The sequence below is a fragment of the Astatotilapia calliptera genome, chromosome 11, assembly GCF_964374335.1.
Source record: "Astatotilapia calliptera chromosome 11, fAstCal68.1, whole genome shotgun sequence".
Taxonomy (NCBI): Eukaryota; Metazoa; Chordata; class Actinopteri; order Cichliformes; family Cichlidae; genus Astatotilapia; species Astatotilapia calliptera.
In genome coordinates, this window is record NC_137432.1 from 31,136,920 (window position 1) to 31,197,867 (window position 60,948).

The 60,948-nt window shown below is 38.2% G+C and overlaps 6 protein-coding genes, 3 long non-coding RNA genes and 1 pseudogene across 10 annotated transcripts in view; all 10 read left to right on the top strand.

Moving 5' to 3' along the window:
• LOC113032138 (uncharacterized) overlaps window positions 1-23,528 on the top strand; it is a 53,681-nt gene extending 30,153 nt beyond the window's left edge. The window contains exons 6-7 of the mRNA XM_080308469.1: window positions 22,871-22,983; window positions 23,096-23,528. Of these exons, the coding sequence (XP_080164595.1) occupies window positions 22,871-22,983; window positions 23,096-23,222 (240 nt within the window). The 3' untranslated portion in view covers window positions 23,223-23,528. The remainder of the gene's footprint in view (window positions 1-22,870; window positions 22,984-23,095) is intronic.
• Window positions 1,440-8,261, top strand: LOC113032258 (C-type lectin domain family 12 member B-like). The gene is made up of 8 exons (XM_026185055.2): window positions 1,440-1,535; window positions 6,008-6,085; window positions 6,348-6,446; window positions 6,829-6,915; window positions 6,992-7,156; window positions 7,288-7,451; window positions 7,603-7,715; window positions 7,832-8,261. The coding sequence occupies exons 1-8, from the start codon at window positions 1,469-1,471 to the stop codon at window positions 7,947-7,949; spliced, it is 891 nt and encodes a 296-aa protein (XP_026040840.2). The 5' UTR covers window positions 1,440-1,468; the 3' UTR covers window positions 7,950-8,261.
• On the top strand, window positions 10,776-11,262 carry LOC145432027 (uncharacterized). The gene is made up of 2 exons (XR_013912371.1): window positions 10,776-10,955; window positions 11,070-11,262. It is a non-coding gene; the product is annotated as an uncharacterized LOC145432027 (long non-coding RNA).
• Window positions 14,519-22,411, top strand: LOC113032261 (uncharacterized). 2 transcript variants are annotated; one of them, XR_013912289.1, is made up of 6 exons: window positions 14,519-14,650; window positions 14,726-14,939; window positions 18,442-18,557; window positions 19,137-19,226; window positions 21,560-21,673; window positions 22,222-22,411. It is a non-coding gene; the product is annotated as an uncharacterized LOC113032261 (long non-coding RNA). The 2 variants fall into 2 exon arrangements; XR_013912288.1 differs by having other exon boundaries at window positions 14,643-14,939.
• Window positions 23,529-26,279: 2,751 nt separating the features above from the next.
• Window positions 26,280-30,009, top strand: LOC145431954 (C-type lectin domain family 4 member G-like). Its single transcript, XM_080308470.1, has 6 exons — window positions 26,280-26,583; window positions 28,404-28,490; window positions 28,661-28,855; window positions 28,944-29,107; window positions 29,235-29,347; window positions 29,460-30,009. The coding sequence occupies exons 1-6, from the start codon at window positions 26,538-26,540 to the stop codon at window positions 29,584-29,586; spliced, it is 732 nt and encodes a 243-aa protein (XP_080164596.1). The 5' UTR covers window positions 26,280-26,537; the 3' UTR covers window positions 29,587-30,009.
• A 2,869-nt stretch (window positions 30,010-32,878) lies between these two features.
• On the top strand, window positions 32,879-36,698 carry LOC113032260 (NKG2-D type II integral membrane protein-like). The gene is made up of 6 exons (XM_080308471.1): window positions 32,879-32,953; window positions 34,814-34,900; window positions 35,068-35,376; window positions 35,465-35,628; window positions 35,756-35,868; window positions 35,981-36,698. Exons 1-6 carry the CDS (start codon window positions 32,908-32,910, stop codon window positions 36,105-36,107), a joined length of 846 nt encoding a protein of 281 aa, XP_080164597.1. The 5' UTR covers window positions 32,879-32,907; the 3' UTR covers window positions 36,108-36,698.
• A 1,149-nt stretch (window positions 36,699-37,847) lies between these two features.
• Window positions 37,848-42,543, top strand: LOC113032259 (C-type lectin domain family 10 member A-like). The gene is made up of 7 exons (XM_080308651.1): window positions 37,848-37,890; window positions 38,838-38,915; window positions 40,764-40,850; window positions 41,020-41,214; window positions 41,303-41,466; window positions 41,594-41,706; window positions 41,819-42,543. Exons 1-7 carry the CDS (start codon window positions 37,848-37,850, stop codon window positions 41,943-41,945), a joined length of 807 nt encoding a protein of 268 aa, XP_080164777.1. The 3' UTR covers window positions 41,946-42,543.
• Window positions 42,544-47,812: 5,269 nt separating this feature from the next.
• Window positions 47,813-51,345, top strand: LOC145431850 (putative C-type lectin domain family 20 member A). The gene is made up of 6 exons (XM_080308111.1): window positions 47,813-47,922; window positions 48,214-48,259; window positions 48,781-49,140; window positions 49,228-49,554; window positions 50,322-50,422; window positions 50,819-51,345. The coding sequence occupies exons 2-6, from the start codon at window positions 48,223-48,225 to the stop codon at window positions 50,954-50,956; spliced, it is 963 nt and encodes a 320-aa protein (XP_080164237.1). The 5' UTR covers window positions 47,813-47,922; window positions 48,214-48,222; the 3' UTR covers window positions 50,957-51,345.
• Window positions 51,346-53,146: 1,801 nt separating this feature from the next.
• Window positions 53,147-54,797, top strand: LOC145432037 (C-type lectin domain family 17, member A-like; annotated as a pseudogene).
• A 2,883-nt stretch (window positions 54,798-57,680) lies between these two features.
• LOC145431955 (uncharacterized) lies at window positions 57,681-58,279 on the top strand. Its single transcript, XR_013912290.1, has 2 exons — window positions 57,681-57,912; window positions 58,010-58,279. It is a non-coding gene; the product is annotated as an uncharacterized LOC145431955 (long non-coding RNA).
• Window positions 58,280-60,948: the final 2,669 nt, after the last annotated feature.

The window sequence follows — 60,948 nt, forward strand, 5'->3', positions numbered from 1 at the left end:
ACTGTTTGAGGTTTCCTCCTCTTAAAAGGGAGTTTTTCTTCCCCACTATTGCCAAGTCCTTCCTCAAAGGGGAATATTTGATTTTTGGGGATTTTCTCTGTATTATTCTGTATTATTGTGGGGTTTCTACCTTACAATAGAAACACTAGGGCTCTCGAAAGTCTCGGGAATATAATAAAGTCTTTTATAGCTCCTAAAACTATATCATTAGGTTTAGTTTCTTTGCTGGACATCTTGTGAAGAAAAAGGAACCTGTCCTCTGAGCTGACATAATATGATTTTACATGTTAACACTAGTTTCTATTGTATATCTGAATGTTTTTTGCTCTGTATTGATCATCCGTCCACGTTATATTTTTTATATAATATATACATATTTATATTCTTTTTTTTCTTTTTCTTTTTTCCTTTTTTTTTTTTTGCCTGTCCCATTTGGATCTTTAGCCATCAGAATTGTTGTCTGAAGGCCAAGAAAGATGCCTAGCGGATTTACTTTATCAATTGGATCATCATGGCCTTGCCATATTGGTCCATTTGACTGACCTTTATTATAATTGTGTATTTATTTGATTAGTTTTTTCGGTTGTTACAAACGGGACAAACATGACATGGGAATAGGACAGGGAGAAAAAATAAAAGAAAGAGAGGGAGAGAAAGAAAAACAGAGGGAAGAAGAGATGTGAGAAATGGGGGGAAGAGAAAAAAAGAAAACACCTGGATCACCTGTATGGGGATAAGAAAAAACAGACGAGAAAACAAACAAAAAAGAGCAACATAATGAATACAACACCATCACAATAAACTAGCTAACAGTAGATAACAGTAGATACTAAGTATTACATGTTATTGTGCAGTACACAAGATCAACAGCGCACAATGTGCTTTGAGGTAGCAGCCAAGAAAAGTGTAGCTTGTTTTCTGTGAAAGCCACCTGTGTGCACACCTGTCTGGATCGGCATGCTTGTGTTCAAAAGGTTTCTCCATGTAATGATCTGCTAGGGAGTGTGGGGAGCCATAGCCCCGTCCCCCAGGGCATGAAGCAGGTATGGACCACATTATATTTCTGCTTTTCATGCAGTACATGCTGGACCATCACCATATCTGCAAAGATTAAAAAACAACAACACACTGACAAATTGTTGCATTGACAAGGAAAAGTGTCTGTTTGTTTTAAGGTATTACCAAGAAAGGAACAGCTGACAACCGAAGTAAATGAGAACAAGCTGCAGACACTGCCACTGAGTTAAAACTGTTGAATATATATCCTGTCACACCAACGCTGTGTGAAAAAAAAAACAACTTCTCTGACCTTGCCTATCATCTATATCAGTAAAAAGCAGAAGTTGGACAAAAAGAGAGAAATGAAAGGCGTGGAAACAACTTTTTTTTTTATGATTCTTTTTAGTTTTAACACAGTGCTATTTTTTGGTGCACAAGTTATGAGAAGCTCAACAGAAAGACTTCAGCAATGGCAGAGCAGAAGTTTAACAACACACCAGTCAATCTAAAACCTAAAAAGCGATGCCAGTCAGAAGGTAAGCTAAGCTAATGCTATTCCTTCTTCTCCCCTGTGCATCATTCATATTCGATGATTAATTATTTTCTTTTTGATCATTTCCTTGTTCCAAGGGTCACCATGTGTAAATACCATACAATTGTAATTTCTGATCATGCACCAGTGCGGGTTGATATCTCATTTCCAATGTGTGCGCAAGGCAATGGTTCTGGAAATTTGATTCAGCATTAATGTAAGATGAGTTTTGAAAATTCATTTGCAAGTTGAATACCACATCAAGCTTTTTCTAGAAATGAATAACACTCCAGATGTTTCAAAATCTAAAATTTGGGAGTCACTAAAGGCATATTTGCAGGACCAAATTATTTCTTTTTCTACTTATAAGAATAAAAAGCAAAATGAACAGCTTCGAGAACTGACAGAGCTTATAGCAAACATTGACACACAATATGCCACCAGCCAAATGCAGAGGGTACTGCTTCAGTCTGAATTTGACACCCTCTCAATTAAAGAAACCAAGAAGCTTTTCACTTAGACAAAGACATCATGTATATGAGCATTGTGAAAAAACATCATCTTTTCACATCAGCTTCGTCAATCCACTACAGCCCAATCTATACCCCACTTACAGTTAGACACAGGTAAGATAGTAACACACCCTGACGGAATTAATGCTGCTTTCAAGCTATTTGATCAGGATCTCTATACTTCCTGCACTGATTATCCAGAGTTGGACTTGGATTCTCTTGTTTCTCAGCAGGGGCCCAAGCGGTTGGTAGGGACGGAGGTTACAGGTCGTAACTTAGTCTCTCTCAGGGAAGAGATTGTCTGTTCCCCCAGGACATTTAAGGACTCTGCTGGCCCCCCTTCACTATCACTACCACCATGTTACAACCTGTCTAGGGCCAGGCAATAACATGAGCGAGACACCCCCCCCCCCCCCCCCCCCCCCCACAAGACCCAATCAGCAACAGGAAGCAAATCCGTTCTTTATAATGTGATTTATTTACAAAGTGATAAAAAGAGGGACAACAAAGCAGGAGTGTCAACACTTCAGGGTGAGCCAAGGCCAAGATAATAAACAAAACAAATCTAAACTGATTCCCACACCACTGACCTAACCAAAACAAAAACCATAAATAAAGACTGCGTCTAACCTCCTCAACTAATTCAAAACAGGAGAAAACTGGTGATCAAAAGAAACAGCAGCTCACCCCTACCCATTCCACTTCCACAACTGTCAAGATAGCACTGCAGCCAGCGGCTGCCACAGGTATACCGCTGGGTCATGAGGAGAAATGCGAGAACCTCCCCCGCCGCGGCATTACAGCCTCATTTTAACGGGCGGGTCCTGCTGCTGGAACCAGTCACGACGGAGTTGTACATCCACGCACCAATCGAAGCAGGGCCCTGGCGCAGCTGAAAGAACAAACGGATACATTGACTGCACAAAATAAACACATAAAATGCAAATTCGTAACAACCATCACTACCACCATCACTAACACCATCACTACAACCTTTATTGCAGTCCTAGCTCAGTCAGTAGTTCTGTTAGTAGCTCAGTCATAAGCTTTGTCACCGGTTCAGGCTCCTGCATTGTCACCCGCCCAGTTACTTGTTCAGTTCTTGGCTCAGACATCAACTCTGTCTCCAGGTCACTCATTAGTTCAGTCACCAGTGTAGTCATGTACTCAGCCATCTGTGTACATGATGTCCCATCTGCTTTTCAGGCTGCAGCCCGAGCTGGGTGTCTGTCTCACACAGCTCAAACTAACTTCACCTCAGCCAGAGGGTTTCCGTACCATCTGGCCGTTTGTCTGTTCCAGCTGGGGGTTTATGAGAACCCAGCCAGCATCATGTCAAGTTAGCTGGGGGTTCTGGAGAGCCCAGCCAGCATCAAGCCATGTCAGCTGGGAGTTCTGGAGAGCCCAGCCAGCATCAACCCAAGTCAGCTGGGGGTTCTGGAGAGCTTGGACAGCATCACGCCACGTTAGTTGGCGGTTCAGGAGAACAGTTTTATCCAGGTGCTTTGTCTCAGCCACAGGACTCCATTCTGTCTGGTCCTAGTCCTGGTCCTGCCTCATCTGGTCCAGCGGTTGCCATGGCACCACCTCGACCATGTCTAGCTCAGCGTGGGCGGCCACCTTCCTGTCTTCTGGCTGGACTTTTTCACTGGTCCAGACAGCCTTCAGACCTGTGTCACTACCGCCGCCTTCCACGCAGCCGGCCTCCGGACCTGTTTTGTTTCCGCCGCCTTCGGCTCGGCCGGCTTCCAGACCTGCTCTGTCGCCGCCACTGCCTTTCATGTGGTTGACCTCTCTCCTGTGTCCAGGCTGCTTCTGCTTTCCACGCAGTCGGCCCCTGGAACGTCTGGACTTTAGAGTTCTGTGCTGCCGTCCCCCGGGTTGACCATCTGAACTACTGAATTATGGATTTTGTGCTTTTGGTCTCCAGAGGTGTTTTTGGACTCTTGTACTCCTGTCTGGAGATCCAGATTTTTATTTTTGTCATGTCTGTGTATTTATCCTCCAGTGTTCAGAGTCGTATCGTCCCTTATTGCTGTGTGTTACTCTCCCGGTGCTTCCTCCTGATCTTAGATCTCCCAGTATAGTTTTGTTTTGTATGCTTTTCCCCTGCCAGCAAATTAAGTCACTGCCTCCGTTAGTCCTGCATTTGGGTCCTTCCCTGCTTGCCTTCACACAGCACATTCACCATGACAGACGGCAGCATTGGGAGCAAAAATAAGTGAGATCACCAGGAGAAATACTATTCACAAGTGCTCTTTGTATGCAGATGACCTCCTTTTGTACATTACAGACCCAGAGGCATCAAATCCTTCAGCTCTGGACCTCATTGGATCCTTCGGCCGTCTGTCTGGTTAAAGATTAACCCTAGCTAAAAGTACACTGTTTCCTATTAATCATCTGCAAAGGAGGCTGATTACTCAACCTTTCATTTTACATTGAAACACTCCTTATTCACCTTTTTAGACAAAAATTTACCCCTATATTAGAGAAAACAAAATCAGATTTGGCACGCTGGTTAGTATCACCCATCTCTTTTGCTCAGCGGGTCAGCAATATTAAAATGTTAGTCCTGCCTCGATTCATGTATCTCTTCCAGATGATAAACCTTTTTCAACCATTTAGATGGACTCATATCATCTTTCATTGGAGACAAAAAAGTTCCAAGAATCCGTAAACCCCTTTTACAGTGTGCTAAGTCGGAAGGGGGCTTGGCCCTACCAAACGTTATGTATTATTATTGGTCTGCCAATATTGTGAACTTATCCACCTGGATGTGGGCTTTTAGGGAAGGCACTGAGCCACTTTGGTCCACCATGGAGCTACATGGAAATCTCACTACATCCCTTGTTGGAATAATGTGTTCAAGCCTACCAGTCAGTCGCAATGTTAATTTTAAAAATCCTGTGGTTAAAAACTCTCTTAATGTTTGGTTTCAGTGTCGACAACATTTCGGTCTGGGGTGATCGCTTGTCTGCTTCCCTATTGCGTCAAGTCATCTTTTTTTTTTACCAGCTTTTACCAGCTTTTTACCAGATGCAGGGTTTGAGGTTTGGTGCAGTAGGGGAATTATCTGTTTCTCTAAATTTGTTTGTTAAAGGATCATTTTTACCTTTTGAAATGTTATCTAAAGATTTTGGAATCCCAAAGACTCACTTCTTTAGATACCTAAAAGTCCATAGCTTTGCAGTTAAACATTTCACTTCTTATCCAAATCTACCTACTGATTGTCTGCTTGAGGACTGTCTGCAATTTATATATATATTTATATATCTATATATATATATCACTCAAATACATAGCATGCTGCAGGATACAAAGGTGGACTTCTTGTCCAAAGACAGACACGGTTGTCTTTGACAGATTTGTTCACATAGTAGTAATTCTTGTTTGTGTGCATATATTATACATTTTCCTGCATCCCTGCAAAGCCAATGTTTGTAATCGCAACTCCAGGTAAACTTTTCTATTTTTTTTTTTTAATGGAAAATTATAAATAAAATTGTCAAAAGAAATACAGTCAATCAACAAAAGCTATTTTCAAACTCAGGTTGTAAATCATGTAGATGAATGCCTAGATCTTTATGTTTTAATCATTTCAGTACATTTCTTTTACTGTTTTTTTACTGTAATAGTAAATGCAAAAAAACCCCTGACAAAAGACAAGTAAGATGTTGAGCTTACTAAAAGTGCTTGCACAAAAGACAAAATTTCCCTTGATAATGCAAGGTGAGGGTCTAAACCTCAACAAACAATCAAAAACTTTTGTGCATTGCAAATAATCAAAATATGCTTTGGAAAATTGTGGTTACTTAGTAACTAATTAATTCCAAATACCCTTTAACCAACAAAACAAATCATATTACTCAGATTAACTAACCTTTCTTAACCAGGCATTTCTTTTTTACCTGCCATTTAAACAGTCTTTGTCTTCTGTTACAACATTGTCATTCAATTTTTTCAGTTAAAACGAAGGAAAACAGCATGTTTGAAGAAATGAACATGAACAATAAAGAAACTAAACGAACTTCTGACACAAATGGTGAGTTATACAAAGCAAATGCAAAACCACTACTTTTACTACAAGGCATCATGCAAAGTACTAAACAGCCTGTCTTACAAACTGGAAGGGTAGAAAATTTGGTGCCTCATAATCTGCAAATGACAGTGACCTCAACAGAAAAACAATAGTTTTTTTGTTAGTCACTTTAACTAACAAACTAGACTTGACATCCACCAAATTATTCACATTGACGACCTTTTTTTTTCTTGCCATGAAATCATTCTTTGTCTTCTGCTACAAGGTTACCCTTTAAGTCTTTCAGTACGAAGGCAGGAAGAAAATTTATATGAAGAAATGAACGTGAAAAACAAAGGAACTAAACAACCATCTGACACAAATGGTGAGTTATACAAAGACAATACAAAACTGCTACTTTTACGACAGGAACTGATATGAAACTTGCTTAGAAACTGGAAGTGTGCTGTTGGCATTTTCCTTACAAGAGCTTAATGACAACATCCTCTCAAATCGCATTTTGATATGTACAGGATTCACTGTTATTGAAGTTTGATCCATAATATGGGCTTCACCTTGGTTTTGTCTCTGAACTTTTTCAAACAGATTTTTCTGTTTTTCCCTAGACAATAACAAAAAAGTTCATTAATTAGAATGGTTTTATGATTATAAAAAGCCAATTGATGATTTTAAGTTGACACAAGCAATTTAGAATCTTAAAAGTAAGAATTAGTTTGATTGTTATAATAAGTATTTATTTCTCCTAGATAAGCAGTGTGCATGTATAAAATCTTGTACATCAGTAACCATTTGCTGGGGTATTCTGTTACTGATCATGGCCCTTCGCATCTATTGTGAGTATAACTTTTAAAATTAGTTCATCTGCAATGTCCGTGTAAAGCCAAAGAAGTGTTACGTTTTGTTTTTCAGTTACCACATTGTTAATTCATAAGAACAAAGACTTATTGAGGAGTCAACTCAACTGGACAAACACCTCCACTGCCTTTGAAACACAGATCAGAGACCTCATTGCAGAAAACCAGAACCTAACAGAACAAATAAAACTCATGAAGATGGAGCTCAGTCTTGGTCCAGGTCAGTGCAGTGTTGATGCCTACTGTCCCAAAGAAAATAACAGTAGGCTCCAAATCTATCAGCTACAAAAATAGGTCATGTCAAATAAATGTGCACTGATGATCTTTATTAATTGATTTTTATACTTGCAGAAAAGGCATGCAAAGCTTGTCAGGAGGGCTGGCTTCCCTTTGAGTCAAACTGCTTTGCAATTAATGATGCTGAACCTCATGAGCAGAAAACCTGGAAAGAAGCTCGAGAAAACTGCAAAGGAAAGATTTCCGATTTGGCTGTTGTAATTAATGCAGCAGAAAAGGTAATAAGAACTGTGGCTCATTAGCACAAATTTATTTAACAAAAATACATTTTCTTTTGATCTAAATACACTCTGTGTCGCAGTGTTTTAAGCAAACGATCTAAATACTCAAACTAATTTGAGTATTTCTGATAACTTTCTCTTTCATCAGAAATATATCAGTGACAAAAGCTGGAAGAGTTCAGGAGAAAATGGATACTGGATCGGTCTGAGAGCTGAAGGTGGGAAATGGACATGGGTGGATGGAAGTTATCTGACTGATAAGTAAGAGAAACTTTGAGTCAATAACAATTTAAAAATATTTTTCCAAATCTGGGATGAATCAATTTTGTTTTATATTAATAATTATCAGCTTTAATCAAACTTGTTTTTTTCTTCAGCTCCTGGATTCAGCAGCCTCCTTCTGATGGTCTCTGTGTAATTTCTGTCCAAAACGAAGGATTTAAATCAGTGAACTGTGACCAGAAGAAACAATGGATTTGTAAAAAGAGACCCTAACTGTTTGAATTAGCACATTTAAACTTCAAATTACTTTTCCAATCTGTAAATATAATTGCATATAAGCAAATAGCCTGCTACACTACTGTGGAGAAGGAATGCTTGCCAATCCGGTGGTAGATCAACTCCCTTCGTTATTCCCTTCTGGGCCGCCCTCTCACCCTCTTTTCACTAGAGGTCTACTATCTATGAGCAACTGGTTCTGGGCTGTTTTGATAACATGACGAAAGCATACTAAGCGTTGCATAAATTATAAGTCATGCCTCTGCTAGTTTCTGTTTCTGATAGACATAAAGATTATTGTTAAAGGTTCAGTGTGTGGCAGGAATTGGACTTAAACATACAGGAAAAGGGAAAAAAGGAACAAACTGAAAAGCAGCTTCACTGATGAACACAAACCAAGTACAAAATAATGAAGGTCAAACACAGATACCAAAAACTGTCACTCTATCAAGAACCCCATCAAAGTTGGAGGAATACAGAATGCACACAGCAAAAGGGAAACATGACAAGTTACGACTGAGATAATATTTACATGATAATGATGATAATGAGGCAAAAGGCAAAGGGTGGGGGGACAGCTGGCACTAATCACAGATAATGGGGCAGGAAGTAGAACCAAAACCAAAGACATACGAACTTGACACAGTGACAGATGATAGCAAACACCGAGATAAAAGTGGATTGACAGGTAATTCACTTATCAACTATGCAATCAGGGAACTAAAGGCACAGATCACAAAACCAATCATAAGTCCCAGGAACCAAAACATAACACCCAAACCAGAAGTCTAAATAATAGAGAATATAGAACCAAACATACAAGATCCGGGTGGTTAGCACTGTTGCCTCACAGCAAGAAGGTCCTGAGTTCGACTCAGAGAAAGCCGTTTTCTGTGTAATGCGAGACAAATTTCTTTAATATCAAAGAATGCTGTCAATGTGATTTTAAAGAAATTCAGTGTTCTGTCATTGTGCTGTTTATTATTGCTGGCACCAGAAAACCGCCGCTGAATAAATCCTGGATTTTTATACACTTCAAATTCTGCAAATAAGTGTCCTCACCAGAAAAACTATAGCATCAGTTATTTAGTATCTTTAAACCACCACAATAGATTTGATTTATTAACTTTTCATTAACCAGGCTGGTTTTTTTTCATGTCCTGAAAATATTATGTGTCTTCTGTTAGAAAGATGTAAACACGTGTATTTTATATGGTTGCACATAAAAGAAATATGTAATGGTGATTTAAATACAATAATTTAATCATTGCATTTCATATAAACTCACACAGCTCTTAAGAGTATGAATACAGTTACTGAAATATGTTTTTGTTTTTTTTCTGCTAGATAAGAAGGCTGGATGCGTTAAATTGTGTCCATCAGTAGTAATGTGCCGGGGAATTCTTTTACTAATCTTGGTCCTCCTACTCTTCTTTGAGTATAGGTTTAAAAATTACTCTTTCATCTGTGTGTAAAGTGTAAAATGTGACTTTTTGTTTGTTTTAATGTTTTGTTTTGGGGTTTTGGGGGGTTTGAAGTTGTTTGTATTAGTTCATAATAATGAACTTTTAATGAAAACTAATCTCAACTTGGTACAAGCCTATTAGAAAAGCTCATGAAACCCAACTGAAGAAAACCAGAACCGTAGGAAGAAAAATAAGGAACTGGAGACAGAGAAGAAACATAACAGAAGAAATACAAAACATGATGACATAATGAGTTCAGTGTTAGTCGATCATAGTGGAGCATTGATGCCTGCTGTCCCAAAGAAATAGCATGTTTGAAATCAATTAGCTACAAAAAGACTTAATACAGTGGAGTATGTGTGAAAAATAGAGATATTATTTATGTTTAGGAAAGTTCACAATTAATGATTATAGGAGAAGTTTTACTGTACACAGAATATGACTGCTGACAGCATTTAGGACAAGACAGAAAAGGATCTAAATTGGCACTGGTTGTTTTTAATTTGTGTCACTAACGGGGTTTTCTTCAGTGCAGTGCAGTTTGTATACTGAGTTTCTGTTCCCTGTATTAATGCTGGGCGGTGCGTTACTTCACATCAAAGAATACTGTAGTCTGAAGTATCAGTATTTTGGTATTTTTGTGTTGTTATATATCTATATCTGACCATAGTCTTAGCTTTAGTGGGTTATATTAAATTAAATTACTGCCACGACATTGTGGAATTTTAATTTTTGATTAAAAAAGTTTTTAATCAAGCCAAGAACAACACTGTTCAAGCTGCCCTAACATGTTTAATCAAGATGAGGAAGAAGGAGGGCTGTCCTCTTTATCTGTCACACTGTTCACATCAACCACAGAGAAACACAGGAAGTTCAATTTATTAGTATAGTCTCATGTTGTGCATGTTGTGTTGGTCAAATCAAGTCCACCGTTTTTTGTTTTGATTGTTTGTTTGTTTGTGTTTAATTTGTGTGCATGGTACTAGCATCACTAAGTCGCTTGTGTGTGTGTGTGTGTGTGTGTGTGTGTGTGTGTGTAAGCTCAGTCTGTGTTATGTTTCCTGTTTTACTTTGAAAGTCCGCGTCTCATGTAAATGCGTCTGGTTTTGCTTCCTTTGTCTCGTTAGGCCTGATTTGCCGCAGCTGTGTTTCCCTCCTGTTACCTATTCCCTGATTGTTCCCTTTGTGTATTTAAGGCCATTGTTTCTCTGTGTCCGTGTTGCGATCTACCCTTATCTAGCTGTGTGGTTGGTCTGTGTAAGTGTATTCTGGAGTCCTAGTTTTATTACCCTTTTGAGTTCAGCATTAAAGCTGTGTTTTGAGTTACTTTCTGTCTCCGGAGTCTGCCCTTTGGCTCCTTCTCCTGCCTACACACAGCTGTTTCGTAACAGAAGATCGCGACCAGAACATGGACCCCGCAGACTGTTCCACCTCGGATTTTGAGGCTGAGATGAAGGGGTTGGTTGATTTGCTGGACCGCATCGCTCAGGCCGGGGGGATGGGGGTTATGGGGGGATGGAAGAGATCTGACTGATAAGTAAGAGAAACTTTGAAACAATAAAGATTTAAAATATTTTTCCAAATCTGGGATAAATCAATTTTGTTTTATGTCAATAATTATGAGCTCTAATCAAACTTGTTTTTTCCTCAGCTCCTGGATTCAGCAGCCTCGTCCCTAAATCAGTGAGCTGTGACAAGAAGAACCAATGGATTTGTAAAAAGAGACCCTAATTGTTTGAATTACTTAGACTTCAGAAGACTTTTGTGATCTGTAAATATTACCATGGAAACTTCTACTCAGGTTTTGTTTTTAAATATTACTAAATAAATAAAGTTAATTATAAGGGTTTTTTTTTTTATTGTCAAGCTGTTATTATTTATAAGTTACTAATAATTAATATAAAAACAACACCCAGCTCGCCCCTGCAGGCGGTTCATCCTTCACCTCTACCAGAGGCCTGGGAGCTTGAGGGTCCTGCGCAGTATCTTAGCTGTTTCCAGGACTGCGCTCCTCTGGACAGAATCTGGGATCTGCTGGAGCCACTCGCCTAGCTTGGGAGTCACCGCACCTAGTGCTCCGATTACCACTGGGACCACCGTTATCTTCACCCTCCACATCTGCATATCAGCATTTAGAAAAATGCAGCAAAAGGTTTAAAGTGTCACTCAGCTATTGTTCTTTGTGTCACTGAAGTCATTGTACTTTGAAAAGATACAGTTGGTATAAGTCTATGTAGCTTCTCACGTATCCAGGCCATGGTCATCAAAGGAGCTTGGAAAGAAAAAGGTGGACTTTTCTTGACGTCATTTTACTTGTCATCTGGAAGCTTCTTCAGGTCTAAGACCAAATGGTGGAGAGCCAAGAAGTTTTGGGTGAAACCATTGTGAGACCTTGACTTGCCCTATAATGTTACCCATTGAGATCAACTGAGGAAAGGTCTGAGTCGGTGTTAGCGCCCACTCACATCTTGCGTCAGGCGTCATGTTAATATTCCTGTCTTATATTCGAGTTCTTTCTTTTTTAGTTCATTTTTATCAAGTCTGTTTATCTGTGAGAGAGAGAAAACACCCATCCCCTTATGGCATTATTTTTGAGCCACTATTCTGAGTGCATGTAAAAAATAAAAAAAATTGCAGGTGTAAGTGTTGCAGTTTGAGGAGAAATTTATTTTGAGCGAAGTAAATTTGCGTGAACAAAATTCATTGCTGCATGCAAAAAATGTATTTCAGTGTTTGCTATTATCCATACGCACACACAATAGCAGCCCCTCTCGCTCAGTGTTTGCATTTGTGCTCACTCGCAATGTGTTGCTTGCGTTCTCAACATTTCTGCCCGTGCGTGCTCAACGCTTTCTGTACACCATTATATTTGTGCCACAAAACCAGCCAATCACAGACTTGGATGCAAAAAAATCTGATTTACAAAACAAAGCACTTCAACATGAAACATATTATTAAATTCTCTCACCTCCCACATAAAAATAAAAACAAAAATGAAAATAAACTGGGCCATTGTCTAGATAAATAGAAAATACATTAGGAAACAAATTTATCCAGCATTAATGTGCAAATGACAGCAAAAGATGAATATAAAATAAAATAAAGTACAATAAACATTTTTCTATTTTAAAAAGAAAATAATAAAAGGTAAACCACACCATGAGTAAAATTTATGTTCACATGTCACATATGCCAATGACCACACTCTTTATCATTTTCCAAACTTCTCCTTTTTTAGAAAAGTTGGTCAAAATTTGGCTTCTTGATCCATCTGCATAGGTATCCACTGGCTCAGGCTAACATTTGACGTGAGAATTAATCAACCCATCGGATGGTTATAGATGTCTTCACTGATGATTATGAATTGATTATACCACAAACACAAACTAAAGTTTCCCTATCATTTCAGTGTAGTTTATATACTACATTTAATGTTTAACCAGTAAACACATGAAGGAGCTCGTCTAGCTACAAATGAACACAAGTGATTTTAATTCTCTCCAAACATACTGAGGCGGAGCTTGAAAATCAGGGGTGCCACACTGGCTGTGAGGCCCTGTGCATCCATTGAGCCCACACATGGCACAAAAGGCTCTAAGTGGCCTCTTCCTATGAGGCAATGAATTAAATGATACAAGAAAAACTACTAAGGAAGCTTTAAGAAACACAATAAGAGGCTCAAATGGTTTACCTGATCTCCAAACTCCCCAGATTCAAATCCAATCATGCATCTGCACGTTGTGCCAGAATAAGCCTGATTCATTAAAATGGACTGCATGCATAAAGCCTAATTTACAACATGGAATCCTGCTCTCAAAAACTGGCATAGATTTAACACTGTCTGTGAAGCTGGATTTAAGAAGTAAGTGCCTAAAGTTAAAGTTTTTAGAACATATTTAGCACCATCTTGTGTCAGGTTGGTTGGTTGCAATAAACAGACTTACATTACACACTTTTGTAATGTCTCTTTGCAGAAATGAGTTTTTATGTTAATAAATATATATATATATAATAAGGATATACTGTCCACTTTCACCCTTAAGCAATAAATGGTTCTTTCATTGTTTGGCTAGCTGTATTGAAATGGGAAAATCCAGTGTAATGTGGACTTTTATTTCTCCCTTCAGACATGTTGGAAGATGTCAGGATTCCCTATCACGCTTTGATTGTCCCATTTCAGTGCAGCTAACAAAACAGAGACAGAGGGTGAAACTGACTTCAACCAACCAACCTGATGGCGTGGCGCTCTGTACTGACACAAGATGGTGCTGAACATGCTCTAAAAACTGCTTCTTAAATCCAGCTCCACAGATAGTGTTACATCAATTCAGTTTTTGAGAGCAGGGCTCCATGGTGTAAATTTGGGCTTATACATGTAGTGTTTCATGTCCAATTTAAGGTCCCATTCAGTAGCACACAGGGCTCAGTTAATCAGCTGCAAATATCCTGGATTAAAACAAACACTATCAGAGATCCAGGGTCAATCACCAAAGAGCTGTTTGGGTGGTATTAGGTTGGTAGCACCTTCTGTTTGATCAGCAGATATCTTAGTAAAGACCTAACATAGATTTACTTTTGTATTTATTTTCTTCAAGCTGATAAGGGCAGGAAAAATGTTTGTTAAACCAAATTGAGGTAATTCGTAATTCTTTCTGGAATTGGATTAAAAATTATTGTCTGAAGTGCTGTGTCTCTATTCTGATATTTTTTATGTTGGGTGATAGTTATTGTTATGAATGTAGATTTTTAGTGTTGATCTCTAATATTTAATGGAATGTAACCTTATCGTTAACCTTTATCTTTTTGACAAAAGTTTTAATTAAGCAAACAACAACTTTATTTAAGCTGCTGTAAGAAATGTGAAGGCTGACAATCATCCATGACCTGGATGTCTGACAACCTTCATAGACAATTCTGTGAATGCTAAAATAATACTTTGTAAAGAATACCGGCAACAATAGAAATTTTACTAAAAAGGTCTGAAAATCATGTTTTTTTTATTGATTTATTTTAGTATATTTTAGTTTAGATGTGCTTTTGCTTGATTTCCATCTAATCTGTCATGATCTGAGCGAGTGTTGGGTTTGTCTCCTCGCACACTGTTCCCCTGGGTCCACCCTGAGGTGTAGCTCAGGTAATCTCCTTCACCTGTGGTGCATCAGCTGCAATTAAGAGGTTGCATTTAAACCCAGTGTCGTCACCTCTCCTTTGCCAGTCCGACAGCTGCCAATGGTGGTAACAAGTTGCATCTCTCCGTTTCCTTTCAGGTCGATGTTTTGCCTTACCTGCTTCTCCTTGTGTTCTCAGTTTTTGACTCATCAGTTACACCGTAAGCACCCAGCTCCCAGCCAGAAATCTCACCCACCACTGAACCTTGCCATCTAAACTTGGATTCTCTTCACCTCTACCGCCTGTCCTCCTGCCCGCTGCCTCGCTGGAAACACTAAACCTCAGGTTGGACAAATACTCAGCTGCTCAGTCTACAATACCCTCCCCAAGCTGGAAATCGGCTTCACTGCATGTAAGCAGTCAAGATCTGTGTTGTAAATACTGACTATGTTGTGTCTGCATCTGGGTACTTTCCTAGTGTTGGCCTCCGGGCCGTTTGTGATGTAATCTTAAGATGTTGCCTGGGCTTCTTGTTTTCAGTCATACTCTGTAGCATTGATGACATGTGCTTGATTCCCAAACAGAGACCTGTGCCATTTTGAATGTGCAGAAGATTTTTTAACATGAGCAGAAATATTTCTGAAGCATATTTAGGCTGTTAAAAGCCACAAGGATATATATTATTTTATGAATAGGTGACTCATACATGTTTAAGCAGGTAACGTCTTCTGACAAGGAAGCCAAAGTCCCCTAACAGCGTACAAACCTTATTTATTTGTTAACGCCTGGCTATTATGTGGTAACTGTGTGATGCTATCATGTGGACCAAAATCTCAGAAAAAAATGTTTGCAGTACTTTGTTGAATCTACTCCAAAAAAGGTAAAAGGTGGTTCAACCAATGTGTATCTAATACATTTTCCAGTGAGTGTATATGTAACACAAAGTGTAGCATTAACAGACAAAAATGGGGCAGCTTCCTTTTTCAGTCAAAAGCAGAAGTTGGTACAAGAAACAGAAGTCAGTTAAGAAAGATAAGAAGCAATAACTTCTTCTATTATGAGGCTCTGTGGCTTTAACACTGTGGCATCTCTGAGTAGAATTCACAAAAGGCTCAACAGAAAGACAAAATAACAATGACAGAGGATGACCCACATAGAAAACAGGTCTGGTCTGGATCTGGTGTCAAGCCGGCACTGCTGGCTGACTTCTGGCATGGTAAGTGGTATGTCAAACAGATGTGTGCCAGGTCTGGCAATGATGCCACTGTTTATTTGATGGTATGTCACATCTGGCCCGATTGTGGTTTGGTTTATGTGGCCCAGGCTCATAGAAAACAGGTCTTCCCTGGATCTGGCATCAAGCTGGCACTTCTGACTGACTGGTGTCATGGCAGGCTGTATGTCGCCCAGATGGGGGCCAGGTCTGGCACTATTTATGTTCCTATTTTCCTATTTTAGTTAGAAGACCCAAATGCCATGTTTCAATACTATACTGCTATGGTAGCAAACGTTTCAAATGCAGGTTTGACAGGTTTGTGAGTGTACACTTTATCCAAAACCTAGTGACGGTTTACTCATGTTTACCACTGTGTGGCTGTATCTCAGGAGCTAGAGCAGGTCACCTACTGATTGGAAGGTCAGTGGTTTGATCCCTGGCTCTGGATCTCTGTCAAGAGTGTGAATGTGTACAAATCTAGTTAGGAAGAGAAAGTGTGTGATTGGGTGAATGTAACATGTTGTATAGAGCACTTTAAGTAATCAGGGAGAGTAGAAAAGTGTTATACTATCAGAAAAGTGTTCACTGTCTGAACAGAGTTTCGTCATGTTATTTTGCACTATTATGTTCCGGCACATGTTGTTATTACATGGCTTGATTAAGGTACACATTAGGCTGACACCTGGGGCCAGAGCTGAAACTGTTCTGGGCCAGCACAGGACCACCAGTGTGTCTGCAACTGGCTTTGTGCTGAAACCATGTGTGCATTAATTCTGGCAAACCAGATCTGGGCCACCAAAGGGCCATCATTCTTTGTGGTATGTGGGCCATGTGCAAGCACATTTTGTGGGCCAAATCCGGGCCATACCAATTTTGCTATGTGGGGACATTAACTGCACTTCGTGGGTAGTTAAAACGAACAGTAAGTCCAAATCAAGAAATATGTATACAGGGAGACAACTTCATCAGTTTTAGAAGCCACTGAGGTCAACCTGAGACACATTCATGTGGATGCGTATTTTACACATACCACCTCAACATTGTGACCAAAAGACAGCTAGAAGATGTGACAGTGATGAAGATGCTAAGAAGAGTAGAAGAGAAGATGTCAAGTTGTCAGGATTTGCAAGATTTGAATTACATTGAATTGTTCTGAATTCCTTTATTGTCATTGTACACAGTACAAAGAGATTCAAAGGCAGTACTGACCATTTATGCTGTACTGACCAACTCAGCAACACCAAAAGAGCTGAAAGACAACAGAAGACAACTAAAGTGCATTACAGAATTGTCTATGAAGGTCATGTTAATCTAAGAAGCTTGGGAAGAAAAGAGACAAGACTTCTTTAAACATGTTTTCTTTCCAAGCTCTGAACAAAGCTTGAAAATGCATTACAGAATTATTTCCATGGTCAAGAAAAACAGCTTAACATCTACACATCAAGAAATTCTTGGCAAGGCAGGTGTATTACTGTCAAAGTCTACAAACAAGATGAAGAGGAAAAACTGTAATGAAATATGTAATATGTAACCATATTAATTTGACACAGCGACAAAAGACAAACACAGGGGAAAGACTGGAGGAAAAGAAGGGAACACAAAAGGGAACTAGCAGACCTATCAACAAAACCAAAAAAAAGACTAAAGGCATGAAATATAAAAAAAAAAAAACTCGTAAATGGAAGGGAACATGAACTCAAACCATTAATAAAAGACTAAACCCTGATCATGATCCGTTTTTTACAACAAATAATGAATACACAAAAATTAAGAAAGAGCAAACATGAAAACATAACTGACTCAGCGTGACACATGGAACACATGGAACACAAGGGAGGCACAGTAACAAAACTTAAGAACTAGAAAATATAACCAGTAACTAAATCAAAGACTATTAATGATCAAAAACATAAACACTGGGTCACCAGACCTAGAACCATGACACATTATATTACATTCATTGTCACATAATTAGATACAACTCTTCAACTTCTCATTCATGCAGATGTGCAGCCAACAAGTCTCGAGTAACTGTGTAATGCCATCATGTCAATATGGACCAAGATATCAGAGAAATTTTTCAAGCACCTTGTTCAATCTACACCACGAGAAAGTGCTTTTGGTAACTACAAGCCTCATTCACCCAGTCGCACACAGGTTTATACAAGTGCTTTTTTTCAATATCCAAGTGTCTTGTATGATGACACTCACACACAGTCACACTCAAGCAGATGCATTGGGGGAAATTTGGAGATCAGTATCATGCCCAACATCCAGAATGGAGAAGACGGGGGGTCAATTTAACTTTCTCCAATGAGCTACCACAGCTGCCCCAGTACACCACATAGTGTATCTAGTAGAATTTCTGGTGACTCATGTGGTCTATCCTGAGATAATCCCAGTCCCTAAAGTGATAATGTCTTTATTTGAACGGTTATTATATAACATGCTATTTTTTTGACTCTAACATATTTTTGATGGTGTTGTGACTCTGCTTTGCATATATTGTTATAGAAATCACTTTCCAGTATGTACACTGCCTCCAGTATATTTTCACAACTTTGAGGTTTATACTGATCATGACATGCATGCAAATTATTTTCACACCCATAAGGAGAAGTTGGCAATAGAAACAGACATGACACGTCAGAAGATTCAACCTTGTCTCTTATTTTGGTTCCCTGTGGCTCTTATAAAGGGCTATTTCTCTGTCTACAAGTTACACGAAGCTCAACGGAAAGTCTGCAAGGATGGCAGAGGAGGAAGTTAGCTATGCCACAGTCAAATTCAAAAAAAAGAAACATTCAACAAAAGGTAAGTTTTTCCAATGCACTGCATCAAAAATATATTCTAAGCTACTTATGATGAATAAAATTGCAAATTTACTTAATGTTGATTTGTTTTAAACAGTTTTCTGCCGTAACAATGACTAGAAAAAATATCAGTAGAAATCAGCAAATAAGATCTTGAGCTAAGTAGGATTTTTACACTGATATTTTAAGACCTTGGTGCCTGAACCACTTCAACTAGTGGCTTGGGGATCTGACTTGAATGTGTCCTAGATGCCTCTTAGGTGAGGTGTTTCTGGCATGAAACTCTGTGACAGACACAGAAAACACTGGAGAGTTTACGTCTCAGCTTGCTTGGAACATCCTGTTTTTTTCCACCAAAAGGAATGGAGGAGGTGGCTGAGAGAGAGGTCTGTCCATCTCTGCTTGGACAGCTCCCAGCACAACCCCAGTTAAGACACTGAATTGTGTCAACACTGAACAAATAGCTGTCCAAAATAATTAAATAAGCATTTGCATGAAAGCAAACATCCAATATTTCAATACAATAAGGTTTAGAAAGCCTTGTTATATGATATCTTATGAATGCCAATCAACCTTTCAGTTAAAAAGGAGGAAACGGTTTATGATGAAGTGGAGGTGAAAATGAGCAAAGGAGCAAATGAAGCAAAGGAACAAACTCCGGACACAAACGGTGAGTTGAAAAAAGAAAACACAAATCCACCGTAAATAAATGTCCAATACAGTGAAAATGTCTAAAACTGTCAGTACAAGAAGGTGTGACGACGAGTACTGATGAGTTTGGGTGTCTTTCAAACTGGAGCATTTCCCTAACAGGGATTTAATGAAGAGACATGAAGTATCCTGAGTTTTACAATTAGATTCAAACAGTGGACGTTCTTCTCTTACAATCATTTTTACCAAGGTTTTTGAAGGACAAGTGGTATTTAACAGTTTAATAATAAAATGATTTTATCATTCATGCTCATAGTTAGGAGATGCTCCTTATAAGGTGTACGTTCCAAAAGATGGAGAACAGCATGAGTTACATTGTGTAAACGCGCATTTCAAAGCTGATATGTGGCTTCAGCTGTTCCAGACACTCAAATGAAGTGCTTCCTGTTTTTTAACTAACCGCTGTGTTTAAAATGCCATCATTTGAGACAGCGAGACAAAAAGGAAATGTTGGACTTATAAATAGCAACATTGAATAATCAATTAACCAATAAGCAAATAGATAAAACAATATATTTCTGTTATTTAGATTTTTATGCCAGACAAGAAGAACGTTTACTTCAGTTTCATTGCCCTACATGAATAAAATAAGTATTTCAATGTTACAATATTTGTTTTAAAGTGGACATGAGACACCCTTCTCTCTAAAGAAAAAAAAACGATCATAGATTTAGCACTGTCTACAAATCTGGATTCAACAAATAAGTGTTTAAAGATTTTAGAGCATGTTTAGCGCCATCTTGTGCCAGCATAGAACATGATGTCACTGGGTTGGTTGCTGGAAAGTTGTGTCAGCAGGGTTCATAATTCACAGCTGTCACGTGGGTTATCAGGATGTATACTAGTTTCCAGAAGAGCTCCGCAAGCATGTGTGAATAAAAAATGACAAAACTGCATCTTTGGTCATTAGTTTTCAAAAATACATTGAGCTACAATAGTTTATATATCATAGTGAGGTATGTGTATTTCAATCTTTGTACATTCATAAGTCATATATTCAAAGGTTTGTTTTAACTGCTAGCCTCTTACATACATTTTTTTTAAGTTCCCACTTTGGATTTCCACTTTAACAGAATAGCTATTTTGTCATTTAAGGCACTTTTAAAGATCTCTAGAAAGGACAGAATGAGAGTGACAGGTGACTATCAGTGATGACAGAATAATGTTTCATTGCACTAGCATGAGGGTAAACGCATCTTCTTGGTAAACACATTACACATACAGTAACAATAATAATAAACTGTCTTGTTTTTGCGTAACAGTGGCAGAAATTTCTCTTTCTCACATGTTAAGAAATCTGATAAATTAGAAGAAATCCAAACGTTCTCTTGTTTCTTATTATAGTACAACACGTTACTGGTTAATTTCACAGTGTCAGCTAACTAGTGACCAATAACTCAGCAGAAAACAAGGACACTAGAACTAAAACTATTTATGATGGTTGCTCCCAACCCTGTCTGCAATGAGCTTTATGTTAAAAAGAAAAGAAAACAAAGCTCCATCTCTTAAGAAGTAGTTTTTAGTTGTCTGCTAGTTAGCGATTAGCACCTTATTTATGCAATAAAGTGTTCGCTCTTTCCCAAAACACATGTAGACAGTTTATGGCAGAACTGATTACCATATGCGCATCACACCATAAATGTAACTAAGTTTCTCACCGAAGTGTGATCGGGAATCCTAACATCCATCAGCATGTCCACTGGGAAAAGATTGCCTACAAGATTGATTGGCACACTTTTTGGAAACCTTAATTTCTTATTTAGATTTAGGAATCGTTAGCTCACATTATCTCACTGAGCATATTTCTTAACAATAGAAGTGAGAAAAAGCGAAGTTCGATTGTAAACACTGTTTTGTTTTTTTTCATGCTGTCATGCTGTCAGGACTTCCAATCATGTTCGACATAAAACATGCCAGGGGCTGCCACAAAGAGTTTTTTAAGACAATTTTTTTGTTTTAGTGTCCTTGTTTTCTACTGAGATATCACTTCTGTCACTAGTTAACTAAGATAAACTAATGTAAGTCTATTAACAACAGCCAAGCAGCGCGGTGATGTCACGCTCTAAACTGGCACAAGATCCTGCTAAACATGTTCTTATCTCTAACTTCAAACAGTTATTTCTTGTCAGTTACTTCTTTGGCTTCACAGACACTGTTACATCTAGTATAGTTTTTTACATATGGGCTCCATGGTGTAAATTAGCTCCAATAAATGTGTTTCATGTCCACTTTTAAACTATTTGACATTTTTATCAAGTCTTCACTAACTCAAGACTATAAATATTTTGCCAGACAAGACATCAGACAGAACTATGAGCAGACATGGCCACTATAAACAGTTGGCTTGTTGTTTGGGAATCATTTGTGTCATGTTGGTGTTGGGCATCATAGCAGTCACTGTCTACCGTAAGTATGAAAAAGATCATTTCATGTATAAAAGATGTGTTTATTATCATTATTAGGAGTAGTAGTATTATTGTTGTTGTTGTTGTTGTTATACAAATTCCACATTTCTTGATCAGGACAATTTCAGCTATGATTTTTGAAATGTTTTGTTACTCATATAACTGGTTTATTTTTAGAGGCAACCTCTAACAACGATATTTTGACAGACACTTAGAAAATATTCTTTAACAACAATGAATGAGGCCAATGTGGATTTGAAGACAATCTACAAGGAATCCAGAGTACAAATACAGAGACAAATCTGAAAAGCACAAAGATAGCTATTAATGCCCAAAAATTGGGAAACCTGAATTAGAACAGACAGAAGATGTTTTGAACAGTGATAAAATTACAGAAACAAAATGGAAAAAGAAATAAAACAACATAATGGAATTTCTTTAGGGGCTTTAATAATAAGTTTGCACATTATTAACTGACAATTACTGAACTCGCCTGAAGCGGTTAGAAGAAAACCAAACAGCTAACTGTTGCCAATCACAAACTGATAGATCTATACTGCAAACTCAGCTCAGACACTGAAGACTTGAGGAGGAACCAAACCAACCTCATTCTCCAGATTCACAACCTGACACGAGACTGTACTCTCTTGGAAAAACAACTTGCAGAAAACCAGGAGCTCAAAAAGAAAAATGAGGAGCTGGAGACAGAAAAGAAAAACCTAATAGAAATAATACAACAGATGACGACACCATGGATTGAGCTCAATGTTAGTCGAGCTCAGTGGAGCATTGATGCCTACTGTCCCAAAGAAAAAAATAGTATGTTCCAAATATATTTGTACAAAATTACCTAATTTAACATAGATATGCACTGATGTTGTTTATTAACCGTTCTCTATTCTTGCAGACAGAAAATGTAATGCTTGTCAGGCTGGTTGGTTATATTTTGAGTCCAGCTGCTATGTAGTTCATAATGTTAAACCTGCTGAATGGAAAACCTGGGAAGAAGCTCGAGAAAACTGCAGAGAAAAGAGTTCAGATTTAGCTGTTGTTATTAATGAAGAAGAAAAGGTACTGAGAAAACTGTGGGACACGTTATGACAGACTTCATGAAAATAAAAATATAATTTCTTTAGATTGAAAGCTTTCTTAGAGCAAATTGTTTAAATATCTCTGACAACTTTCTCTCTGTCCTCAGAAAAATGTCAGTGAAAAGAGTTGGAAATATGATGAAAACAAAGGATACTGGATTGGTCTGAGAGTTGAAGATGGGATATGGAAGTGGCTGGATGGAAGGAATCTGACTGATAGGTAAGACACACTTTGAATCAATAGAAATTTCAAGTATTTCCCAAATCTGTGATAAATCAATTGCAGTGTACCAGTGTCCATCAGCCTTGAGCAGAATTCTTGTTTTCCTCAGCTCCTGGATCAACCAGCCTCCTTCTGATGGTCACTGTGCAATCTCTGTACAAGACGAAGGATTTAAATCAGTGAGCTGTGCTGAGAAGAACCCATGGATCTGCAATAAGAAAGCTTTGTCTGTTTGAATACTGCAGTAAAACCTCAGAGGACTTTTGGATAGTCTCAGTCTCAAAATATAATATTAATGATGATATTATTAACTGGTCAACAGAGGGCACTGCATTACTTCAGATCAAACAGTTGTTCCCTGAAATATCTGCACTGAGATCAGCTACAGAGCAGCAGAGAAGAACAGGAAGTTCAGCTTATAATTGAAGTCTCATGTTGTGTATTTTGCATATTGTTATCATATCAGCTTGACTTTTTTTAGTGTTGATAGTAAAGTTTTGATTTTATTCATTTACATTGATTGAAATGAAATTATGGATCCATCCTGCACCAGCTCAGCCTGGTGGTGGTGCTGTAAGGGTTTGGGGGGTATTTTCTTGGCACACTTTGGGTCATTTATGTCAACTGAGCATAAATAAAAATGGCACAGTCCACCTGTGTATTATTGTTGAACATGTCCATCTCTTCATACCCACAATTCTTTTGGCTGATTCCAGCCAGATAAAACACTATGTGAGTTCACTATAGTCAAACTGCCTCCACAGTCACCAGACTTCAGTCCAGTATCAACCTTTCAAAAAGATTTCGAAAATATGTTTTTTTATTTGGAATTTAAAAAAGCTTTTTTAAATGAGTTAAATGTTAAATGTTTTTATTCAGAGGTTAATCTTTTTTTTATCGATTTGTGATTTAAGTATTTATTCATGGATGAATAATTCATTTTGAAATATTGATTTATAAATAGTGTTTTTATTCTAAATTAAACTATTAAAAAAGTATAACTTACTTTATTGTCACGGTTCTGGGTCAGTTTGACCCAGTATTTTGAGTTATGCTTTTGGTGCGTTTTGCATTTTGGATTCTTTTCTTATTATGATGATAATGATGATTATGACTCTATGTTTCGGTTATTCTTGTTTAGGGATTAGTTCGTAGGTTTTTGTGTTCTCATGTTTATTGCAGGTTTAGTTCAGTGTCTAGTCTATCTCTCTGTGTCGTGTCTGCGTGTTTGTTTAGTGGTGTCTTGTTTCCTGTTTTACTCTGAAGGCTCATGTTCCCGTCTTATGTCAGTGTTTCTAGCTTTGTTCCTCCTGTCTTATCAGGTCTTATTCCTCCCAGCTGTGTTCCCCTTCTGTCTCTAATTTCTTGATGACTGCCTCAGTGTATTTAAGCCCAGTGTGTCTTTGTGTCAGTGTCAGATCGTCTGTTAGCCTCACCTCGTATTTTCGTAGTGTCCCTTATTGTGACACTGTGTTTCATAGCCTGCTTAGTTACTCTGTGTTTATAGTTTTTTCCATAGTTCCTTCACAGAGTGCCTTAGCCTTTTTAGTTTACACAGTGTTCTCTGTCTTCTTAGTTTTCCCAGTTTCAGTGTCCCCAAGTGTTTTTGTTATGCCTGCAGCCACAATAAAGGCTTGCCTTATTTTGGAAACCTAGTTCTGTCTCCACCGTGTCTGCTCTTGGGTCTACCTCATTCCTCACGCCGGCGTGCCCCGCCGTGACACTTTATTAATGTTTAAATAAATAGAATCATTTAAAACCCATTCATAAATAAATTTACAGATGCACATTATATTATAAACAATATTATTATTTAGCACAGGAGTCTTTATTTCTCTTGTGGTCCTACATAAAAATAGCACAAAGTATGTGGAAGTAGTCAAAGGCCAAAGAATGTGTGGAGCACAATTTCGTGAGTGCTAGCTTGAATTTACATTTAAATGCTGTGTAACATTCACACAATAATGTTCCTGTTTCTCTTTATTATTCTAGTTGCTTCTGCATGTTTGTGTGGCTTTTAACCGCTTCCACATACTTTGTGCTAATTTCATGAAGGACCACAAGAGTCTCGCACATCGAAATAAAGAATCCTGCGCTTCACAGCATTAACACAGCTAAATCTAAAGTTGACTAAGCTGACTAAAGTTATCATGTTTTTAATGGTGAGAGCTGCTCCACATGGTTTAAAAAGTGTCTTATTTGCCTTGACACATCTATTCTCTTCCCCACAAGCATCAACATTTTGTCATTTTTTTTCATGAAAAACAGGGAGCATGGGAGTTGGTTTCCTTATTTTGAGGCTTAGTTTGAACTTAAGCAGGTTTTCTTGACTAATATATACATGTCTAAATGCAATGAGTTGATGCCTTGTGGTTGGCTCATTAGTTCTGTTTGGTGTGGGGAATTCACATTATGGACTTCCAGCTGGCAAATCTGCAGCAAGTGTAAGATGTTATCATAATAATAGTAATCTCAGGAATATTTCTTGGACCTTGTTGAAGAATTAATGGAGTTATAAAGGCAAAGCCAATGTCATCTCAGGACAAGCAATGTGTGCCTAATAAAGTGTCCAGTGAGTGTATATGACAAAAGCAGAGGTTAGTTAGAAGAGACAGAGTTACACTGGTGAAGCAGCAGTTTATTATCATGCTCTGTGGTATTTCTCAGTGTACAAGCCACAAGAAGTGTCTAGTCACTGGTACATAAGAACACCCGGTCTTCAGTTTGAAGCCATATATGGAATCATCTTACATTCTCAGTTAAAAGCAGAAGCTGGTATAAGACAGACTGGGCACTGAGGAAGTTTATTATGATGCTCTGTGGTATTTCTCAGTGTACAAGCCACAAGAAGTGTGTCTAGTGACTTGTAGATAAGAACACCCCGTCTTCAGTGTAGAGCCATAAAAGAATGTAAGATTCAACACATCTCACATCCTCACGCAAAAACAGAAGCTTATTGCTATTATGATAATTATTATGTTCTATTGTTTAAACGCAGTGCTATTGCTCAGTGTACAACTCCCAAACAACTCAGCAGCAGGACGGTAACTACGGCAGAGGAGAAGGTCATATTAAGAACTAACAAATGAACACAATCAGCAGGTAAGCTGAGCTTTTCAAATGCAGTGTATCAAAAAAAGATTTTCTAAAACTCAGGGCTATTGATGTGAATCAAAGTCTGCATCTCTATGTGATTACTGTTTCAAGTCATGTTGGTTTAGGTGATGTTTTCTTCAGTAATAGTAAAGAGTAAAAAAAGACTGTAAGCAAATCCAGTGGGTCAGATACTGAGATATGTGCTGCCACATCAAAGGCAAACTTTCCCTGTACAATCTAAGGCAAAGTTCCAGAGAAAAAATACATTTTTAAAAAGAGCTATGATGTCTCCAATTAGATTTAAGATGCTGAATTCTGTCAACATTGAGCAAAAACATTTTGTTCATTCAAAATGACCTAAAGTCTACGAAAATTGTGGTTGTTTGAAAACTGCTTAACTCCAATTACCCTTTAAACTCTCAGTAAAACAGGACAAGGAAGCTGCACGTGAAGAAATGAAGGTTGAAAATAAAGCAACTCAACAAGCTCCTGATACAAATGGTGAGTTATAAAAAAACTTTTTTTTAAAAAACCGACGACAACAAAAATCCAACAAAATCACTCTGTGTTAACACAACTGGAAGGAGGGATGGGAATCGAGAACTGGTTTCCAGTAGTCCAATTCCCTGGGATTGTTAGTCTGCCTGCCCATCAATCACACTTATCAGTTCTTCTGCTCTCAATGCGATCAGCTGATGTTACTTTGTGCATCGTATGAAAAGTATGAGATCCACTATTATTGGAGTTTATTCAGATCATGGGCCTTGTATTTCAAAGCCCACCCTGCTACAATGACACACATTCTCACTGATATTTTGATACACCTGCCATTTCCCACACCAAGGCATTATTTCATGCCAACACCTTTATTTTGTGAAAGACAGGTTAGATTTGTAAATCTAAAATTAAAGCTCTCAAGTTGACCCAAGCAATTTAAACCTCCAAAATTAATGTTAAAACATTTTATTTTGATTAAGTAAACACAGTTCTTCAAAACGAAACATGACAAAATTCTCTCTCCACGAAAGAAAGAAAGAAAGAAAGAAAGAAAGACTGACTGCCTGACTGAGCATTTGTCCAGAAGAACATGAAATTAGAATAAACATTGAGGGCAAAGGAGAACACAAGATGAAAGGAAATCAAAAAATAATTAAGATAAAATGAACAATCTTGTCTTGATGCATGCTCAATCAGGAAATCCAAAAAACTTGATTCTGTTCATCTGGACGTCGCGTTTTCATTGAGAAAAATGTTTCATTACTCATCCAAGTGACTTCTTCATTCTCAGCTGAATGCAGGTTTCTCCAACTTAAAAAACACTACATTTGCATAATGACTGAAACTAGCACCACTGACTACAATATGCATATTGTAATGAACACTGACCAGTGATAATTGATGAAACCATGGTCAGACATGCAGTCAGCTGAGACAGATCGGGAGACATTGTAGCAAAGACTCCTGTAATACTTTAGTTTTCCTTCTTCAAGCTGACAACAGCAGGAAAGATCTTTGTTAAAACAGCATTTATAACTTTTAATTGACTGGCATTCGTGCATCAAGGTGTTGCACTAATGTGTTTACTACTTTGAGGAAACTGAAGTAATACGGAATTCTGTCTATAATCAGATCTGCCTCCAACATTATGTTTAATTGGATATTATAAGTTCCTGACATAGATTTTTCATAAAACAGTTTTGAATAAATTACCAGATGTCAGTCATATTTTTGTTAATCTCTGTTCCTGGACTTTGTAAAGCAATTCTTACCAAAGGCCGTTTGTGGACAGAGTATTTAAAACAGAAATGTACCCATGAAAAGGAATTAAATGTTTAAAACTGTGTAACCTTTGACTGAAAAGAAATAAAAAATATTATACAATGGAATACAAGTTTTTGACCATGTTTATGAATTTTAGGGTTTTTCAAACAACATTTTTTAAGATGTAATATCTCCCACAAAGATACAAAACAGAAATGACAAAAGCTGTCATCGACCCTGAGTTTTTTGTCTGAGTTTGGAGTTTTTGTATTTAAATTTTTGCCTTTTTCTGTACATATAATGTTCTGAGTTTTGGGGGTCTCTATTACATTTAACAAGGTTTAGCCTTAGTTTTGCCTTCAGGTTTTCTGATTTAGTTTTCATTGTGATTATAGATTTGTTCCAAAGTTAAATCATTTTTTTCTACCTCCAATATGTATTTTGTGCTTGTACATAACAGAACAATGCTTAAATAATAAGGGATCTTTGACACATTTCATTGTATTCTAAAGAAAACTATGAATAATTTTGGTTGTTGAAATAACTTTTTTTTTTGCCAGATAAGAAGTCGTCTTGTAATAAATCTTTTCCATCACTAGCAACATGCTGGGGAATTCTGTTACTAATTATGGTCCTTCGATTCTACTGTGAGTATAACTTTAAAACTACACTTTGGTCTGACGTGTGTAAGGGCAAAGTAGTGTGATGTTTTATATTTGATTGTGTTTTTTTTAACAGTTATTGTTACACTAATTTACAAGAAACATATAAATATATTCAAACCCAAAACCAACTGCTGTTCTTTGTGACCTTATAGTCTCCACAGTTTTAGAAAAACGGATCGCAAACTTGACTGAAGAGACACAGATGCTCAAAAAGAAAAATAAGGAGCTGGAGAAAGAAAAGATAAACCTAACAGAAATAATACAACAGATGACGACACCATGGATTGAGCTCAATGTTAGTCGAGCTCAGTGGAGCATTGATGCCTACTGTCCCAAAGAAAAAAATAGTATGTTCCAAATATATTTGTACAAAATTACCTAATTTAACATAGATATGCACTGATGTTGTTTATTAACCGTTCTCTATTCTTGCAGACAGAAAATGTAATGCTTGTCAGGCTGGTTGGTTATATGTTGAGTCCAGCTGCTATGCAGTTTTAAATGCTAAACCTGCTGAATGGAAAACCTGGGAAGAAGCTCGAGAAAACTGCAGAGAAATAAGTTCAGATTTAGCTGTTGTTATTAATGAAGAAGAAAAGGTACTGAGAAAACTGTGGGACACGTTATGACAGACTTCATGAAAATAAAAATATAATTTCTTTAGATTGAAAGCTTTCTTAGAGCAAATTGTTTAAATATCTCTGACAACTTTCTCTCTGTCCTCAGAAAACTGTCAGTGAAAAGAGTTGGAAATATGATGGAAACCAAGGATACTGGATTGGTCTGAGAGTTGAAGATGGGATATGGAAGTGGCTGGATGGAAGGAATCTGACTGATAGGTAAGACACACTTTGAATCAATAGAAATTTCAAGTATTTCCCAAATCTGTGATAAATCAATTGCAGTGTACCAGTGTCCATCAGCCTTGAGCAGAATTCTTGTTTTCCTCAGCTCCTGGATCAACCAGCCTCCTTCTGATGGTCACTGTGCAATCTCTGTACAAGACGAAGGATTTAAATCAGTGAGCTGTGCTGAGAAGAACCCATGGATCTGCAATAAGAAAGCTTTGTCTGTTTGAATACTGCAGTAAAACTTCAGAGGACTTTTGGATAGTCTCAGTCTCAAAATATAATATTAATGATGATATTATTAACTGGTCAACAGAGGGCACTGCATTACTTCAGATCAAACAGTTGTTCCCTGAAGTATCTGCACTGAGATCAGCTACAGAGCAGCAGAGAAGAACAGGAAGTTCAGCTTATAATTGAAGTCTCATGTTGTATATTTTGCATATTGTTATCATATCAGCTTGACTTTTTTTAGTGTTGATAGTAAAGTTTTGATTTTATACATTTACATTGATTGAAATGAAATTATGGATCCATCCTGCTTTGTATCACCAGCTCAGCCTGGTGGTGGTGCTGTAAGGGTTTGGGGGGTATTTTCTTGGCACACTTTGGGTCATTTATGTCAACTGAGCATAAATAAAAATGGCACAATCCACCTGTGTATTATTGTTGAACATGTCCATCTCTTCATACCCACAATTCTTTTGGCTGATTCCAGCCAGATAAAACACTATGTGAGTTCACTATAGTCAAACTGCCTCCACAGTCACCAGATTTCAGTCCAGTATCAACCTTTCAAAAAGATTTTGAAAATATGTTTTTTTATTTGGAATTTAAAAAAAGCTTTTTTAAATGAGTTAAATGTTAAATGTTTTTATTCAGAGGTTAATCTTTTTTTTATCGATTTGTGATTTAAGTATTTATTCATGGATGAATAATTCATTTTGAAATATTGATTTATAAATAGTGTTTTTATTCTAAATTAAACTATTAAAAAAGTATAACTTACTTTATTGTCACGGTTCTGGGTCAGTTTGACCCAGTATTTTGAGTTATGCTTTTGGTGCGTTTTGCATTTTGGATTCTTTTCTTATTATGATGATAATGATGATTATGACTCTATGTTTCGGTTATTCTTGTTTAGGGATTAGTTCGTAGGTTTTTGTGTTCTCATGTTTATTGCAGGTTTAGTTCAGTGTCTAGTCTATCTCTCTGTGTCGTGTCTGCGTGTTTGTTTAGTGGTGTCTTGTTTCCTGTTTTACTCTGAAGGCTCATGTTCCCGTCTTATGTCAGTGTTTCTAGCGTTGTTCCTCCTGTCTTATCAGGTCTTATTCCTCCCAGCTGTGTTCCCCTTCTGTCTCTAATTTCTTGATGACTGCCTCAGTGTATTTAAGCCCAGTGTGTCTTTGTGTCAGTGTCAGATCGTCTGTTAGCCTCACCTCGTATTTTCGTAGTGTCCCTTATTGTGACACTGTGTTTCATAGCCTGCTTAGTTACTCTGTGTTTATAGTTTTTTCCATAGTTCCTTCACAGAGTGCCTTGGCCTTTTTAGTTTACACAGTGTTCTCTGTCTTCTTAGTTTTCCCAGTTTCAGTGTCCCCAAGTGTTTTTGTTATGCCTGCAGCCACAATAAAGGCTTGCCTTATTTTGGAAACCTAGTTCTGTCTCCACCGTGTCTGCTCTTGGGTCTACCTCATTCCTCACGCCGGCGTGCCCCGCCGTGACACTTTATTAATGTTTAAATAAATAGAATCATTTAAAACCCATTCATAAATAAATTTACAGATGCACATTATATTACACAATATTATTATTTAGCACAGGAGTCTTTATTTCTCTTGTGGTCCTACATAAAAATAGCACAAAGTATGTGGAAGTAGTCAAAGGCCAAAGAATGTGTGGAGCACAATTTCGTGAGTGCTAGCTTGAATTTACATTTAAATGCTGTGTAACATTCACACAATAATGTTCCTGTTTCTCTTTATTATTCTAGTTGCTTCTGCATGTTTGTGTGGCTTTTAACCGCTTCCACATACTTTGTGCTAATTTCATGAAGGACCACAAGAGTCTCGCGCATCGAAATAAAGAATCCTGCGCTTCACAGCATTAACACAACTAAATCTTAAGTTGACTAAGCTGACTAAAGTTATCATGTTTTTAATGGTGAGAGCTGCTCCACATGGTTTAAAAAGTGTCTTATTTGCCTTGACACATCTATTCTCTTCCCCACAAGCATCAACATTTTGTCATTTTTTTCATGAAAAACAGGGAGCATGGGAGTTGGTTTCCTTATTTTGAGGCTTAGTTTGAACTTAAGCAGGTTTTCTTGACTAATATATACATGTCTAAATGCAATGAGTTGATGCCTTGTGGTTGGCTCATTAGTTCTGTTTGGTGTGGGGAATTCACATTATGGATTTCCAGCTGGCAAATCTGCAGCAAGTGTAAGATGTTATCATAATAATAGTAATCTCAGGAATATTTCTTGGACCTTGTTGAAGAATTAATGAAGTTATAAAGGCAAAGCCAATGTCATCTCAGGACAAGCAACGTGTGCCTAATAAAGTGTCCAGTGAGTGTATATGACAAAAGCAGAGGTTAGTTAGAAGAGACAGAGTTACACTGGTGAAGCAGCAGTTTATTATCATGCTCTGTGGTATTTCTCAGTGTACAAGCCACAAGAAGTGTCTAGTCACTGGTACATAAGAACACCCGGTCTTCAGTTTGAAGCCATATATGGAATCATCTTACATTCTCAGTTAAAAGCAGAAGCTGGTATAAGACAGACTGGGCACTGAGGAAGTTTATTATGATGCTCTGTGGTATTTCTCAGTGTACAAGCCACAAGAAGTGTGTCTAGTGACTTGTAGATAAGAACACCCCGTCTTCAGTGTAGAGCCATAAAAGAATGTAAGATTCAATACATCTCACATCCTCACGCAAAAACAGAAGCTTATTGCTATTATGATAATTATTATGTTCTATTGTTTAAACACAGTGCTATTGCTCAGTGTACAAGTTCCAAACAACTCAGCAGCAGGGCGGTAACTACGGCAGAGGAGAAGGTCATATTAAGAACTAACAAATGAACACAATCAGCAGGTAAGCTGAGCTTTTCAAATGCAGTGTATCAAAAAAAGATTTTCTAAAACTCAGGGCTATTGATGTGAATCAAAGTCTGCATCTCTATGTGATTACTGTTTCAAGTCATGTTGGTTTAGGTGATGTTTTCTTCAGTAATAGTAAAGAGTAAAAAAAGACTGTAAGCAAATCCAGTGGGTCAGATACTGAGATATGTGCTGCCACATCAAAGGCAAACTTTCCCTGTACAATCTAAGGCAAAGTTCCAGAGAAAAAATACATTTCTAAAAAGAGCTATGATGTCTCCAATTAGATTTAAGATGCTGAATTCTGTCAACATTGAGCAAAAACATTTTGTTCATTCAAAATGACCCAAAGTCTACAAAGATTGTGGTTGTTTGAAAACTGCTTAACTCCAATTACCCTTTAAACTCTCAGTAAAACAGGACAAGGAAGCTGCACATGAAGAAATGAAGGTTGAAAATAAAGCAACTCAACAAGCTCCTGATACAAATGGTGAGTTATAAAAAAACTTTTTTTTAAAAAACCGACGACAACAAAAATCCAACAAAATCACTCTGTGTTAACACAACTGGAAGGAGGGATGGGAATCGAGAACTGGTTTCCAGTAGTCCAATTCCCTGGGATTGTTAGTCTGCCTGCCCATCAATCACACTTATCAGTTCTTCTGCTCTCAATGCGATCAGCTGATGTTACTTTGTGCATCGTATGAAAAGTATGAGATCCACTATTATTGGAGTTTATTCAGATCATGGGCCTTGTTTTTCAAAGCCCACCCTGCTACAATGACACACATTCTCACTGATATTTTGATACACCTGCCATTTCCCACACCAAGGCATTATTTCATGCCAACACCTTTATTTTGTGAAAGACAGGTTAGATTTGTAAATCTAAAATTAAAGCTCTCAAGTTGACCCAAGCAATTTAAACCTCCAAAATTAATGTTAAAACATTTTATTTTGATTAAGTAAACACAGTTCTTCAAAACGAAACATGACAAAATTCTCTCTCCACGAAAGAAAGAAAGAAAGAAAGAAAGAAAGAAAGAAAGAAAGAAAGAAAGAAAGAAAGAAAGAAAGAAAGAAAGAAAGAAAGACTGAGCATTTGTCCAAAAGAACATGAAATTACAATAACAATTGAGGGCAAAGGAGAACACAAGATGAAAGGAAATCATAATATAATTAAGATAAAATGAACAATCTTGTCTTGATGCATGCTCAATCAGGAAATCCAAAAAACTTGATTCTGTTCATCTGGACGTCGCGTTTTCATTGAGAAAAATGTTTCATTACTCATCCAAGTGACTTCTTCATTCTCAGCTGAATGCAGGTTTCTCCAACTTAAAAAACACTACATTTGCATAATGACTGAAACTAGCACCACTGTCTACAATATGCATATTGTAATGAACACTGACCAGTGATAATTGATGAAACCATGGTCAGACATGCAGTCAGCTGAGACAGATCGGGAGACATTGTAGCAAAGACTCCTATAATACTTTAGTTTTCCTTCTTCAAGCTGACAACAGCAGGAAAGATCTTTGTTAAAACAGCATTTATAACTTTTAATTGACTGGCGTTCGTGCATCAAGGTGTTGCACTAATGTGTTTACTACTTTGAGGAAACTGAAGTAATACGGAATTCTGTCTATAATCAGATCTGCCTCCAACATTATGTTTAATTGGATATTATAAGCTCTTGACATAGATTTTTCATAAAACAGTTTTGAATAAATTACCAGATGTCAGTCATATTTTTGATAATCTCTGTTCCTGGACTTTGTAAAGCAATTCTTACCAAAGGCCGTTTGTGGACAGAGTATTTAAAACAGAAATGTACCCATGAAAAGGAATTAAACGTTTAAAACTGTGTAACCTTTGACTGAAAAGAAATAAAAAATATTATACAATGGAATACAAGTTTTTGACCATGTTTCTGAATTTTAGGGCTTTTCAAACAACATTTTTTAAGATGTAATATCTCCCACAAAGATACAAAACAGAAATGACAAAAGCTGTCATCGACCCTGAGTTTTTTGTCTGAGTTTGGAGTTTTTGTGTTTACATTTTTGTCTTTTTCTGTATATATAGTGTTCTGAGTTTTGGGGGTCTGTATTACATTTAACAAGGTTTAGCCTTAGTTTTGCCTTCAGGTTTTCTGATTTAGTTTTCTTTGTGATTATAGATTTGTTCCAAAGTTAAATCATTTCTTTCTGCCTCCAATATGTATTTTGTGGTTGTACATAACAGAACAATGCTTAAATAATAAGGGATCTTTGACACATTTCATTGTATTCTAAAGAAAACTATGAATAATTTTGGTTGTTGAAATAACTTTTTTTTTTGCCAGATAAGAAGTCGTCTTGTAATAAATCTTTTCCATCACTAGCAACATGCTGGGGAATTCTGTTACTAATTATGGTCCTTCGATTCTACTGTGAGTATAACTTTAAAACTACACTTTGGTCTGACGTGTGTAAGGACAAAGTAGAGTGATGTTTTATATTTGATTGTGTTTTGGTAACAGTTATTGTTGCACTAATTTACAAGAAACATAAATATATTCAAACCCAAAACCAACTGCTGTTTTTTGTGACCTTATAGTCTCCACAGTTTTAGAAAAACGGATCGCAAACTTGACTCAAGAGACACAGATGCTCAAAAAGAAAAATGAGGAGCTGAGGAGGAACCAAACCAACCTCATTCTCCAGATTCACAACCTGACACGAGACTGTACTCTCTTGGAAAAACAACTTGCAGAAAACCAGGAGCTCAAAAAGAAAAATGAGGAGCTGGAGACAGAAAAAAAAAACCTAACAGAAATAATACAACAGATGACGACACCATGGATTGAGCTCAATGTTAGTCGAGCTCAGTGGAGCATTGATGCCTACTGTCCCAAAGAAAATAGCAGTATGTTCCAAATATATTTGTACAAAATTACCTAATTTAACATAGATATGCACTGATGTTGTTTATTAACTGTTCTCTATTCTTGCAGACAGAAAATGTAATGCTTGTCAGGCTGGCTGGTTATATTTTGAGTCCAGCTGCTATGCAGTTAATAATGTTAAACCTGCTGAATGGAAAACCTGGGAAGAAGCTCGAGAAAACTGCAGAGGAAAGAGTTCAGATTTAGCTGTTGTTGTTAATGAAGAAGAAAAGGTACTGAGAAAACTGTGGGACACTTTATGACAGACTTCATGAAAATAAAAATATAATTTCTTTAGATTGAAAGCTTTCTTAGAGCAAATTGTTTAAATATCTCTGACAACTTTCTCTCTGTCCTCAGAAAAATGTCAGTGAAAAGAGTTGGAAATATGATGGAAACAAAGGATACTGGATTGGTCTGAGAGTTGAAGATGGGATATGGAAGTGGCTGGATGGAAGGAATCTGACTGATAGGTAAGACACACTTTGAATCAATAGAAATTTCAAGTATTTCCCAAATCTGTGATAAATCAATTGCAGTGTACCAGTGTCCATCAGCCTTGAGCAGAATTCTTGTTTTCCTCAGCTCCTGGATCAACCAGCCTCCTTCTGATGGTCACTGTGCAATCTCTGTCCAAGACGAAGGATTTAAATCAGTGAGCTGTGATGAGAAGAACCCATGGATCTGCAATAGGAAAGCTTTGTCTGTTTGAATACTGCAGTAAAACTTCAGAGGACTTTTGGATAGTCTCAGTCTCAAAATATAATATTAATGATGATATTATTAACTGGTCAACAGAGGGCACTGCATTACTTCAGATCAATGAGTTGTTCCCTGAAGTATCTGCACTGAGATTTTTTCATGTTGCAATGATAGTTATTGTTAAGCTATGTTATATTAATGACAAATGTTTTAGTCAAGCCAAGAACAACACTGTTCAAACTACTGTAACATGTAGAAGAAGGACAGCTGGCCTCTACATTTGGACTTTGTTAATCAGTCACAGTGTCAACATCAGCTACAGAGCAGCAGAGAAGAACAGGAAGTTCAGCTTATAATTGAAGTCTCATGTTGTGTATTTTGCATATTGTTATCATATCAGCTTCACTTTTTTTAGTGTTGTTAGTAAAGTTTTGATTTTATTCATTTACATTGATTGAAATGAAATTATGGATCCATCCTGCTTTGTATCACCAGCTCAGCCTGGTGGTGGTGCTGTAAGGGTTTGGGGGGTATTTTCTTGGCACACTTTGGGTCATTTATGTCAACTGAGCATAAATAAAAATGGCACAATCCACCTGTGTATTATTGTTGAACATGTCCATCTCTTCATACCCACAATTCTTTTGGCTGATTCCAGCCAGATAAAACACTATGTGAGTTCACTATAGTCAAACTGCCTCCACAGTCACCAGATTTCAGTCCAGTATCAACCTTTCAAAAAGATTTTGAAAATATGTTTTTTTATTTGGAATTTAAAAAAAGCTTTTTTAAATGAGTTAAATGTTAAATGTTTTTATTCAGAGGTTAATTTTTTTAGTAAATAGTTGATTTAAGTATTTATTCATGGATGAATAATTCATTTTGAAATATTGATTTATTAATAGTGTTTTTATTCAAAATTAAATTATTAAAAAAATAACTTACTTTATTACTGTTTAAATAAATAGAAACATTTAGAACCCATTCATAAATCAATTTACAGATGCACATTATATTATAAACAATATTATTATTTCGCACAGGAGTCTTTATTTCTCTTGTGGTCCTACATAAAAATAGCACAAAGTATGTGGAAGTAGTCAAAGGCCAAAGAATGTGTGGAGCACTATTTCGTGAGTGCTAGCTTGAATTTACATTTAAATGCTGTGTAACATTCACACAATAATGTTCCTGTTTCTCTTTATTATTCTAGTTGCTTCTGCATGTTTTTGTGGCTTTTAACCGCTTCCACATACTTTGTGCTAATTTCATGAAGGACCACAAGAGTCTCGCACATCGAAATAAAGAATCCTGCGCTTTACAGCATTAACACAACTAAATCTAAAGTTGACTAAGCTGACTAAAGTTATCATGTTTTTAATGGTGAGAGCTGCTCCACATGGTTTAAAAAGAGTCTTATTTGCCTTGACACATGTATTCTCTTCCCCACAAGCATCAACATTTTGTCATTTTTTTTCATGAAAAACAGGGAGCATGGGAGTTGGTTTCCTTATTTTGAGGCTTAGTTTGAACTTAAGCAGGTTTTCTTGACTAATATATACATGTCTAAATGCAATGAGTTGATGCCTTGTGATTGGCTCATTAGTTCTGTTTGGTGTGGGGAATTCACATCATGGACTTCCAGCTGGCAAATCTGCAGCAAGTGTAAGATGCAGTCATAATAATAGTAATCTCAGGAATATTTCTTGGACCTTGTTGAAGAATTAATGGAGTTATAAAGGCAAAGCCAATGTCATCTCAGGACAAGCAACGTGTGCCTAATAAAGTGTCCAGTGAGTGTATATGACAAAAGCAGAGGTTAGTTAGAAGAGACAGAGTTACACTGGTGAAGCAGCAGTTTACTATGATGCTCTGTGGTATTTCTCAGTGTACAAGTCACAAGAAGTGTCTAGTGACTTGTAGATAAGAACACCCGGTCTTCAGTTTGAAGCCATATATGGAATCATCTTACATTCTCAGGCAAAAGCAGAAGCTGGTATAAGACAGACTGGGCACTGAGGAAGTTTATTATGATGCTCTGTGGTATTTCTCAGTGTACAAGCCACAAGAAGTGTGTCTAGTGACTTGTAGATAAGAACACCCCGTCTTCAGTGTGGAGCCATAAAAGAATGTAAGATTCAACACATCTCACATCCTCACGCAAAAACAGAAGCTTATTGCTATTATGATAATTATTATGTTCTATTGTTTAAACACAGTGCTATTGCTCAGTGTACAAGTTCCAAACAACTCAGCAGCAGGGCGGTAACTACGGCAGAGGAGAAGGTCATATTAAGAACTAACAAATGAACACAATCAGCAGTTAAGCTGAGCTTTTCAAATGCAGTGTATCAAAAAAAGATTTTCTAAAACTCAGGGCTATTGATGTGAATCAAAGTCTGCATCTCTATGTGATTACTGTTTCAAGTCATGTTGGTTTAGGTGATGTTTTCTTCAGTAATAGTAAAGAGTAAAAAAAGACTGTAAGCAAATCCAGTGGGTCAGATACTGAGATATGTGCTGCCACATCAAAGGCAAACTTTCCCTGTACAATCTAAGGCAAAGTTCCAGAGAAAAAATACATTTTTAAAAAGAGCTATGATGTCTCCAATTAGATTTAAGATGCTGAATTCTGTCAACATTGAGCAAAAACATTTTGTTCATTCAAAATGACCTAAAGTCTACGAAAATTGTGGTTGTTTGAAAACTGCTTAACTTCAATTACCCTTTAAACTCTCAGTAAAACAGGACAAGGAAGCTGCACATGAAGAAATAAAGGTTGAAAATAAAGCAACTCAACAAGCTCCTGATACAAATGGTGAGTTATAAAAAAACTTTTTTTTTTAAAAAAAAACCCAACGACAACAAAAATCAAACAAAATCACTCTGTGTTAACACAACTGGAAGGAGGGATGGGAATCGAGAACTGGTTTCCAGTAGTCCAATTCCCTGGGATTGTTAGTCTGCCTGCCCATCAATCACACTTATCAGTTCTTCTGCTCTCAATGCGATCAGCTGATGTTACTTTGTGCATCGTATGAAAAGTATGAGATCCACTATTATTGGAGTTTATTCAGATCATGGGCCTTGTATTTCAAAGCCCACCCTGCTACAATGACACACATTCTCACTGATATTTTGATACACCTGCCATTTCCCACACCAAGGCATTATTTCATGCCAACACCTTTATTTTGTGAAAGACAGGTTAGATTTGTAAATCTAAAATTAAAGCTCTCAAGTTGACCCAAGCAATTTAAACCTCCAAAATTAATGTTAAAACATTTTATTTTGATTAAGTAAACACAGTTCTTCAAAACGAAACATGACAAAATTCTCTCTCCACGAAAGAAAGAAAGAAAGAAAGAAAGAAAGAAAGAAAGAAAGAAAGAAAGAAAGAAAGAAAGAAAGACTGAGCATTTGTCCAAAAGAACATGAAATTACAATAACAATTGAGGGCAAAGGAGAACACAAGATGAAAGGAAATCATAATATAATTAAGATAAAATGAACAATCTTGTCTTGATGCATGCTCAATCAGGAAATCCAAAAAACTTGATTCTGTTCATCTGGACGTCGCGTTTTCATTGAGAAAAATGTTTCATTACTCATCCAAGTGACTTCTTCATTCTCAGCTGAATGCAGGTTTCTCCAACTTAAAAAACACTACATTTGCATAATGACTGAAACTAGCACCACTGTCTACAATATGCATATTGTAATGAACACTGACCAGTGATAATTGATGAAACCATGGTCAGACATGCAGTCAGCTGAGACAGATCGGGAGACATTGTAGCAAAGACTCCTATAATACTTTAGTTTTCCTTCTTCAAGCTGACAACAGCAGGAAAGATCTTTGTTAAAACAGCATTTATAACTTTTAATTGACTGGCGTTCGTGCATCAAGGTGTTGCACTAATGTGTTTACTACTTTGAGGAAACTGAAGTAATACGAAATTCTGTCTATAATCAGATCTGCCTCCAACATTATGTTTAATTGAATATTATAAGTTCCTGACATAGATTTTTCATAAAACAGTTTTGAATAAATTACCAGATGTCAGTCATATTTTTGATAATCTCTGTTCCTGGACTTTGTAAAGCAATTCTTACCAAAGGCCATTTGTGGACAGAGTATTTAAAACAGAAATGTACCCATGAAAAGGAATTAAATGTTTAAAACTGTGTAACCTTTGACTGAAAATAAATAAAAATATTATACAATGGAATACAAGTTTTGACCATGTTTATGAATTTTAGGGTTTTTCAAACAACATTTTTTAAGATGTAATATCTCCCACAAAGATACAAAACAGAAATGACAAAAGCTGTCATCGACCCTGAGTTTTTTGTCTGAGTTTGGAGTTTTTGTATTTAAATTTTTGCCTTTTTCTGTACATATAATGTTCTGAGTTTTGGGGGACTATATTACATTTAACAAGGTTTAGCCTTAGTTTTGCCTTCAGGTTTTCTGATTTAGTTTTCTTTGTGATTATAGATTTGTTCCAAAGTTAAATCATTTTTTCTACCTCCAATATGTATTTTGTGGTTGTACATAACAGAACAATGCTTAAATAATAAGGGATCTTTGACACATTTCATTGTATTCTAAAGAAAACTATGAATAATTTTGGTTGTTGAAATAACTTTTTTTTTTTGCCAGATAAGAAGTCATCTTGTAATAAATCTTTTCCATCACTAGCAACATGCTGGGGAATTCTGTTACTAATTATGGTCCTTCGATTCTACTGTGAGTATAACTTTAAAACGACACTTTGGTCTGACGTGTGTAAGGGCAAAGTAGTGTGATGTTTTATATTTGATTGTGTTTTTTTAACAGTTATTGTTACACTAATTTACAAGAAACATATAAATATATTCAAACCCAAAACCAAGTGCTGTTCTTTGTGACCTTATAGTCTCCACAGTTTTAGAAAAACGGATCGCAAACTTGACTGAAGAGACACAGACGCTCAAAAAGAAAAATGAGGAGCTGGAGACAGAAAAGAAAAACCTAACAGAAATAATACAACAGATGATGACACCATGGATTGAGCTCAATGTTAGTCGAGCTCAGTGGAGCATTGATGCCTACTGTCCCAAAGAAAATAACAGTATGTTCCAAATATATTTGTACAAAATTACCTAATTTAACATAGATATGCACTGATGTTGTTTATTAACCGTTCTCTATTCTTGCAGACAGAAAATGTAATGCTTGTCAGGCTGGCTGGTTATATTTTGAGTCCAGCTGCTATGCAGTTCATAATGCTAAACGTGCTGAATGGAAAACCTGGGAAGAAGCTCGAGAAAACTGCAGAGGAAAGAGTTCAGATTTACCTGTTGTTATTAATGAAGACGAAAAGGTACTGAGAGAACTGTGGGACTCTTTATGACAGACTTCATGAAAATAAAAATATAATCTCTTTAGCTTGAAAGCTTTCTTAGAGCAAATTGTTTAAATAACTCTGACAACTTTCTCTCTGTCCTCAGGAAACTGTCAGTGAAAAGAGTTGGAAATATGATGGAAACAAAGGATACTGGATTGGTCTGACAGTTGAAGATGGGATATGGAAGTGGCTGGATGGAAGGAATCTGACTAATAGGCAAGAGACACTTTGAATCAATATAAATTTCAAGTATTTCCCAAATCTGTGATAAATCAATTACAGTGTACCAGTGTCCATCAGCCTTGAGCAGATTTGTTGTTTTCCTCAGCTCCTGGATGAACCAGCCTCCTTCTGATGGTCACTGTGCAATCTCTGTACAAGACGAAGGATTTAAATCAGTGAGCTGTGCTGAGAAGAACCCATGGATCTGCAATAAGAAAGCTTTGTCTGTTTGAATACTGCAGTAAAACTTCAGAGGGCTAGTCTCAGTTTCAAATTATAATATTAATGATGATATTAATAACTGGTCAACAGAGGGCACTGCATTACTTCAGATCAAACAGTTGTTCCCTGAAGTATCTGCACTGAGATTTTTTCATGATTGCAATGATAGTTATTGTTAAGCTATGTTATATTAATGACAAATGTTTTAGTCAAGCCAAGAACAACACTGTTCAAACTACTGTAACATTTAGAAGAAGGACAGCTGGCCTCTACATTTGGACTTTGTTAATCAGTCACAGTGTCAACATCAGCTACAGAGCAGCAGAGAAGAACAGGAAGTTCAGCTTATAATTGAAGTCTCATGTTGTGTATTTTGCATATTGTTATCATATCAGCTTGACTTTTTTTAGTGTTGTTAGTAAAGTTTTGATTTTATTCATTTACATTGATTGAAATGAAATTATGGATCCATCCTGCTTTGTATCACCAGCTCAGCCTGGTGGTGGTGCTGTAAGGGTTTGGGGGGTATTTTCTTGGCACACTTTGGGTCATTTATGTCAACTGAGCATAAATAAAAATGGCACAGTCCACCTGTGTATTATTGTTGAACATGTCCATCTCTTCATACCCACAATTCTTTTGGCTGATTCCAGCCAGATAAAACACTATGTGAGTTCACTATAGTCAAACTGCCTCCACAGTCACCAGATTTCACTCCAGTATCAACCTTTCAAAAAGATTTCGAAAATATGTTTTTTTATTTGGAATTTGAAAAAGCTTTTTTAAAACTTGACATGAATATTTCAAGGAGAAGTAGGTCTAAAAGATTGGCTAATTTAAAGTGGAATAAAATATTAATATATAAATTTTTTATAGCACTTTTTTGGGCGTGGTCGATTGGGACCGATAGTGTGTGCATTTTATGAAATGCGCTCCTGCAAAAAAAATAAAAGGCGATCGAAATGACTGTTGGTATCAATCTTTGGTCCACCCAAAGGCCTAATTAAAAGTACAATAAAATATAACTTTCAAATGTATTTTATGGAAAATATTTCATTTTTTCATTTTTTTCGCCAAAAACGGCCGTGCGCTCATGTGACAAAACCGGGATATAAAGGGTTAAAATCCGCGAAATGTAATTAAAACTTGACATGAATATTTCAAGGAGAAGTAGGTCTGAAAGATTGGCTAATTTAAAGTGGAATAAAATATTAATGTATAATCTTTTTATAGCACTTTTTATGGCGTGGTCGATTTTTGGCTCTAGGACCTCATAAGGGGTACGTTTTTTAGGTGCTACCAAGGGTTAATTCTGTGTGGTGTGGGGAATTCACATCATGGCTTTCCAGCTGGCAAATCTGCAGCAAGTGTAAGATGGTATCATAATAATAGTAATCTCAGGAATATTTCTTGGACCTTGTTGAAGAATTAATGGAGTTATAAAGGCAAAGCCAATGTCATCTCAGGACAAGCATCGCGTGCCTAATAAAGTGTCCAGTGAGTGTATATGTCAAAAGCAGAGGTTAGTTAGAAGAGACAGAGTTACACTGGTGAAGCAGCAGTTTATTATCATGCTCTGTGGTATTTCTCAGTGTACAAGCCACAAGAAGTGTCTAGTGACTTGTAGATAAGAACACCCCGTCTTCAGTGTGAAGCCATAAAAGAATGTAAGATTCAACACATCTTACATTCTCACGCAAAAACAGAAGCTTATTGCTATTATGATAATTATTATGTTCTATTGTTTAAACACAGTGCTATTGCTCAGTGTACAAGTCCCAAAAAACTTAGCAAAGTCTGCATCTCTATGTGATTACTGTTTCAAGTCATGTTGGTTTAGGTGATGTTTTCTTCAGTAATAGTAAACAGTAAAAAAAGACAGTAAGCAAATCCAGTGGGTCAGATACTGAGATATGTGCTGCCACATCAAAGGCAAACTTTCCCTGTACAATCTAAGGCGAAGTTCCAGAGAAAAAATAAATTTTTAAAAAGAGCTATGATGTCTCAAACTAGATTTAAGATTCTGAATTCTGTCAACATTGAGCAAAAATATTTTGTTCATTCAAAATGACCCAAAGTCTACAAAAATTGGTTATTTGAAAACTACTTAACTCCATTTACCCTTTAAACTCTCAGTAAAACAGGACAAGGAAGCTGCACATGAAGAAATGAAGGTTGAAAATAAAGCAACTGAACAAACTCCTGATACAAATGGTGAGTTGTATAATAAAAAAAAAAAAAACTACAACTACAAAAATAAAAAAAATTACTCTGTGTTAACACAACTGGAAGCAGGGATGGGAATCGAGAACTGGTTCCCAGTAGTCCAATTCCCCGGGATTGTTAGTCTGTCTGCCCATCAATCACGCTTATCGGTTCTTCTGCTCTTGATACAATCAGCTGATATTACTTTGTGCATCGTATGAAAAGCATGAGATCCACTATTATTGGAGTTTATTCAGATTGTGGGCTTTGTATGAGTTTAGGCCAGAAACATAGAACTAAACCAGCAGGAAATGTGGTTGTAGGGAGGAGGGTGACATTCTAGTCAGTCTTTAGTAAGCCCCAGTCAACATGAGTGTAACACTCGTTACCAGAACCCTGGCATGACACACACTCAGAGACCGTTGGATGAGTTTGAGTGCACTTTTATTAACAGTGTTGAGAGCTGGAGGCTCTGTGGAATCTGTAGCTTCAGCTCAGCTCTTGTATGCTTCTGCTCCACCAGCCCTCGGCAGCTACTAGAAATATGGAAGTCTTGGTTAGCATGATGAAAATCAGCTGTGCCAGCCGGCCTTGCTTGGCACTGTCCCGTGAACCCACATCTCCACCCTCCCTCCAGGATAGCCTCAAACCACACCCTCCTACAACAAGGCATTATTTCATACCAAGACCTTTATTTTGTGAAAGACAGATACGATTTGTAAATCTAAAATTAAAGCTCTCAGTTGACCCAAGCAATTTAAACCTAAAAGAATAATGTTAAAACATTTTATTTTAATTAAGGAAACACAGTTCTTCAATACAAAACATGACAAAATTCTCTCCCCTCCCGGTTACAGAAAGAAAGAAAGAAAGAAAGAAAGAAAGAAAGAAAGAAAGAAAGAAAGAAAGAAAGAAAGAAAGAAAGAAAGATTTTTTTGATTTTTAAAAACACATTTATTACCAATAAATAAACATTAAGACATCACAAGTTTTGTCACAGGGGAAAAAAACAAAAAAACAAAACTGTCACATGAACATAGGGCTGAATTACAAATGGCCATCTATAACAGAACACACCACATTCTTAAAACACCACTGAGAAGAAAAATATGTTAAATTATCCATCAATGAGTAAAACTGAAATTCTGCTTTAACTCTATATTTAACCAGCAAAATGAAATAGTTTAAACCCTCTTCTTTGAAATATTATCAATTAGGGCAGGGCGATATGGCCAAAAATATATATCACGATATATATTTGAAAATTTGCGATAACGATATAACTGACGATATAATTTCTGCGAAACAAAATACAACTCTACAACTTTACTAGCGCAGAAAACCCCCATCCATTTATTTTCACTTAAACAAGCAGCTGTTTTTATGTGCATTAAACCTATATAAAAATGTAACAGTGCAAATGCAAATTCCTTGCTGAAAGTTTAACTTCTTAAGCCCCAACGCCCCCTGATACGGGGGCAAAAGGCAGGAGATCAGGTAGGCTTGGGGCTTAAGAGGTTAACCAAAAGGCATTTCCAGTAGAAATGGGCTGACATATCCTGAGCATAACCATGTATAATATCCACTGAAGTTAAAAAGAGGTGCTTTGCAATATTACACTGCAATGTGCCAAATAAAAAAGTCAAATGTGTATTTTTCGGACCATAAATTGCACATAAGGCACATTAAGCGAAACAAAGCAGTCAGATAAATCAAACTTTGTTCAACTCATTCTTCTTGCTTCCTCCACTTCCGTACTTTTGATTCATTAATGCTGTTTTCTATCACAGCTGCTCTATTCCCATGTTGTTGCAGTATAGTATAGTTTAATGCTCTCATATCTTCAGCATCTTAAGTAGATTATACTGCACAGTTTTCTCATCAATAAAAGAATATTTACTGCATCAGTTTGTCTTCATTTCATCTGAAACACACAAGGATCAAATCTTTGACTTTATGTTTGGGATATTTTCCTTAAATATAACTAAAGCTTTCACACAGGGTCATAAATGATATGAAATAGAAATAAATACCTTGAATTTTGACTGAAATGTCATATTTGATTCCACCACTGAGCTTTCTTTTTCCAAAAAATGGTGTGTATATAGTAAAATATCAATAATGTCACTCCTGTTACATTTGTACCATCAAACTGAAATGAGACTAGTGTCAGCAGCTCCACTAGCAAACTGTTTTACAAGCTAAACTTAGCATCATTGTTGTCTAAGGGGACTCCCATCACACGGAGCTGAAACGACAGTTTTCACATAGAAAACAGTTTAACTAAGAACTGGGTACTTTTCTGTTGAATCGTTTTCATGATGTTCGTTTGTCGGCTGCGCTCAGACAGGATGGAAATAAAGGTTTAAAAAGACCTCGAGTCCTTTTTCATGTACTCGTGGTGGCTGCAATTACTCAAACCTTCAAAACACAAAACTAAAATGTTGCCAACTGATTTGGTAAAGAGAATTATCCAAAGCAGACTTCAGGTTTACCATCATTTATGATATTCTCTTGATCTTACACATAATCAGATATGAGTCCGAGTGCTCTGTCATGTGGATAGTAAAGTTTTCCAAGTCCTAACAAGAAGCAAATCTAAAAGTTTCCATCGAATGAAACTAAAAACTGAAAATAAATAGAGGAGCACTCTCTCCTTCCTATGCACCGCCGGCGTCGAGCAGAACAGACCCACGCTGACACCTGGCAAAGGTGGACTTCTAAGTCAACACGGGCAACGAGCTCGCATCCGGCTGCCGTGGCAACACCGTTCACCGTGTGATCACTGGGACAGCTTTGTCTTGTATCAACATCATCACCTGCAGCACATCCAATTATAATATTTAAAAGCTTTATCTTTTCTTTTAAATTCCTTGGTATTTATTTGTGAAGCACTTTGTGATCTTCACATTGTGAGGCGCTACATAAACAACATTTACTTACTTTCAGTGAAATTTAGTGGTGACTTTAAAATCATTTTATTTGTCTTGAGCCTCCATCTTTGGAAGTGGTGCTGTGTGAGACTCTGAAAGCAAGTTTTGCACTTTTAGAGGAGATGCACTAAAACTGTAATATCATTTTTTTTTTAAACACGCTGAAGCTAAACAAACAAAGAATAAAATAAAAACTATTTGTTCTCTATGATTGGAACTGACATGTGAAATGTGTCAGGTTGCGTCTTCATCATCACTGATTTGTTTGGAGGAGTCAAGCTTGAACCCTCTTTTGTTTGAATTATAATAATTACAACATTATTCAAATAACACTGAAATGGTCGGGCAGAGAATCAGTGCTGTATCCATGCAAACACATGCACAGCAAGCAAACTCACGAACCTCAGCTTTGGATTCAAATGAAGACACAAACATTTCCAAGTGCGTCCATCTTTGCTGATGATGCAGCAGACACGCTGAACTCCAGTCAGGAGGAGAAGCATGTTCTTCCACTCACAGACTGAAGCCTGAAACCAAACGGCCCGTTTCCTGTGTTTAACCTCAGTCCTAGTCTCATGATTCGACCCCTGTGACATTGTTTAGGTCCAATTCACAGCCCGTTCTGCCAGACGTTAGTCTGTTTGCATCTGTAATAACTTTGAATAAGTCATCTTCAGTTAAATGACTCTGAGCATCTTTAAACAAATGCACTTTAATGAACACTGGGCTGCTTTCTAAAACCACTTTTACAAAGTCTCTGATAGATGTGGGAGGAGGAGCGAGGATGACATATATATCAGATGAAGAGTTCTGACTGTGTCACAGCTTAACAGACGTCTCATTGTGTCAGGTATGTTATGCATATGTTTGTTTTGGTTTATTTGATAATCTCACACATTCATTATCTGGTATTCTAATAAACAAAATGATGATAATTGAATAAAGACAACACTTTTTAAAGTTGAACGTTTCAAATGTTAAATATGTTTGATAGTTTTGTTTGAATCATTAGATTAGGATAGAAATGGAGTGAATGACAGAGACATCTGCCTCTTTGTTGATGCTGGTTTAAGTGTTATGATTAATAATGATAGAGCAGCTGCAGATGAGATTCATGAGGACATTCTTCACAATTTTTCAGCTCTCAGCCATGAAGGGGTGTGGACTGATCCTCCTGCTGCTCTCAGGTCTGTAAACTCATCTCAGTCGCCTCATTTATAGTTTGAATAAAACTTTTGATATCAGAAAATCAATGAAAGCACAAACTGAACTGCTCCATAGTGATTATTTTAAAGGTGTCTGTAAACAAGCTTCAAGCAGTCACAGAAACACTCGTACAATCTCCAAAGATCTTTGTCATGTCAACTAAACTTCTAAAGGTTTCTTTGGGTCCAGTTAAGTTTGATTGACAGTTTAATAGTCGGTAGTTTGTAACAGTTTGTATGAAGTGAAGTAAAAGAGTAAAAAAAGAAAGACAGCAGCTTTTTAACCTGATGTGTGAGTTTTGCCCTGGAGCAGGAAACCAGTGTGTAGGTGTCCACAGGCATTGTAAAACACATTTTAACCAGTATACGAGTTACAGATCCTTTGAAGGACACATATATTAACAGACCACAACACTGTTCAAATCTCTGTAAATTCTCCTGACGAGTAAAATCGAGCTGAGATGAGTCTGTGACCGCGCTGAATTACTCGTGTCCTCTCTCAGGTTACGTGATGGTCTGCCATTTTCAGTCTGATCAGTTAGTCAGACAGCTCCACCTCGTTGACCTGCAGAAGTCCTGGAACGACGCTCAGCAATACTGCAGAGATGAGTACATTGACCTCGCCATCGTTAACAGCTCAGCTCTCATCCAGGAAGCCCAGAAATGGGCGGGGAGCACAGAGGTGTGGATTGGACTCTCCAAGAGCGACTGGAAATGGTCTCGCCTCAGTCCACTTCAGTCATCCTGGTTTCCTCCCTGGTCCCCGGGACAGCCAGGGACTGGGGAGTGTGTTACAATATCTAGTAATGGATCATGGTCCACAAGACAATGCTCAGAACAACATAGCTTTTTCTGCTATATTGGTGAGTGTTTTGGACTTTGGAACCAGGGTTTGACAAACTGAACATTTGAGCTGCAGGTCTGAATCCGTCTGATCTTTTGTCTTTCAGAGACGGGTAGCAGGTTCATCCTGGTGCCGAACTTGATGACCTGGCCTGATGCTCAGTCTCACTGCAGACAGACACACGTAGACCTGAGCAGCATGATTAATTCAAATTTCAACACCGAGGTCGCTAACACTTTGACACCTTCTAATCAGGCCTGGATTGGACTGTATAGAAATTACTGGACGTGGTCAAACTCGAGCACAGCCTCAAACCTGCCGTGGGCGCCCGGGCAGCCTGATGACACTCAAAACTGTGCCACAATAGATGCATCAACGGGCTCCTTCTACAGTCATAATTGTAATGAACAACGCCCCTTCCTCTGCTCCAGAGGTGAGTCTGTCCTCTGTGTTTCTGCACAGTCTGGTCCTCCTGGGCTCATCTGGACACTCTTGGCACAACACTGTCGATCCTTTGGGTGGCGCTGTCATTTGATGTTCGCTCTCTCTGTGGTAGAGTATCACTTCCTGTTCCTGTTCCAACACAGAAACAGGAAGTAGTAGTTGAGTAGCTTATCTGCATACCAATTTAATTAAAAACCTTTAGATAACTTCTGTTTTCATAGTATAATCTTCATGTGCAGCATGGCCTCTTCACCTGTCCCTCGTGCACTTTCCTGCTCGTTGTGTCAGATGTTTAGTTACTCCTCGGCCTCCTTTAGCAGTAGTGATACTTGTAACATATGTAGCATATTTGCAGCTCTGGAGGCCAGGATTACTGAATTGGAGACTCGGCTTCGCACCCTTGAGTCACCCGTAGCTAGCCAGGCCCCTGTAGTTGGTGCAGCTGAAGATAGTGTAGGCCCCGCTGGCTGTTCCCCGGCAGACCCTAAGCAGCTCGGGAAAGAGAGCGGCTGGGTGACAGTGAGGAGGAAGCATAGTCTTAAACAGAAGTTCCAGGTACACCACCAACCTGTTTTTCCTTCCCACTGTTGCCAAAGTGCTTGCTCATACAGGGTCATTTGATTTCTTGTTTTTTTCTCTATATGTATTATTGTAGGGTCTACCTTACCGTTTAAAACGCCTTGCGGCGGCTGTTGTTGTGATTTGGCGTTGTATATATAAAATTGAATTGAAATTCGGCCTTTTCTTTCTCTGCAGATGTCAAATCTTCCCGAGCCTTGAGGTCAGTGAAGGTTCAGCTGAGAGCAGGATCTGCAGACCTGAACGACCCCACAGTGCAAGAATCCATCCTGCAGCAGGTCAGAGGACACACAGGCCCCGATATAAGGAACAGACTGCTATGACTACTGTGAAATGATAGAGAGCAGTTAGTCTGTGCAGTCCAGGTTCAGGGAAACATGACAGCACACAGCTGCAGACATACGGGGCTCATTTAATGGAATCCCATCGATTTTTGTTATTTAACCTTTTTTCATTCTTAACTTGAAGAAGTCATTTAATTTCAGATTACTGTGAGGAGACGAAGTGACCCAATGACAGGCAATGAGGCCTAATAACAAACTTCAGTTTCATCCCCAGCCAGTTCATTTAGTACATTTCCCCCAGAAACAGCACGAACAATGTTTTCTGCTCACTACGGAAACAACGGCTGATTAATGAGGAGCTTCTTTTAATGTGTGAAAACTGTGTTTCAGGTGAGGGAGAAGCTGCTGGAGCAAGGAATCAGAGAAGAGGTGAAGCTGAGGTGGAAGGTGCAGCCTGATGGGAAGATTTTCCACAGAGAGGAGGAGACAGCCGGTTACTGTGAGAAGGAAGAGTGTGGGTCGGTTTAGTCTGAACGTTATTGGCTGATGTTCCTCAGATGATCTGCTGTGTAATTCAACTAATTTCCATCTCTATACTCTGACTGCTGGACTATAATAGCGTAGCTTTGCATGACTGATAGTTGGAAATAATCCTTATTTATCCCAAGCTCAGATCAAAGAGTGTCTGATGAGCTGTTTTATGCCTCTTTGTTTCTTCTGATTGGTGAAGCTAAAGTTTGCAGGTGAGCAGGTCATATTTTTGTTCATCTCTGTTCCTGGACTTTGTAAAGCAATTCTTACCAAAGGCCATTTGTGGACAGAGCATTTAAAATATAAATGTACCCAAGGAAAGTAACTAAATGTTTAAAACTGTGTAACCTTTGACTGAAAATAAATAAAAATATTATACAATGGAATACAAGTTTTTGACCATGTTTCTGAATTTTAGGGCTTTTCAAACAACATTTTAAAGATGTAATATCTCCCACAAAGATACAAAACAGAAATGACAAAAGTTGTCATTGACCCTGAGTTTTTTGCCTGAGTTTGGAGTTTTTGTATTTACATTTTTGCCTTTTTCTGTACATATAATGTTCTGAGTTTTTGGGGACTATATTACATTTAACAAGGTTTAGCCTTAGTTTTGCCTTTAAATTTTCTGATTTAGTTTTCTTTGTGATTATTTGATTTTGATTTTGATATACCTTTATTAGTCCCACAAGGGGAAATTTCATAAGGCTGCCGACCTAATGCACGCAATGGGGGCGCCATCTTACCCTTCGACCATACATATATTACACAAAACATCACATGGGGAAGACAGGTCAGAGAGGTATAACAATGGAAAATGCACCACATGAGGAAAGATAAGGAGAAAAAAATAACTCCCCCCAGACTGAGCTCCAACAGGGAGATCAGTTTGAGAACAGAAAAAAAACCACCTCTGCACATAGCACATGAAAAAACTCTTAATACACCAAAGAAACACATGACAAGCAACAGGGGTGGGTAAAGAGTGCAGCATCGGAAGGGAATAAGCGTCAAAGGCGTTTGGAAAGGGAGGGGGGATGAGTGTGTGCATATCAGTGTATATGTATGTGTGTGCCTGTCCAGAGTTCAGCTGAGACAGTGTCCTTCGCCCTGCTAGGCTAAGTAAACAGTCTTCCAGCCAACCCAGGTGGCCTTGCATGGAATGGACTAAACAGACTAACAGACTAAACACAGTCGTTATCAGGGTGTTGTTGTTCAGCTCCAGCCTTGAGACCGCAGCTGGCGCCAAAGGGGTATCCGCATGAAGTGATGGTGGTTTTTACTTTAGTGCGAACAGCTCATATGAATTTCAAAGCAGTTCTACAGTCCAACACTGGTCTCTCAATCTCCCGTTGGAGAGCCGCGAGCTTCGCCTTCGTTCTGTGATGTTGTCATTTCTTGTGCTCAAGTAGCCGATTCTGATAACTCACGGCAGTGTGCCTCCCTGAGATGTCATCCAATTTGCACCCAGAGATGTTATTCCAAGCTAGCCCTTCCGAGATGTATCCAGTCTGCAGTCAGAGGTCTTATTCTGAGTATTCACAGCAGCCGTAGCCTTTCCAAGATCTTATCTGTGCTGCACTCAATGAGCCCATTTTGAGAAACTCACGCCTCTCCCATCGTTCCAATCCCAGCGGGCAGCCTTGTGGGGGTTTGAACAGCCGGTTCCGCTTTCTTAATTCTTTGATAAGCCATGGCCAAGCCAGCTCCGATCAGCCAGAACCCTGTTACCATGGTTCCGAATAGGTAGATATCTTCAGCACTCAGGCTCACCCAAGCCCAAACTTCTCGTTAAGAAAGGGGTGTCAATTGCATTTAGGGACCAGTTGATCCAATCCATAATTCCTCTTTTAGGTTTTAGAGAACAGACTGTGAGAGAATGTTCCAGGGAAAAGTAATACAAAAAACACGAGACTAGACAAGGATATAAGAGGCTAAGCAGGGAAGCTAAGGGAGAGGAGGAGGAGGAGAGAAGAAAAGTGCGACCGCCTTCGTCAAGAGCAAGAGCATGGAAAAAAAAAATTGTAGATCTGTTCTGAAGTTAAATCATTTTTTTCTGCCTCCAATATGTATTTTGTGCTTGTACATAACAGAAGAATGCTTAAATAATAAGGGATCTTTGACACATTTCATTTTATTCTCAAGAAAAATATGAATAATTTTAGTTGTTGAAATAACTTTTTTTTTTTTTTGCTAGATAAGAAGTCGTCTTGTAATAAATCTTTTCTATCACTAGCAACATGCTGGGGAATTCTAATACTAATTATGGTCCTTCGCATCTACTGTGAGTATAACTTTAAAACTTACACGCAAAGTAGTGTGATGTTTTATATTTGATTGTGTTTTTTTAACAGTTATTGTTGCATTAATTTACATTAATTCCTTAGGGTCCTTAGGGACTAGAAAAAGCGCTATACAAATGCAGGCCATTTACCATTTACCATTTAATTTATAAGAAATATGTAAATATATTCAAACCACTTAAAAATACTAACTGCTGTCCTTTGTAACCTTATAGTGTCCACAGTTTTAGAAAAACAGATCACAAACTTGACTGCAGAGACACAGATGCTCAAAATGAAAAATGGAGACAGAGAAGAAAAACCTAACAGAAATAATACAACATCATGGAGTGACTTCAATGTTAGTCGAGCTCAATGGAGCATTGATGCCTACTGTCCCAAAGAAAATAACAGTATGTTCCAAATATATTTGTACAAAATTACCTAAGTTAACATAGATATGCACTGAAGTTGTTTATTGACAGTTCTCTATTCTTGCAGACAGAAAATGTGAGCCTTGTCAGGCTGGCTGGGAATTGTCAGGCTGGTTGTTGTGATTAATGAAGAAGAAAAGGTACTGAGAAAATTGTGGGACACGTTATTACATGAAATAAAAATAATTTCTTTAGATTGAAAGCTTTCTTAGAGCAAATTGTTTAAATATCTCTGACAACTTTCTCTCTGTCCTCAGAAAACTGTCAATGGAAACAGTTGGAAATATGATGAAAACAAAGGATATTGGATTGGTCTGAGAGTTGAAGATGGGATATGGAAGTGGCTGGATGGAAGGGATATGACTAATAGGTAAGAGACACTTTGACTCAATATAAATTCCAAGTATTTCCCAAATCTGGAATAAATCAATTACAGTGTACCAGTGTCCATCAGCCTTGAGCAGAATTCTTGTTTTCCTCAGCTCCTGGATCAACCAGCCTCCTTCTGATGGTCACTGTGCAATCTCTGTCCAAGACGAAGGATTTAAATCATTGAGCTGTAATGAGAAGAACCGATGGATCTGCAATAAGAAAGCTTTGTCTGTTTGAATACTGCAGTAAAACTTCAGAGGGCTAGTCTCAGTTTCAAATTATAATATTAATGATGATATTAATAACTGGTCAACAGAGGGCACTGCATTACTTCAAATCAAAGAGTCGTTGTGGGAAGTATTGGCATTGAGATTTTTTTAATACTATGTTTAGGACTAAAGTTTTAATCAAGCCGAGAACAACACTGTTCAAACTGCTGTAACATGTTTACTCCAGATGTGGAAGAAGGACAGCTGGCCTCTACTTTTGGACTTTGTTAATCAGTCAGTGTCAACATCAGCTACAGAGCAGGAACAACAGAAAGCTCAGCTTTAGAGGACTCTCATGTTGTGTATTTAGGTTTTATGCAGATCACTGTTATTTTAGTGTTGTTATCAAAGTTTTGATTTTATTCATTTACTTCTATCTTCTTGTAATTTTATTTTTCCCCACATTAGTTTAGTTAATTTTCAAAGTAAATTTATGCTTTTTGTCTCAGTAGTTATTTCAGTATAATTAACCAAATTATTAAAAACTTTTGCCTGAAAGTCTGCTGGAATATTTATATGGTAGGCTCAGAATTTGGCATAAACAGCACGAAAATATGGATCCAACCTGCCCTGTATCAGCAGTTCAGACTGGTGGTGTCAAAATAATGGTTTGAGAGGTATATTTTCATGGCACACTTGGTGTCCTTTAATGCCAAATGAGTATTGATAAAATTAGTATTGTTGCTGACCATGCCCATCTCCTCATGGCAACAGTGCACCCATTTTTCTGATGGCTGATTCCAGCAACATAGTACATCATGTGAGTTCACTGTAGTCAAATAGCCCCCATAGTCAACAGGTCTCTATTTCAATAGAGCACTTTTGATAGAGTTTTACAAATCTGCAGTAACTGTTTGAAGGCATCATGCTAATATGGACTCAGGTGTCTCTAGATATTTATATATATAAACTATTTCAAGTATCCTCCACATAGAATTAAGGGAGGTCTGACCATAAAAATGGCTCCAACCAGGTATTACTGTGGTGCACTTGATAAAGTGTTTTCCCATTTTGCAGTTGGGAAGGAATTTTAAAAATAACTTCAGTTCAGTTGATTGGTATTAAATCTTGCCTGTGTCACAGGCTTCATTTACTGATATTCAAGAAATTTACTGTTGCTGATCTCATAATTTGATACAAGTTATTGGAATTAAGTAAAGTTTCTGTCTTGAATAACATGTTCTAGATTTTTAGGGCCCGAGCACTGAGAGTGCGAAGGCCCTATTGTATCTGCTCCGTTTCTTATTATTATTATTATTATTATTATTCACCCCAAACAAGGGCCTTTTTGAGGGCCTAAACATGCTCAAAAACTCATGAAATTTTGCACACATGCCAGGTCTGGTGAAAAATTTTGTATTTTAATGGTTTTACATATGAGCACTGGGAAATGGCTCTACGGCGCCACCTATGCCTTGTTAAATGCAGCCCTACGACCACATCGTTTGAGCTACATGTATGAAATTTGGCACACATGTGTATCATGCCAAGACGAACAAAAAAGTCAGTGGGCCCATTGACGCAAACCCAACAGGAAGTCCGCCATTTGGAAGAGAAGGTGACATTTTGTCTCTAATTTTGCCATTTCCATGCCTCGAACTTTAACGAACTCCTCCTTGGCATTTGTTCCTATAAGCTCCAAATTTGGACAGTGTCAACTACACCCTTGTGCCATGTTAAATTGCGGAGCTTTTGAGTTTTCACAATACTATGAGGCCGTGGCGCCATGGCGAATTTCGATGACTCGCCATGAAAATCTTATTGCCTCTCATTCTGTCATACATGTTCCAATCTGGACCAAAGAGCACACATATGATAAGGCTCCACCCCTGAACATATTTCAACTGCCATATTTGACATCAAGGACAGCGCCACCTAGTGGGAACAGGAAATGTCATGTTTTACACTTTGGGGTACAGTATAGTGATGGGTGACATCTGCAGCCTCAAATTTCTCCAGGAAAGCCTTAAGGAGTTGGTCTTGGGTTACAGTGAAAACTGTGAGTTTTCGCGAAAGGGTGTGACCCCAGCAGCATGGCGAACTTTGATGTCACGCCATGAAGAAACAAATTAGTATAACTCAATGAAATCCAGTCTGATCAGTACCAGACTTTACAGGCATGATGTCAGACGCGCCCTGAACAGATTGATGTGCCCATTGTCGGAAATACGGACAGCGCCACCTAGTGGCAACAGGAAATGTCATGGCTTTAATTTTGTTGTACTGATTTTCACAGGTTCATCGTGGCCACCTCAAAAGCGGTGAATATCACCATCAGTCCCTCGTGATGCTTCAGTGCAAAAATTGTGACTTTAAACTGAACGGCGCACCCTGGTGGCAACGCTGTTCACCATGAAAGATGAAGTGGCTTTTGAGGGTCTTGGCAAGTTTATAGAGGCTTGAAATTTGGCGCACACCTCCAATGTGGTTAAGGCTTTGTTGTTATGTGATCATTTTCATTGAATATCCCAAAATGGCTCCACAGCGCCCCCTACAAAATTTCAAAATCACAGCCCCTGCTCTGTGTTTTATGTATGAGTCTGAAACCTGGTAAGCTTATAGGAGATATCAAGATGTACAAAAAAGTCTCTTGGAGCAATATCCCAAATCCAACAGGAAGTCAGCCATTTTAAAATTAATGTGCAATTTTGGCAACATTTTCCCCTCTTTTCAGGCATCGTTCTTTGACGAACTCCTCCAAGGGATTTCATCAGATTGCACTATTCTTCAGTGTGTGGAATCCAAAGACCTTTGTGTTGTTAAATTGCGAGGCTTTTTACGTTCAGGGAAACGGGGTGGTTATGGCGGCACGTAGGCTCTCAATCACTCGCCAAAACGCAGTAATCTGCTGTTACTCAAAAACACAATGTCCAATCTCACCCAAAGGTCGCAGGCATAATGAGACTCGAGTTCAGAAGTGTTTGTTATGCCATTTGTACATAATGGTTAGAGTGCCACCTAGTGGAACGACTAGCTAATCATGAATGAATGAGTTGAAATGTTAGCTGGTGGTTAAATGCATGAATTCCATCAATGTGACATCAGATCGGACGTGCTGGTTGTAGGTGTTGGGCGTGGCTCGACGCGCCGGGGGTGCGAGGGCCCTCATAACGCTGCTTGCAGCTTTAATTTACATTTGTAATTCTTTTCTCGTGCCACGAGGGAAAATGTTGTATTTTCTTTTTCTGATATCTAGACTCCAAATGGGTGTTAGTTTACAGAGGATAAGTGAAGATTTAAAACAGTTTTAAAGCAGATTTTTACTCTTTAACTGAGTGCTTGTTCTAGCCCCAACCATGAGCTCTCTAAAAATCTGTAGCCGGGTGGAAGTTCGATATTATGGGACATGCCACTGGATGGCACTGTTTTTCTTTTGGGGTACCTCTGAGAGCGGAAGGGATCATGGGGATCTACGGAGACATGCACGAGTGCTAGCTTGCATTGGTGTTATGTGGGTGTGCAATGCCTTTTTTTCGCTGCGTGATCTGTTTTGAACGCAAAGTGTGCAACAGTTAAGGCACCAGGAGTAGCTGCCACCAACTTCGCCGTTCGTCTCAGAGGGATCCATATTCCGTTTTCTGCTGGATTAATGCACTGTATGTATTTGAGTTCACACTTGTATTATACTATCTCTGTGGGTAAGAGGGAAATGTACCGTGTTAACTGTTTAATCTTGGCTCTGTATCTATGCAGGAGAAGCCACTACAGTTATTTTTGCACTGCTAAGTTTTGTTTTATTTATGTTTGGGTTTATATCAGACACGAAATGACGCTAGATGTCCTTGAGTTCCAGATGCTGATAAAGTTGGGGAAATAACCTGCAGTAGCAGTGGGTTACCAGAGCACAAAGCTGTTACTGGATAGGAGCTGTCTGTAACAATTTTATTTCTTTATTTTTACAACCTTGTTATTTTCTTCTGAGCACTTACTTTATCATTCAGATTAAAAGAACCCCAAAGATAATCTGTGTTCTGGGCTGGTTAATTTAGCCAGGCTACACAATTTGGTACCAGGAGTGGGGTATCTGCAAAAGTGGCAGCTCAGCGATTTTGTTTTTTATGGGTTTCCGTTTAAGTAGGTTATTTTACGGTGCAAGAAATAACTGTAGTGGTGGTCACCTGCGACGCGAGGGATTGGAAAGGATCGGACGATTGAGGCCATACCAGAGGTGTGCAGAGGAGCAGTGGCCAGTCTTTCCAGAAGAGGGTGATTTCGATCGAGGGAAGGATTCTTTCCAGAGGAGAAGAGGACATCAGTGGCACCTAGCTGAATAGACTGCTAAGGCAATTTCTGCATCCTGACCAAAGACTAATCTGGACACAGACATTTCATTATGTCAGACACAAACAGTGACGATGACCAGGGTTTGGCGGGGGCCACCGCAAGGGACCCTGTCACTGAGCTTCAGGCAAAATTGTCAGAACTGAGTAACAAACATGACCAGGCTATGGCCAGGATAACTGCTTTGAGTGACGGGGCAAGTAGGTCGTATGTATATCTGCCGCGAGAGCGACCTATTCAACCCTTTAGTGGGGATGCAACCGTAGATGGACGTTCTGTAGAGGAGTTTATTGATGAAGTACAGAGGGGTATCAGAACTAGAGGCTTGGGTAATGATGATCAGGTTGACTTCATTTTTTCCCTCCTCAGGGGTTCTGCACTTGAAGAGATCAAGTTATGTACTGGGGGAGAGCAAATTGAACCCGAAGAAATATTTTGTTTTCTCAGAGAAGCTTATGGTGAGAGGCGCAGTGTAGCACAGTTACTGCAAACCTTTTTTAGCCGTTTCCAGCTAGAAGGTGAAGATTTCTTTGAGTACTCACACGCTCTGTCCCAGATCCTCCGCTTAGCCCTTAAACAAAGGCCTGATGCAGTACGAGACACAAAGATGGCAGTTAGAGACCAGTTTGTGGAGGGAGTAAGAGACTCCACTCTGCGAAGGGAGCTTCGCAAGATGGTGAGGGAAAAGCCAGAGTCTACGCTTTTTGATGTACGTCAGGAAGCAATTGCTTGGTCGATGGAAGAAAAACCTAGTGGCACCAGAGTTGCCAAGAGCAGGCCCATATTAAGTGACAGTGCGGTTGCAAGGGATCAGAGTACCCGTGAAGCTCCAGATAGGTCATCTGCAACTCTAGATGAAATCCTTAAGGTGGTTTCTGAGCAGGGCAAGGCTATTGGGGAGTTACTCAGTGTGGTTAGGGAGAGTGTTACATCCGGAGAAAGGGCCCCTAAACGTGGGATTCCCAGATCAAAGTTCCAGTTCACTGATGATGGGAAGCCCATCTGTTTCAAGTGTAAGGGAGTTGGACACATTGCTAGGGAGTGCAAAACCCTTAAGCAAGGAGCTTCTCCAGTTTCTGTTCCTGCACCTGGTCAGGGAAACTAGCCACCTCGGTTGCCAAGAGCCGGGCAATTCGAGGGGAGACTACTGGCTCAAAGACCCTAACTCGTGAGAGATTTTTTGACAGAGCAGTTGGTAAATGTCCTGAAGTTGAAATTGAGGTGGGAGGGATTAAGGCTAGAACCCTTTTGGATACAGGGAGCCAGGTTAGCACCATCTCAGAGGCATTTTTCCGACAACACCTAATGGGTGAAGATGATGATGTAACCCCTACAGCTAAATGGCTTAAATTGACTGCAGCTAACTCATTGCCAATTCCTTATATAGGTTACATTGAGCTGGATGTGCAGGTCATGGGGTTAACAGCGCAGGAGTGTGGGTTTTTTGGTAGTCAGGGACCCCGCCCCAGAACCAGGAGGGCCACAGGACCAAGAGCTAATGTCAGCTAAAGTTAAGGTGCAGGAAAATGATGTGGAACAGCAGGTGGGAAAAGGTGCCAGCAGACTAGAGGGATCCCCCCCTGTTCTTGTTGGAATGAACATAATAAAGAGATGTAAGGAGCTAGCCATTGCTAGTTTTGATTCAACTCTCGGAGGAGAGTTAAATGCTGCTTGGGGAGAAGCTTTTCAGAGGGTGCAAGCCTGCGAAGTATTAGAGAGGTCATCCATCGCCCGGTTAGCTGGTAAAAATACTGTACACGTGCCAGCATCATCCGTGGCCACAGTATTTGCTAGAGGGCTTGGGAAAGTTTCAGATGACCAGACCTTAATGTTACTTGAGCCAACCAACACGCTCGTTCCCAGTGGTTTGGTTGTTGTTCCTACTCTTGTTGAAACTGACAGGCACGTGTTTCCAGTTCAAGTTGTGAACTTCTCTCAGGAAGATGTGTGGTTGGCTCCCCGGACCAGACTTGGTATGCTTACTGTAGTGGAGTGTGTTGAAAATGCAGCTGAGGTGCAGTTTAATCGTATCTCTGCTGACCACGAGGAAGTGTCACTGAATAAGGAAGGGGCTAAAGAATCTGATGGTGAACTGAAATTGCTGATAGAGCAGCTGAGCATTAGTGGCTCCCAAGAGGAACAGACCAAATTAGCTGCACTTTTGGCTCAGTATGCAGATGTTTTTGCTTTCAAGGATGAAGATCTAGGTTATACAGAGAAGATCAGTCATGAGATACACCTAGTCGATGATGTCCCGGTCACTCAGGCCTACCGACGGATACCTCCAACACAGTACAAAGAGGTGCGAGAACACATAACCCAGCTTCTGAAAAAGGGTGTGATCAAAGAAA

Bases quoted from the DNA above. Each gene is read 5' to 3' on its own strand.
- LOC113032258 (XM_026185055.2), top strand. From the start codon at position 1,469: ATGGCAGAGCAGAAGTTTAACAACACACCAGTCAATCTAAAACCTAAA. The intron at 6,447-6,828 runs GTGAGTTATACA...TATTTCTCCTAG, and splicing joins ACAACCATCTGACACAAATG to ATAAGCAGTGTGCATGTATA. The intron at 7,716-7,831 runs GTAAGAGAAACT...TTTTTTCTTCAG, and splicing joins GGAAGTTATCTGACTGATAA to CTCCTGGATTCAGCAGCCTC.
- LOC145431954 (XM_080308470.1), top strand. From the start codon at position 26,538: ATGAAGGTTGAAAATAAAGCAACTCAACAAGCTCCTGATACAAATG. The intron at 28,491-28,660 runs GTGAGTATAACT...GTGACCTTATAG, and splicing joins TATGGTCCTTCGATTCTACT to TCTCCACAGTTTTAGAAAAA. The intron at 29,348-29,459 runs GTAAGACACACT...TGTTTTCCTCAG, and splicing joins GGAAGGAATCTGACTGATAG to CTCCTGGATCAACCAGCCTC.
- LOC113032260 (XM_080308471.1), top strand. From the start codon at position 32,908: ATGAAGGTTGAAAATAAAGCAACTCAACAAGCTCCTGATACAAATG. The intron at 34,901-35,067 runs GTGAGTATAACT...GTGACCTTATAG, and splicing joins TATGGTCCTTCGATTCTACT to TCTCCACAGTTTTAGAAAAA. The intron at 35,377-35,464 runs GTATGTTCCAAA...CTATTCTTGCAG, and splicing joins CTGTCCCAAAGAAAATAGCA to ACAGAAAATGTAATGCTTGT.
- LOC113032259 (XM_080308651.1), top strand. From the start codon at position 37,848: ATGTCATCTCAGGACAAGCAACGTGTGCCTAATAAAGTGTCCA. The intron at 38,916-40,763 runs GTGAGTTATAAA...TTTTTTTGCCAG, and splicing joins ACAAGCTCCTGATACAAATG to ATAAGAAGTCATCTTGTAAT. The intron at 41,215-41,302 runs GTATGTTCCAAA...CTATTCTTGCAG, and splicing joins CTGTCCCAAAGAAAATAACA to ACAGAAAATGTAATGCTTGT.
- LOC145431850 (XM_080308111.1), top strand. From the start codon at position 48,223: ATGAAGGGGTGTGGACTGATCCTCCTGCTGCTCTCAG. The intron at 48,260-48,780 runs GTCTGTAAACTC...GTCCTCTCTCAG, and splicing joins GATCCTCCTGCTGCTCTCAG to GTTACGTGATGGTCTGCCAT. The intron at 49,141-49,227 runs GTGAGTGTTTTG...TTTGTCTTTCAG, and splicing joins TAGCTTTTTCTGCTATATTG to AGACGGGTAGCAGGTTCATC.